Raw genomic sequence first — 72,089 nt, 5'->3', positions numbered from 1 at the left:
TTCTCCCCTTCTTAATATCTTACTCAGTATTTTAACGAGAAACATATAGTTGATTGAAAATGAAGTATTTAAGGTAATTATCAAATCAATTATGTGTTTGCATCATTTTTATCGTATATATAATGAATTAATACCCATAAACTGAAAATTCACATCAACGTGGAAAAACGGCAAAATATTGCCTAATTCGATGATATTTTGTTTAAATCACATAGAGGAAAACGGGATGATAAACGTCAAAATATTGCTATATTCGATGATTTTTCGTACAAAACAAAATGCAAGAAAACTTGCTTAAAATGCAATATTATGCGAAATTCTGAGATTTGAAGGTCAACTCACATATCGTGATACTACATGAAATAGTGTCGAAATATTGGTAAAAATGAATATATTTATGTAATATCAAACTACATGAAAAACGTGAAAAAGTCTCTATTTAACCATATATGAGGATTTTAACTTCAAATCATAGAGCGAGGTTTCGCATTATATAGATCCAAGAAAAGACATATGACAATGTTGTTTCCAATACAAATGATAAAAACCAATGTGTTTTCATTAGAATTAACTAAAATGTTCCTGATTTTCCGTTTATATTACCGATGGAAGATGTACACGTAAAACCGCTCTAATCCGGCTGAAACGTCGATATATGCAATAAAAACCGAACTTCTCTCCTTTTCAATATCCTACTCAGTATTTTAACGAGAAACAAATGGTTGATTGAAAATAAAGTATTTAAGGTTAATTTCTAATCAATTATGTGTTTGCATCATTTTTGTCGTATATATAATGAATTAATAACAATAAACTGAAAATTCATAAAAACGTGGAAAAACGGCAAAATATTGCCTAATTCGATGATATTTTATTTAAATAACATAAAGGAAAAGGGGATGATATACGTCAAAATATTGCTAAATTCGATGATTTTTGGTACGAAACAAAATGCAAGAAAACTTGCTTAAAATGCATTATTATGCGAAATTCTGAGATTTGAAGGCCAAATCACATATCTTGATACTACATGAAATCGTATCGAAATATTGGTAAAAATGAATATATTTACGTAATATTAAACTACATGAAAAACGTGAAAAAAGTCACTATTTTACCATATTTGAGGATTTTAGCTTCAAATCATAGAGCGAGGTTTCGTATTATTTAGATCCAAGGAAAGACATATGACAATGTTGTTTCCAATACAAATGATAAAAAACAAAGAGTTTTCATTAGAATTAACTAAAATGTTCCTGATTTTCCGTTTATATTACCGATGAAAGATGTACACGAAAACCGCTCTATTCCGGCTGAAACGTCGATATATGCAATAAAAACAGAACTTCTCCCCTTTTTAATATCTTACTCAGTATTTTATCGAGAAACATATAGTTGATTGAAAATAAAGTATTTAAGGTTATTATCTAATCAATTTATGTGTTTGCATAATTTTTATCGTATATATAATGAATATAAATATATAATGAATATATACCCATAAACTGAAAATTCACAGAATCGTGGAAAAACGACAAAATATTGCCTAATTCGATGGTAATTTGTTTAAATCACATGAAGGAAAAGGGGATGATAAACGTCAAAATATTGCTAAATTCGATGATTTTTCGTACGAAACAAAATGCAAGAAAACTTGCTTAAAATGCAATATTTTGCGAAATTCTGAGATTTGAAGGCCAAATCACATATCGTGATACTACATGAAATAGTTTCGAAATATTGGTAAAAATGAATATATATACGTAATATCAAACTACATGAAAAACGTGAAAAAATCACTATTTAAGGTGGCTTATTACGGGTTGAGTAAAAATTTTTCAATTTGTTTATAAATATATTTTTGAAATGGTTATAGAAAGGGCTGCAACTGGTCAAAGTTTCAGCATCACACCCTAAACAGAAAAGGAGAAAAAAAATACACAACGTATTATGCAACGAATTTTCAACATTTTCAAATAGTTTCAGGGAACACATGTGTCAACTAAAATCATTTCTATAACACTCAGATATTAAACGTAGCACATAATAAAGGATTGTAGTGATCAGTTTTATCAAAAATGTGTTTAGTGCAATAATATAATTATTCAAAGTTACCCTTATAAAAATATGCAATATATGATGTTTATAAATTTTTATAAAATCAACAAATACACTTTGGATTAAAATGTCTCAATAGGTTTGTAGAAGCACAATCTCTACATATAAGGTGTAATTTGCATGTAAATTGATTAATAAATGAAAGCTCTGAAGTACTTTGAAGGTGTAAATTACTTTCCAGAGTAAAATAAAGATCCAAGTTCGGCCACCTGTAGCTGAGCTTGACTTCGACAGATTTCTAACATAATTAGCACCCTCGCAGATAGTCATCCATTGAGCAAGGTGTGCAGGTTTCATGCAAATCCCTTGATAACAAACGAGAAAAAAAATTGGCAAAAAAAAAGAAAAAAAAATTACATATAAATATATTGCACTATACATATTACAATTATTACAAGAGTTTGTGCTTCTACAGCACATAGTAGACATTTTAGTTGACACATGTGTTCCCTGAGATTATTTGAGAATGTTGAACATTCGTTGCATAATACGTTGTGTATTTGTTTTCTCCTTTTCTGTTTAGGGTGTGATGGTGAAACTTGGACCAGTTGCAGCCCTTTCTATAACCATTTCATAAAAAAATTTATAAGCAAATTGAACAACTTTTAATTTATACTGATATGCCCCCTAACCATATTTGAGGATTTTAATTTCAAATCATAGAGCGAGGTTTCGTATTACTTAGATCCAAGAAAAGACATATGACAATGTGTCCGATACAAATGATAAAAATCAATGTGTTTTCATTAGAATTAACTAAAATGTTCCTTATTTTCCGTTTATATTACCGATGAAAGATATACACGAAAACCGCTCTATTCCGGCTGAAACGTCGATATATGCAATAAAAACAGAACTTCTCCCCTTCTTAATATCTTACTCAGTATTTTAACGAGAAACATATAGTTGATTGAAAATGAAGTATTTAAGGTAATTATCAAATCAATTATGTGTTTGCATCATTTTTATCGTATATATAATGAATTAATACCCATAAACTGAAAATTCACATCAACGTGGAAAAACGGCAAAATATTGCCTAATTCGATGATATTTTGTTTAAATCACATAGAGGAAAACGGGATGATAAACGTCAAAATATTGCTATATTCGATGATTTTTCGTACAAAACAAAATGCAAGAAAACTTGCTTAAAATGCAATATTATGCGAAATTCTGAGATTTGAAGGTCAACTCACATATCGTGATACTACATGAAATAGTGTCGAAATATTGGTAAAAATGAATATATTTATGTAATATCAAACTACATGAAAAACGTGAAAAAGTCTCTATTTAACCATATATGAGGATTTTAACTTCAAATCATAGAGCGAGGTTTCGCATTATATAGATCCAAGAAAAGACATATGACAATGTTGTTTTCAATACAAATGATAAAAACCAATGTGTTTTCATTAGAATTAACTAAAATGTTCCTGATTTTCCGTTTATATTACCGATGGAAGATGTACACGTAAAACCGCTCTAATCCGGCTGAAACGTCGATATATGCAATAAAAACCGAACTTCTCTCCTTTTCAATATCCTACTCAGTATTTTAACGAGAAACAAATGGTTGATTGAAAATAAAGTATTTAAGGTTAATTTCTAATCAATTATGTGTTTGCATCATTTTTGTCGTATATATAATGAATTAATAACAATAAACTGAAAATTCATAAAAACGTGGAAAAACGGCAAAATATTGCCTAATTCGATGATATTTTATTTAAATAACATAAAGGAAAAGGGGATGATATACGTCAAAATATTGCTAAATTCGATGATTTTTGGTACGAAACAAAATGCAAGAAAACTTGCTTAAAATGCATTATTATGCGAAATTCTGAGATTTGAAGGCCAAATCACATATCTTGATACTACATGAAATCGTATCGAAATATTGGTAAAAATGAATATATTTACGTAATATTAAACTACATGAAAAACGTGAAAAAAGTCACTATTTTACCATATTTGAGGATTTTAGCTTCAAATCATAGAGCGAGGTTTCGTATTATTTAGATCCAAGGAAAGACATATGACAATGTTGTTTCCAATACAAATGATAAAAAACAAAGAGTTTTCATTAGAATTAACTAAAATGTTCCTGATTTTCCGTTTATATTACCGATGAAAGATGTACACGAAAACCGCTCTATTCCGGCTGAAACGTCGATATATGCAATAAAAACAGAACTTCTCCCCTTTTTAATATCTTACTCAGTATTTTATCGAGAAACATATAGTTGATTGAAAATAAAGTATTTAAGGTTATTATCTAATCAATTTATGTGTTTGCATAATTTTTATCGTATATATAATGAATATAAATATATAATGAATATATACCCATAAACTGAAAATTCACAGAATCGTGGAAAAACGACAAAATATTGCCTAATTCGATGGTAATTTGTTTAAATCACATGAAGGAAAAGGGGATGATAAACGTCAAAATATTGCTAAATTCGATGATTTTTCGTACGAAACAAAATGCAAGAAAACTTGCTTAAAATGCAATATTTTGCGAAATTCTGAGATTTGAAGGCCAAATCACATATCGTGATACTACATGAAATAGTTTCGAAATATTGGTAAAAATGAATATATATACGTAATATCAAACTACATGAAAAACGTGAAAAAATCACTATTTAAGGTGGCTTATTACGGGTTGAGTAAAAATTTTTCAATTTGTTTATAAATATATTTTTGAAATGGTTATAGAAAGGGCTGCAACTGGTCAAAGTTTCAGCATCACACCCTAAACAGAAAAGGAGAAAAAAAATACACAACGTATTATGCAACGAATTTTCAACATTTTCAAATAGTTTCAGGGAACACATGTGTCAACTAAAATCATTTCTATAACACTCAGATATTAAACGTAGCACATAATAAAGGATTGTAGTGATCAGTTTTATCAAAAATGTGTTTAGTGCAATAATATAATTATTCAAAGTTACCCTTATAAAAATATGCAATATATGATGTTTATAAATTTGTATAAAATCAACAAATAGACTTTGGATTAAAATGTCTCAATAGGTTTGTAGAAGCACAATCTCTACATATAAGGTGTAATTTGCATGTAAATTGATTAATAAATGAAAGCTCTGAAGTACTTTGAAGGTGTAAATTACTTTCCAGAGTAAAATAAAGATCCAAGTTCGGCCACCTGTAGCTGAGCTTGACTTCGACAGATTTCTAACATAATTAGCACCCTCGCAGATAGTCATCCATTGAGCAAGGTGTGCAGGTTTCATGCAAATCCCTTGATAACAAACGAGAAAAAAAATTGGCAAAAAAAAAAGAAAAAAAAATTACATATAAATATATTGCATATACATATTACAATTATTACAAGAGTTTGTGTTTCTACAGCACATAGTAGACATTTTAGTTGACACATGTGTTCCCTGAGATTATTTGAGAATGTTGAACATTCGTTGCATAATACGTTGTGTATTTTTTTTCTCCTTTTCTGTTTAGGGTGTGATGGTGAAACTTGGACCAGTTGCAGCCCTTTCTATAACCATTTCATAAAAAAATTTATAAGCAAATTGAACAACTTTTAATTTATACTGATATGCCCCCTAACCATATTTGAGGATTTTAATTTCAAATCATAGAGCGAGGTTTCGTATTACTTAGATCCAAGAAAAGACATATAACAATGTGTCCGATACAAATGATAAAAATCAATGTGTTTTCATTAGAATTATCTAAAATGTTCCTTATTTTCCGTTTATATTACCGATGAAAGATATACACGAAAACCGCTCTATTCCGGCTGAAACGTCGATATATGCAATAAAAACAGAACTTCTCCCCTTCTTAATATCTTACTCAGTATTTTAACGAGAAACATATAGTTGATTGAAAATGAAGTATTTAAGGTAATTATCAAATCAATTATGTGTTTGCATCATTTTTATCGTATATATAATGAATTAATACCCATAAACTGAAAATTCACATCAACGTGGAAAAACGGCAAAATATTGCCTAATTCGATGATATTTTGTTTAAATCACATAGAGGAAAACGGGATGATAAACGTCAAAATATTGCTATATTCGATGATTTTTCGTACAAAACAAAATGCAAGAAAACTTGCTTAAAATGCAATATTATGCGAAATTCTGAGATTTGAAGGCCAAATCACATATCTTGATACTACATGAAATCGTATCGAAATATTGGTAAAAATGAATATATTTACGTAATATTAAACTACATGAAAAACGTGAAAAAAGTCACTATTTTACCATATTTGAGGATTTTAGCTTCAAATCATAGAGCGAGGTTTCGTATTATTTAGATCCAAGGAAAGACATATGACAATGTTGTTTCCAATACAAATGATAAAAAACAAAGAGTTTTCATTAGAATTAACTAAAATGTTCCTGATTTTCCGTTTATATTACCGATGAAAGATGTACACGAAAACCGCTCTATTCCGGCTGAAACGTCGATATATGCAATAAAAACAGAACTTCTCCCCTTTTTAATATCTTACTCAGTATTTTATCGAGAAACATATAGTTGATTGAAAATAAAGTATTTAAGGTTATTATCTAATCAATTTATGTGTTTGCATAATTTTTATCGTATATATAATGAATATAAATATATAATGAATATATACCCATAAACTGAAAATTCACAGAATCGTGGAAAAACGACAAAATATTGCCTAATTCGATGGTAATTTGTTTAAATCACATGAAGGAAAAGGGGATGATAAACGTCAAAATATTGCTAAATTCGATGATTTTTCGTACGAAACAAAATGCAAGAAAACTTGCTTAAAATGCAATATTTTGCGAAATTCTGAGATTTGAAGGCCAAATCACATATCGTGATACTACATGAAATAGTTTCGAAATATTGGTAAAAATGAATATATATACGTAATATCAAACTACATGAAAAACGTGAAAAAATCACTATTTAAGGTGGCTTATTACGGGTTGAGTAAAAATTGTTCAATTTGTTTATAAATATATTTTTGAAATGGTTATAGAAAGGGCTGCAACTGGTCAAAGTTTCAGCATCACACCCTAAACAGAAAAGGAGAAAAAAAATACACAACGTATTATGCAACGAATTTTCAACATTTTCAAATAGTTTCAGGGAACACATGTGTCAACTAAAATCATTTCTATAACACTCAGATAATAAACGTAGCACATAATAAAGGATTGTAGTGATCAGTTTTATCAAAAATGTGTTTAGTGCAATAATATAATTATTCAAAGTTACCCTTATAAAAATATGCAATATATGATGTTTATAAATTTTTATAAAATCAACAAATAGACTTTGGATTAAAATGTCTCAATAGGTTTGTAGAAGCACAATCTCTACATATAAGGTGTAATTTGCATGTAAATTGATTAATAAATGAAAGCTCTGAAGTACTTTGAAGGTGTAAATTACTTTCCAGAGTAAAATAAAGATCCAAGTTCGGCCACCTGTAGCTGAGCTTGACTTCGACAGATTTCTAACATAATTAGCACCCTCGCAGATAGTCATCCATTGAGCAAGGTGTGCAGGTTTCATGCAAATCCCTTGATAACAAACGAGAAAAAAAATTGGCAAAAAAAAAAGAAAAAAAAATTACATATAAATATATTGCACATACATATTACAATTATTACAAGAGTTTGTGCTTCTACAGCACATAGTAGACATTTTAGTTGACACATGTGTTCCCTGAGATTATTTGAGAATGTTGAACATTCGTTGCATAATACGTTGTGTATTTTTTTTCTCCTTTTCTGTTTAGGGTGTGATGGTGAAACTTGGACCAGTTGCAGCCCTTTCTATAACCATTTCATAAAAAAATTTATAAGCAAATTGAACAACTTTTAATTTATACTGATATGCCCCCTAACCATATTTGAGGATTTTAATTTCAAATCATAGAGCGAGGTTTCGTATTACTTAGATCCAAGAAAAGACATATGACAATGTGTCCGATACAAATGATAAAAATCAATGTGTTTTCATTAGAATTAACTAAAATGTTCCTTATTTTCCGTTTATATTACCGATGAAAGATATACACGAAAACCGCTCTATTCCGGCTGAAACGTCGATATATGCAATAAAAACAGAACTTCTCCCCTTCTTAATATCTTACTCAGTATTTTAACGAGAAACATATAGTTGATTGAAAATGAAGTATTTAAGGTAATTATCAAATCAATTATGTGTTTGCATCATTTTTATCGTATATATAATGAATTAATACCCATAAACTGAAAATTCACATCAACGTGGAAAAACGGCAAAATATTGCCTAATTCGATGATATTTTGTTTAAATCACATAGAGGAAAACGGGATGATAAACGTCAAAATATTGCTATATTCGATGATTTTTCGTACAAAACAAAATGCAAGAAAACTTGCTTAAAATGCAATATTATGCGAAATTCTGAGATTTGAAGGTCAACTCACATATCGTGATACTACATGAAATAGTGTCGAAATATTGGTAAAAATGAATATATTTATGTAATATCAAACTACATGAAAAACGTGAAAAAGTCTCTATTTAACCATATATGAGGATTTTAACTTCAAATCATAGAGCGAGGTTTCGCATTATATAGATCCAAGAAAAGACATATGACAATGTTGTTTCCAATACAAATGATAAAAACCAATGTGTTTTCATTAGAATTAACTAAAATGTTCCTGATTTTCCGTTTATATTACCGATGGAAGATGTACACGTAAAACCGCTCTAATCCGGCTGAAACGTCGATATATGCAATAAAAACCGAACTTCTCTCCTTTTCAATATCCTACTCAGTATTTTAACGAGAAACAAATGGTTGATTGAAAATAAAGTATTTAAGGTTAATTTCTAATCAATTATGTGTTTGCATCATTTTTGTCGTATATATAATGAATTAATAACAATAAACTGAAAATTCATAAAAACGTGGAAAAACGGCAAAATATTGCCTAATTCGATGATATTTTATTTAAATAACATAAAGGAAAAGGGGATGATATACGTCAAAATATTGCTAAATTCGATGATTTTTGGTACGAAACAAAATGCAAGAAAACTTGCTTAAAATGCATTATTATGCGAAATTCTGAGATTTGAAGGCCAAATCACATATCTTGATACTACATGAAATCGTATCGAAATATTGGTAAAAATGAATATATTTACGTAATATTAAACTACATGAAAAACGTGAAAAAAGTCACTATTTTACCATATTTGAGGATTTTAGCTTCAAATCATAGAGCGAGGTTTCGTATTATTTAGATCCAAGGAAAGACATATGACAATGTTGTTTCCAATACAAATGATAAAAAACAAAGAGTTTTCATTAGAATTAACTAAAATGTTCCTGATTTTCCGTTTATATTACCGATGAAAGATGTACACGAAAACCGCTCTATTCCGGCTGAAACGTCGATATATGCAATAAAAACAGAACTTCTCCCCTTTTTAATATCTTACTCAGTATTTTATCGAGAAACATATAGTTGATTGAAAATAAAGTATTTAAGGTTATTATCTAATCAATTTATGTGTTTGCATAATTTTTATCGTATATATAATGAATATAAATATATAATGAATATATACCCATAAACTGAAAATTCACAGAATCGTGGAAAAACGACAAAATATTGCCTAATTCGATGGTAATTTGTTTAAATCACATGAAGGAAAAGGGGATGATAAACGTCAAAATATTGCTAAATTCGATGATTTTTCGTACGAAACAAAATGCAAGAAAACTTGCTTAAAATGCAATATTTTGCGAAATTCTGAGATTTGAAGGCCAAATCACATATCGTGATACTACATGAAATAGTTTCGAAATATTGGTAAAAATGAATATATATACGTAATATCAAACTACATGAAAAACGTGAAAAAATCACTATTTAAGGTGGCTTATTACGGGTTGAGTAAAAATTTTTCAATTTGTTTATAAATATATTTTTGAAATGGTTATAGAAAGGGCTGCAACTGGTCAAAGTTTCAGCATCACACCCTAAACAGAAAAGGAGAAAAAAAATACACAACGTATTATGCAACGAATTTTCAACATTTTCAAATAGTTTCAGGGAACACATGTGTCAACTAAAATCATTTCTATAACACTCAGATATTAAACGTAGCACATAATAAAGGATTGTAGTGATCAGTTTTATCAAAAATGTGTTTAGTGCAATAATATAATTATTCAAAGTTACCCTTATAAAAATATGCAATATATGATGTTTATAAATTTGTATAAAATCAACAAATAGACTTTGGATTAAAATGTCTCAATAGGTTTGTAGAAGCACAATCTCTACATATAAGGTGTAATTTGCATGTAAATTGATTAATAAATGAAAGCTCTGAAGTACTTTGAAGGTGTAAATTACTTTCCAGAGTAAAATAAAGATCCAAGTTCGGCCACCTGTAGCTGAGCTTGACTTCGACAGATTTCTAACATAATTAGCACCCTCGCAGATAGTCATCCATTGAGCAAGGTGTGCAGGTTTCATGCAAATCCCTTGATAACAAACGAGAAAAAAAATTGGCAAAAAAAAAAGAAAAAAAAATTACATATAAATATATTGCATATACATATTACAATTATTACAAGAGTTTGTGTTTCTACAGCACATAGTAGACATTTTAGTTGACACATGTGTTCCCTGAGATTATTTGAGAATGTTGAACATTCGTTGCATAATACGTTGTGTATTTTTTTTCTCCTTTTCTGTTTAGGGTGTGATGGTGAAACTTGGACCAGTTGCAGCCCTTTCTATAACCATTTCATAAAAAAATTTATAAGCAAATTGAACAACTTTTAATTTATACTGATATGCCCCCTAACCATATTTGAGGATTTTAATTTCAAATCATAGAGCGAGGTTTCGTATTACTTAGATCCAAGAAAAGACATATGACAATGTGTCCGATACAAATGATAAAAATCAATGTGTTTTCATTAGAATTATCTAAAATGTTCCTTATTTTCCGTTTATATTACCGATGAAAGATATACACGAAAACCGCTCTATTCCGGCTGAAACGTCGATATATGCAATAAAAACAGAACTTCTCCCCTTCTTAATATCTTACTCAGTATTTTAACGAGAAACATATAGTTGATTGAAAATGAAGTATTTAAGGTAATTATCAAATCAATTATGTGTTTGCATCATTTTTATCGTATATATAATGAATTAATACCCATAAACTGAAAATTCACATCAACGTGGAAAAACGGCAAAATATTGCCTAATTCGATGATATTTTGTTTAAATCACATAGAGGAAAACGGGATGATAAACGTCAAAATATTGCTATATTCGATGATTTTTCGTACAAAACAAAATGCAAGAAAACTTGCTTAAAATGCAATATTATGCGAAATTCTGAGATTTGAAGGCCAAATCACATATCTTGATACTACATGAAATCGTATCGAAATATTGGTAAAAATGAATATATTTACGTAATATTAAACTACATGAAAAACGTGAAAAAAGTCACTATTTTACCATATTTGAGGATTTTAGCTTCAAATCATAGAGCGAGGTTTCGTATTATTTAGATCCAAGGAAAGACATATGACAATGTTGTTTCCAATACAAATGATAAAAAACAAAGAGTTTTCATTAGAATTAACTAAAATGTTCCTGATTTTCCGTTTATATTACCGATGAAAGATGTACACGAAAACCGCTCTATTCCGGCTGAAACGTCGATATATGCAATAAAAACAGAACTTCTCCCCTTTTTAATATCTTACTCAGTATTTTATCGAGAAACATATAGTTGATTGAAAATAAAGTATTTAAGGTTATTATCTAATCAATTTATGTGTTTGCATAATTTTTATCGTATATATAATGAATATAAATATATAATGAATATATACCCATAAACTGAAAATTCACAGAATCGTGGAAAAACGACAAAATATTGCCTAATTCGATGGTAATTTGTTTAAATCACATGAAGGAAAAGGGGATGATAAACGTCAAAATATTGCTAAATTCGATGATTTTTCGTACGAAACAAAATGCAAGAAAACTTGCTTAAAATGCAATATTTTGCGAAATTCTGAGATTTGAAGGCCAAATCACATATCGTGATACTACATGAAATAGTTTCGAAATATTGGTAAAAATGAATATATATACGTAATATCAAACTACATGAAAAACGTGAAAAAATCACTATTTAAGGTGGCTTATTACGGGTTGAGTAAAAATTGTTCAATTTGTTTATAAATATATTTTTGAAATGGTTATAGAAAGGGCTGCAACTGGTCAAAGTTTCAGCATCACACCCTAAACAGAAAAGGAGAAAAAAAATACACAACGTATTATGCAACGAATTTTCAACATTTTCAAATAGTTTCAGGGAACACATGTGTCAACTAAAATCATTTCTATAACACTCAGATAATAAACGTAGCACATAATAAAGGATTGTAGTGATCAGTTTTATCAAAAATGTGTTTAGTGCAATAATATAATTATTCAAAGTTACCCTTATAAAAATATGCAATATATGATGTTTATAAATTTTTATAAAATCAACAAATAGACTTTGGATTAAAATGTCTCAATAGGTTTGTAGAAGCACAATCTCTACATATAAGGTGTAATTTGCATGTAAATTGATTAATAAATGAAAGCTCTGAAGTACTTTGAAGGTGTAAATTACTTTCCAGAGTAAAATAAAGATCCAAGTTCGGCCACCTGTAGCTGAGCTTGACTTCGACAGATTTCTAACATAATTAGCACCCTCGCAGATAGTCATCCATTGAGCAAGGTGTGCAGGTTTCATGCAAATCCCTTGATAACAAACGAGAAAAAAAATTGGCAAAAAAAAAAGAAAAAAAAATTACATATAAATATATTGCACATACATATTACAATTATTACAAGAGTTTGTGCTTCTACAGCACATAGTAGACATTTTAGTTGACACATGTGTTCCCTGAGATTATTTGAGAATGTTGAACATTCGTTGCATAATACGTTGTGTATTTTTTTTCTCCTTTTCTGTTTAGGGTGTGATGGTGAAACTTGGACCAGTTGCAGCCCTTTCTATAACCATTTCATAAAAAAATTTATAAGCAAATTGAACAACTTTTAATTTATACTGATATGCCCCCTAACCATATTTGAGGATTTTAATTTCAAATCATAGAGCGAGGTTTCGTATTACTTAGATCCAAGAAAAGACATATGACAATGTGTCCGATACAAATGATAAAAATCAATGTGTTTTCATTAGAATTAACTAAAATGTTCCTTATTTTCCGTTTATATTACCGATGAAAGATATACACGAAAACCGCTCTATTCCGGCTGAAACGTCGATATATGCAATAAAAACAGAACTTCTCCCCTTCTTAATATCTTACTCAGTATTTTAACGAGAAACATATAGTTGATTGAAAATGAAGTATTTAAGGTAATTATCAAATCAATTATGTGTTTGCATCATTTTTATCGTATATATAATGAATTAATACCCATAAACTGAAAATTCACATCAACGTGGAAAAACGGCAAAATATTGCCTAATTCGATGATATTTTGTTTAAATCACATAGAGGAAAACGGGATGATAAACGTCAAAATATTGCTATATTCGATGATTTTTCGTACAAAACAAAATGCAAGAAAACTTGCTTAAAATGCAATATTATGCGAAATTCTGAGATTTGAAGGTCAACTCACATATCGTGATACTACATGAAATAGTGTCGAAATATTGGTAAAAATGAATATATTTATGTAATATCAAACTACATGAAAAACGTGAAAAAGTCTCTATTTAACCATATATGAGGATTTTAACTTCAAATCATAGAGCGAGGTTTCGCATTATATAGATCCAAGAAAAGACATATGACAATGTTGTTTCCAATACAAATGATAAAAACCAATGTGTTTTCATTAGAATTAACTAAAATGTTCCTGATTTTCCGTTTATATTACCGATGGAAGATGTACACGTAAAACCGCTCTAATCCGGCTGAAACGTCGATATATGCAATAAAAACCGAACTTCTCTCCTTTTCAATATCCTACTCAGTATTTTAACGAGAAACAAATGGTTGATTGAAAATAAAGTATTTAAGGTTAATTTCTAATCAATTATGTGTTTGCATCATTTTTGTCGTATATATAATGAATTAATAACAATAAACTGAAAATTCATAAAAACGTGGAAAAACGGCAAAATATTGCCTAATTCGATGATATTTTATTTAAATAACATAAAGGAAAAGGGGATGATATACGTCAAAATATTGCTAAATTCGATGATTTTTGGTACGAAACAAAATGCAAGAAAACTTGCTTAAAATGCATTATTATGCGAAATTCTGAGATTTGAAGGCCAAATCACATATCTTGATACTACATGAAATCGTATCGAAATATTGGTAAAAATGAATATATTTACGTAATATTAAACTACATGAAAAACGTGAAAAAAGTCACTATTTTACCATATTTGAGGATTTTAGCTTCAAATCATAGAGCGAGGTTTCGTATTATTTAGATCCAAGGAAAGACATATGACAATGTTGTTTCCAATACAAATGATAAAAAACAAAGAGTTTTCATTAGAATTAACTAAAATGTTCCTGATTTTCCGTTTATATTACCGATGAAAGATGTACACGAAAACCGCTCTATTCCGGCTGAAACGTCGATATATGCAATAAAAACAGAACTTCTCCCCTTTTTAATATCTTACTCAGTATTTTATCGAGAAACATATAGTTGATTGAAAATAAAGTATTTAAGGTTATTATCTAATCAATTTATGTGTTTGCATAATTTTTATCGTATATATAATGAATATAAATATATAATGAATATATACCCATAAACTGAAAATTCACAGAATCGTGGAAAAACGACAAAATATTGCCTAATTCGATGGTAATTTGTTTAAATCACATGAAGGAAAAGGGGATGATAAACGTCAAAATATTGCTAAATTCGATGATTTTTCGTACGAAACAAAATGCAAGAAAACTTGCTTAAAATGCAATATTTTGCGAAATTCTGAGATTTGAAGGCCAAATCACATATCGTGATACTACATGAAATAGTTTCGAAATATTGGTAAAAATGAATATATATACGTAATATCAAACTACATGAAAAACGTGAAAAAATCACTATTTAAGGTGGCTTATTACGGGTTGAGTAAAAATTTTTCAATTTGTTTATAAATATATTTTTGAAATGGTTATAGAAAGGGCTGCAACTGGTCAAAGTTTCAGCATCACACCCTAAACAGAAAAGGAGAAAAAAAATACACAACGTATTATGCAACGAATTTTCAACATTTTCAAATAGTTTCAGGGAACACATGTGTCAACTAAAATCATTTCTATAACACTCAGATATTAAACGTAGCACATAATAAAGGATTGTAGTGATCAGTTTTATCAAAAATGTGTTTAGTGCAATAATATAATTATTCAAAGTTACCCTTATAAAAATATGCAATATATGATGTTTATAAATTTTTATAAAATCAACAAATAGACTTTGGATTAAAATGTCTCAATAGGTTTGTAGAAGCACAATCTCTACATATAAGGTGTAATTTGCATGTAAATTGATTAATAAATGAAAGCTCTGAAGTACTTTGAAGGTGTAAATTACTTTCCAGAGTAAAATAAAGATCCAAGTTCGGCCACCTGTAGCTGAGCTTGACTTCGACAGATTTCTAACATAATTAGCACCCTCGCAGATAGTCATCCATTGAGCAAGGTGTGCAGGTTTCATGCAAATCCCTTGATAACAAACGAGAAAAAAAATTGGCAAAAAAAAAGAAAAAAAAAATTACATATAAATATATTGCACAGTACATATTACAATTATTACAAGAGTTTGTGCTTCTACAGCACATAGTAGACATTTTAGTTGACACATGTGTTCCCTGAGATTATTTGAGAATGTTGAACATTCGTTGCATAATACGTTGTGTATTTTTTTTCTCCTTTTCTGTTTAGGGTGTGATGGTGAAACTTGGACCAGTTGCAGCCCTTTCTATAACCATTTCATAAAAAAATTTATAAGCAAATTGAACAACTTTTAATTTATACTGATATGCCCCCTAACCATATTTGAGGATTTTAATTTCAAATCATAGAGCGAGGTTTCGTATTACTTAGATCCAAGAAAAGACATATGACAATGTGTCCGATACAAATGATAAAAATCAATGTGTTTTCATTAGAATTAACTAAAATGTTCCTTATTTTCCGTTTATATTACCGATGAAAGATATACACGAAAACCGCTCTATTCCGGCTGAAACGTCGATATATGCAATAAAAACAGAACTTCTCCCCTTCTTAATATCTTACTCAGTATTTTAACGAGAAACATATAGTTGATTGAAAATGAAGTATTTAAGGTAATTATCAAATCAATTATGTGTTTGCATCATTTTTATCGTATATATAATGAATTAATACCCATAAACTGAAAATTCACATCAACGTGGAAAAACGGCAAAATATTGCCTAATTCGATGATATTTTGTTTAAATCACATAGAGGAAAACGGGATGATAAACGTCAAAATATTGCTATATTCGATGATTTTTCGTACAAAACAAAATGCAAGAAAACTTGCTTAAAATGCAATATTATGCGAAATTCTGAGATTTGAAGGTCAACTCACATATCGTGATACTACATGAAATAGTGTCGAAATATTGGTAAAAATGAATATATTTATGTAATATCAAACTACATGAAAAACGTGAAAAAGTCTCTATTTAACCATATATGAGGATTTTAACTTCAAATCATAGAGCGAGGTTTCGCATTATATAGATCCAAGAAAAGACATATGACAATGTTGTTTCCAATACAAATGATAAAAACCAATGTGTTTTCATTAGAATTAACTAAAATGTTCCTGATTTTCCGTTTATATTACCGATGGAAGATGTACACGTAAAACCGCTCTAATCCGGCTGAAACGTCGATATATGCAATAAAAACCGAACTTCTCTCCTTTTCAATATCCTACTCAGTATTTTAACGAGAAACAAATGGTTGATTGAAAATAAAGTATTTAAGGTTAATTTCTAATCAATTATGTGTTTGCATCATTTTTGTCGTATATATAATGAATTAATAACAATAAACTGAAAATTCATAAAAACGTGGAAAAACGGCAAAATATTGCCTAATTCGATGATATTTTATTTAAATAACATAAAGGAAAAGGGGATGATATACGTCAAAATATTGCTAAATTCGATGATTTTTGGTACGAAACAAAATGCAAGAAAACTTGCTTAAAATGCATTATTATGCGAAATTCTGAGATTTGAAGGCCAAATCACATATCTTGATACTACATGAAATCGTATCGAAATATTGGTAAAAATGAATATATTTACGTAATATTAAACTACATGAAAAACGTGAAAAAAGTCACTATTTTACCATATTTGAGGATTTTAGCTTCAAATCATAGAGCGAGGTTTCGTATTATTTAGATCCAAGGAAAGACATATGACAATGTTGTTTCCAATACAAATGATAAAAAACAAAGAGTTTTCATTAGAATTAACTAAAATGTTCCTGATTTTCCGTTTATATTACCGATGAAAGATGTACACGAAAACCGCTCTATTCCGGCTGAAACGTCGATATATGCAATAAAAACAGAACTTCTCCCCTTTTTAATATCTTACTCAGTATTTTATCGAGAAACATATAGTTGATTGAAAATAAAGTATTTAAGGTTATTATCTAATCAATTTATGTGTTTGCATAATTTTTATCGTATATATAATGAATATAAATATATAATGAATATATACCCATAAACTGAAAATTCACAGAATCGTGGAAAAACGACAAAATATTGCCTAATTCGATGGTAATTTGTTTAAATCACATGAAGGAAAAGGGGATGATAAACGTCAAAATATTGCTAAATTCGATGATTTTTCGTACGAAACAAAATGCAAGAAAACTTGCTTAAAATGCAATATTTTGCGAAATTCTGAGATTTGAAGGCCAAATCACATATCGTGATACTACATGAAATAGTTTCGAAATATTGGTAAAAATGAATATATATACGTAATATCAAACTACATGAAAAACGTGAAAAAATCACTATTTAAGGTGGCTTATTACGGGTTGAGTAAAAATTGTTCAATTTGTTTATAAATATATTTTTGAAATGGTTATAGAAAGGGCTGCAACTGGTCAAAGTTTCAGCATCACACCCTAAACAGAAAAGGAGAAAAAAAATACACAACGTATTATGCAACGAATTTTCAACATTTTCAAATAGTTTCAGGGAACACATGTGTCAACTAAAATGATTTCTATAACACTCAGATATTAAACGTAGCACATAATAAAGGATTGTAGTGATCAGTTTTATCAAAAATGTGTTTAGTGCAATAATATAATTATTCAAAGTTACCCTTATAAAAATATGCAATATATGATGTTTATAAATTTTTATAAAATCAACAAATACACTTTGGATTAAAATGTCTCAATAGGTTTGTAGAAGCACAATCTCTACATATAAGGTGTAATTTGCATGTAAATTGATTAATAAATGAAAGCTCTGAAGTACTTTGAAGGTGTAAATTACTTTCCAGAGTAAAATAAAGATCCAAGTTCGGCCACCTGTAGCTGAGCTTGACTTCGACAGATTTCTAACATAATTAGCACCCTCGCAGATAGTCATCCATTGAGCAAGGTGTGCAGGTTTCATGCAAATCCCTTGATAACAAACGAGAAAAAAAATTGGCAAAAAAAAAGAAAAAAAAAATTACATATAAATATACTGCACGTACATATTACAATTATTACAAGAGTTTGTGCTTCTACAGCACATAGTAGACATTTTAGTTGACACATGTGTTCCCTGAGATTATTTGAGAATGTTGAACATTCGTTGCATAATACGTTGTGTATTTTTTTTCTCCTTTTCTGTTTAGGGTGTGATGGTGAAACTTGGACCAGTTGCAGCCCTTTCTATAACCATTTCATAAAAAAATTTATAAGCAAATTGAACAACTTTTAATTTATACTGATATGCCCCCTAACCATATTTGAGGATTTTAATTTCAAATCATAGAGCGAGGTTTCGTATTACTTAGATCCAAGAAAAGACATATGACAATGTGTCCGATACAAATGATAAAAATCAATGTGTTTTCATTAGAATTAACTAAAATGTTCCTTATTTTCCGTTTATATTACCGATGAAAGATATACACGAAAACCGCTCTATTCCGGCTGAAACGTCGATATATGCAATAAAAACAGAACTTCTCCCCTTCTTAATATCTTACTCAGTATTTTAACGAGAAACATATAGTTGATTGAAAATGAAGTATTTAAGGTAATTATCAAATCAATTATGTGTTTGCATCATTTTTATCGTATATATAATGAATTAATACCCATAAACTGAAAATTCACATCAACGTGGAAAAACGGCAAAATATTGCCTAATTCGATGATATTTTGTTTAAATCACATAGAGGAAAACGGGATGATAAACGTCAAAATATTGCTATATTCGATGATTTTTCGTACAAAACAAAATGCAAGAAAACTTGCTTAAAATGCAATATTATGCGAAATTCTGAGATTTGAAGGTCAACTCACATATCGTGATACTACATGAAATAGTGTCGAAATATTGGTAAAAATGAATATATTTATGTAATATCAAACTACATGAAAAACGTGAAAAAGTCTCTATTTAACCATATATGAGGATTTTAACTTCAAATCATAGAGCGAGGTTTCGCATTATATAGATCCAAGAAAAGACATATGACAATGTTGTTTCCAATACAAATGATAAAAACCAATGTGTTTTCATTAGAATTAACTAAAATGTTCCTGATTTTCCGTTTATATTACCGATGGAAGATGTACACGTAAAACCGCTCTAATCCGGCTGAAACGTCGATATATGCAATAAAAACCGAACTTCTCTCCTTTTCAATATCCTACTCAGTATTTTAACGAGAAACAAATGGTTGATTGAAAATAAAGTATTTAAGGTTAATTTCTAATCAATTATGTGTTTGCATCATTTTTGTCGTATATATAATGAATTAATAACAATAAACTGAAAATTCATAAAAACGTGGAAAAACGGCAAAATATTGCCTAATTCGATGATATTTTATTTAAATAACATAAAGGAAAAGGGGATGATATACGTCAAAATATTGCTAAATTCGATGATTTTTGGTACGAAACAAAATGCAAGAAAACTTGCTTAAATGCATTATTATGCGAAATTCTGAGATTTGAAGGCCAAATCACATATCTTGATACTACATGAAATCGTATCGAAATATTGGTAAAAATGAATATATTTACGTAATATTAAACTACATGAAAAACGTGAAAAAAGTCACTATTTTACCATATTTGAGGATTTTAGCTTCAAATCATAGAGCGAGGTTTCGTATTATTTAGATCCAAGGAAAGACATATGACAATGTTGTTTCCAATACAAATGATAAAAAACAAAGAGTTTTCATTAGAATTAACTAAAATGTTCCTGATTTTCCGTTTATATTACCGATGAAAGATGTACACGAAAACCGCTCTATTCCGGCTGAAACGTCGATATATGCAATAAAACAGAACTTCTCCCCTTTTTAATATCTTACTCAGTATTTTATCGAGAAACATATAGTTGATTGAAAATAAAGTATTTAAGGTTATTATCTAATCAATTTATGTGTTTGCATAATTTTTATCGTATATATAATGAATATAAATATATAATGAATATATACCCATAAACTGAAAATTCACAGAATCGTGGAAAAACGACAAAATATTGCCTAATTCGATGGTAATTTGTTTAAATCACATGAAGGAAAAGGGGATGATAAACGTCAAAATATTGCTAAATTCGATGATTTTTCGTACGAAACAAAATGCAAGAAAACTTGCTTAAAATGCAATATTTTGCGAAATTCTGAGATTTGAAGGCCAAATCACATATCGTGATACTACATGAAATAGTTTCGAAATATTGGTAAAAATGAATATATATACGTAATATCAAACTACATGAAAAACGTGAAAAAATCACTATTTAAGGTGGCTTATTACGGGTTGAGTAAAAATTGTTCAATTTGTTTATAAATATATTTTTGAAATGGATTATAGAAAGGGCTGCAACTGGTCAAAGTTTCAGCATCACACCCTAAACAGAAAAGGAGAAAAAAAATACACAACGTATTATGCAACGAATTTTCAACATTTTCAAATAGTTTCAGGGAACACATGTGTCAACTAAAATGATTTCTATAACACTCAGATATTAAACGTAGCACATAATAAAGGATTGTAGTGATCAGTTTTATCAAAAATGTGTTTAGTGCAATAATATAATTATTCAAAGTTACCCTTATAAAAATATGCAATATATGATGTTTATAAATTTTTATAAAATCAACAAATAGACTTTGGATTAAAATGTCTCAATAGGTTTGTAGAAGCACAATCTCTACATATAAGGTGTAATTTGCATGTAAATTGATTAATAAATGAAAGCTCTGAAGTACTTTGAAGGTGTAAATTACTTTCCAGAGTAAAATAAAGATCCAAGTTCGGCCACCTGTAGCTGAGCTTGACTTCGACAGATTTCTAACATAATTAGCACCCTCGCAGATAGTCATCCATTGAGCAAGGTGTGCAGGTTTCATGCAAATCCCTTGATAACAAACGAGAAAAAAAATTGGCAAAAAAAAAAGAAAAAAAAATTACATATAAATATATTGCACTATACATATTACAATTATTACAAGAGTTTGTGCTTCTACAGCACATAGTAGACATTTTAGTTGACACATGTGTTCCCTGAGATTATTTGAGAATGTTGAACATTCGTTGCATAATACGTTGTGTATTTTTTTTCTCCTTTTCTGTTTAGGGTGTGATGGTGAAACTTGGACCAGTTGCAGCCCTTTCTATAACCATTTCATAAAAAAATTTATAAGCAAATTGAACAACTTTTAATTTATACTGATATGCCCCCTAACCATATTTGAGGATTTTAATTTCAAATCATAGAGCGAGGTTTCGTATTACTTAGATCCAAGAAAAGACATATGACAATGTGTCCGATACAAATGATAAAAATCAATGTGTTTTCATTAGAATTAATCTAAAATGTTCCTTATTTTCCGTTTATATTACCGATGAAAGATATACACGAAAACCGCTCTATTCCGGCTGAAACGTCGATATATGCAATAAAAACAGAACTTCTCCCCTTCTTAATATCTTACTCAGTATTTTAACGAGAAACATATAGTTGATTGAAAATGAAGTATTTAAGGTAATTATCAAATCAATTATGTGTTTGCATCATTTTTATCGTATATATAATGAATTAATACCCATAAACTGAAAATTCACATCAACGTGGAAAAACGGCAAAATATTGCCTAATTCGATGATATTTGTTTAAATCACATAGAGGAAACGGGATGATAACGTCAAAATATTGCTATATTCGATGATTTTTCGTACAAAACAAAATGCAAGAAAACTTGCTTAAAATGCAATATTATGCGAAATTCTGAGATTTGAAGGTCAACTCACATATCGTGATACTACATGAAATAGTGTCGAAATATTGGTAAAAATGAATATATTTATGTAATATCAAACTACATGAAAAACGTGAAAAAGTCTCTATTTAACCATATATGAGGATTTTAACTTCAAATCATAGAGCGAGGTTTCGCATTATATAGATCCAAGAAAAGACATATGACAATGTTGTTTCCAATACAAATGATAAAAACCAATGTGTTTTCATTAGAATTAACTAAAATGTTCCTGATTTTCCGTTTATATTACCGATGGAAGATGTACACGTAAAACCGCTCTAATCCGGCTGAAACGTCGATATATGCAATAAAAACCGAACTTCTCTCCTTTTCAATATCCTACTCAGTATTTTAACGAGAAACAAATGGTTGATTGAAAATAAAGTATTTAAGGTTAATTTCTAATCAATTATGTGTTTGCATCATTTTTGTCGTATATATAATGAATTAATAACAATAAACTGAAAATTCATAAAAACGTGGAAAAACGGCAAAATATTGCCTAATTCGATGATATTTTATTTAAATAACATAAAGGAAAAGGGGATGATATACGTCAAAATATTGCTAAATTCGATGATTTTTGGTACGAAACAAAATGCAAGAAAACTTGCTTAAAATGCATTATTATGCGAAATTCTGAGATTTGAAGGCCAAATCACATATCTTGATACTACATGAAATCGTATCGAAATATTGGTAAAAATGAATATATTTACGTAATATTAAACTACATGAAAAACGTGAAAAAAGTCACTATTTTACCATATTTGAGGATTTTAGCTTCAAATCATAGAGCGAGGTTTCGTATTATTTAGATCCAAGGAAAGACATATGACAATGTTGTTTCCAATACAAATGATAAAAAACAAAGAGTTTTCATTAGAATTAACTAAAATGTTCCTGATTTTCCGTTTATATTACCGATGAAAGATGTACACGAAAACCGCTCTATTCCGGCTGAAACGTCGATATATGCAATAAAAACAGAACTTCTCCCCTTTTTAATATCTTACTCAGTATTTTATCGAGAAACATATAGTTGATTGAAAATAAAGTATTTAAGGTTATTATCTAATCAATTTATGTGTTTGCATAATTTTTATCGTATATATAATGAATATAAATATATAATGAATATATACCCATAAACTGAAAATTCACAGAATCGTGGAAAAACGACAAAATATTGCCTAATTCGATGGTAATTTGTTTAAATCACATGAAGGAAAAGGGGATGATAAACGTCAAAATATTGCTAAATTCGATGATTTTTCGTACGAAACAAAATGCAAGAAAACTTGCTTAAAATGCAATATTTTGCGAAATTCTGAGATTTGAAGGCCAAATCACATATCGTGATACTACATGAAATAGTTTCGAAATATTGGTAAAAATGAATATATATACGTAATATCAAACTACATGAAAAACGTGAAAAAATCACTATTTAAGGTGGCTTATTACGGGTTGAGTAAAAATTTTTCAATTTGTTTATAAATATATTTTTGAAATGGTTATAGAAAGGGCTGCAACTGGTCAAAGTTTCAGCATCACACCCTAAACAGAAAAGGAGAAAAAAAATACACAACGTATTATGCAACGAATTTTCAACATTTTCAAATAGTTTCAGGGAACACATGTGTCAACTAAAATCATTTCTATAACACTCAGATATTAAACGTAGCACATAATAAAGGATTGTAGTGATCAGTTTTATCAAAAATGTGTTTAGTGCAATAATATAATTATTCAAAGTTACCCTTATAAAAATATGCAATATATGATGTTTATAAATTTGTATAAAATCAACAAATAGACTTTGGATTAAAATGTCTCAATAGGTTTGTAGAAGCACAATCTCTACATATAAGGTGTAATTTGCATGTAAATTGATTAATAAATGAAAGCTCTGAAGTACTTTGAAGGTGTAAATTACTTTCCAGAGTAAAATAAAGATCCAAGTTCGGCCACCTGTAGCTGAGCTTGACTTCGACAGATTTCTAACATAATTAGCACCCTCGCAGATAGTCATCCATTGAGCAAGGTGTGCAGGTTTCATGCAAATCCCTTGATAACAAACGAGAAAAAAAATTGGCAAAAAAAAAAGAAAAAAAAATTACATATAAATATATTGCATATACATATTACAATTATTACAAGAGTTTGTGTTTCTACAGCACATAGTAGACATTTTAGTTGACACATGTGTTCCCTGAGATTATTTGAGAATGTTGAACATTCGTTGCATAATACGTTGTGTATTTTTTTTCTCCTTTTCTGTTTAGGGTGTGATGGTGAAACTTGGACCAGTTGCAGCCCTTTCTATAACCATTTCATAAAAAAATTTATAAGCAAATTGAACAACTTTTAATTTATACTGATATGCCCCCTAACCATATTTGAGGATTTTAATTTCAAATCATAGAGCGAGGTTTCGTATTACTTAGATCCAAGAAAAGACATATGACAATGTGTCCGATACAAATGATAAAAATCAATGTGTTTTCATTAGAATTATCTAAAATGTTCCTTATTTTCCGTTTATATTACCGATGAAAGATATACACGAAAACCGCTCTATTCCGGCTGAAACGTCGATATATGCAATAAAAACAGAACTTCTCCCCTTCTTAATATCTTACTCAGTATTTTAACGAGAAACATATAGTTGATTGAAAATGAAGTATTTAAGGTAATTATCAAATCAATTATGTGTTTGCATCATTTTTATCGTATATATAATGAATTAATACCCATAAACTGAAAATTCACATCAACGTGGAAAAACGGCAAAATATTGCCTAATTCGATGATATTTTGTTTAAATCACATAGAGGAAAACGGGATGATAAACGTCAAAATATTGCTATATTCGATGATTTTTCGTACAAAACAAAATGCAAGAAAACTTGCTTAAAATGCAATATTATGCGAAATTCTGAGATTTGAAGGCCAAATCACATATCTTGATACTACATGAAATCGTATCGAAATATTGGTAAAAATGAATATATTTACGTAATATTAAACTACATGAAAAACGTGAAAAAAGTCACTATTTTACCATATTTGAGGATTTTAGCTTCAAATCATAGAGCGAGGTTTCGTATTATTTAGATCCAAGGAAAGACATATGACAATGTTGTTTCCAATACAAATGATAAAAAACAAAGAGTTTTCATTAGAATTAACTAAAATGTTCCTGATTTTCCGTTTATATTACCGATGAAAGATGTACACGAAAACCGCTCTATTCCGGCTGAAACGTCGATATATGCAATAAAAACAGAACTTCTCCCCTTTTTAATATCTTACTCAGTATTTTATCGAGAAACATATAGTTGATTGAAAATAAAGTATTTAAGGTTATTATCTAATCAATTTATGTGTTTGCATAATTTTTATCGTATATATAATGAATATAAATATATAATGAATATATACCCATAAACTGAAAATTCACAGAATCGTGGAAAAACGACAAAATATTGCCTAATTCGATGGTAATTTGTTTAAATCACATGAAGGAAAAGGGGATGATAAACGTCAAAATATTGCTAAATTCGATGATTTTTCGTACGAAACAAAATGCAAGAAAACTTGCTTAAAATGCAATATTTTGCGAAATTCTGAGATTTGAAGGCCAAATCACATATCGTGATACTACATGAAATAGTTTCGAAATATTGGTAAAAATGAATATATATACGTAATATCAAACTACATGAAAAACGTGAAAAAATCACTATTTAAGGTGGCTTATTACGGGTTGAGTAAAAATTGTTCAATTTGTTTATAAATATATTTTTGAAATGGTTATAGAAAGGGCTGCAACTGGTCAAAGTTTCAGCATCACACCCTAAACAGAAAAGGAGAAAAAAAATACACAACGTATTATGCAACGAATTTTCAACATTTTCAAATAGTTTCAGGGAACACATGTGTCAACTAAAATCATTTCTATAACACTCAGATAATAAACGTAGCACATAATAAAGGATTGTAGTGATCAGTTTTATCAAAAATGTGTTTAGTGCAATAATATAATTATTCAAAGTTACCCTTATAAAAATATGCAATATATGATGTTTATAAATTTTTATAAAATCAACAAATAGACTTTGGATTAAAATGTCTCAATAGGTTTGTAGAAGCACAATCTCTATATATAAGGTGTAATTTGCATGTAAATTGATTAATAAATGAAAGCTCTGAAGTACTTTGAAGGTGTAAATTACTTTCCAGAGTAAAATAAAGATCCAAGTTCGGCCACCTGTAGCTGAGCTTGACTTCGACAGATTTCTAACATAATTAGCACCCTCGCAGATAGTCATCCATTGAGCAAGGTGTGCAGGTTTCATGCAAATCCCTTGATAACAAACGAGAAAAAAAATTGGCAAAAAAAAAAGAAAAAAAAATTACATATAAATATATTGCACATACATATTACAATTATTACAAGAGTTTGTGCTTCTACAGCACATAGTAGACATTTTAGTTGACACATGTGTTCCCTGAGATTATTTGAGAATGTTGAACATTCGTTGCATAATACGTTGTGTATTTTTTTTCTCCTTTTCTGTTTAGGGTGTGATGGTGAAACTTGGACCAGTTGCAGCCCTTTCTATAACCATTTCATAAAAAAATTTATAAGCAAATTGAACAACTTTTAATTTATACCGATATGCCCCCTAACCATATTTGAGGATTTTAATTTCAAATCATAGAGCGAGGTTTCGTATTACTTAGATCCAAGAAAAGACATATGACAATGTGTCCGATACAAATGATAAAAATCAATGTGTTTTCATTAGAATTAACTAAAATGTTCCTTATTTTCCGTTTATATTACCGATGAAAGATATACACGAAAACCGCTCTATTCCGGCTGAAACGTCGATATATGCAATAAAAACAGAACTTCTCCCCTTCTTAATATCTTACTCAGTATTTTAACGAGAAACATATAGTTGATTGAAAATGAAGTATTTAAGGTAATTATCAAATCAATTATGTGTTTGCATCATTTTTATCGTATATATAATGAATTAATACCCATAAACTGAAAATTCACATCAACGTGGAAAAACGGCAAAATATTGCCTAATTCGATGATATTTTGTTTAAATCACATAGAGGAAAACGGGATGATAAACGTCAAAATATTGCTATATTCGATGATTTTTCGTACAAAACAAAATGCAAGAAAACTTGCTTAAAATGCAATATTATGCGAAATTCTGAGATTTGAAGGTCAACTCACATATCGTGATACTACATGAAATAGTGTCGAAATATTGGTAAAAATGAATATATTTATGTAATATCAAACTACATGAAAAACGTGAAAAAGTCTCTATTTAACCATATATGAGGATTTTAACTTCAAATCATAGAGCGAGGTTTCGCATTATATAGATCCAAGAAAAGACATATGACAATGTTGTTTCCAATACAAATGATAAAAACCAATGTGTTTTCATTAGAATTAACTAAAATGTTCCTGATTTTCCGTTTATATTACCGATGGAAGATGTACACGTAAAACCGCTCTAATCCGGCTGAAACGTCGATATATGCAATAAAAACCGAACTTCTCTCCTTTTCAATATCCTACTCAGTATTTTAACGAGAAACAAATGGTTGATTGAAAATAAAGTATTTAAGGTTAATTTCTAATCAATTATGTGTTTGCATCATTTTTGTCGTATATATAATGAATTAATAACAATAAACTGAAAATTCATAAAAACGTGGAAAAACGGCAAAATATTGCCTAATTCGATGATATTTTATTTAAATAACATAAAGGAAAAGGGGATGATATACGTCAAAATATTGCTAAATTCGATGATTTTTGGTACGAAACAAAATGCAAGAAAACTTGCTTAAAATGCATTATTATGCGAAATTCTGAGATTTGAAGGCCAAATCACATATCTTGATACTACATGAAATCGTATCGAAATATTGGTAAAAATGAATATATTTACGTAATATTAAACTACATGAAAAACGTGAAAAAAGTCACTATTTTACCATATTTGAGGATTTTAGCTTCAAATCATAGAGCGAGGTTTCGTATTATTTAGATCCAAGGAAAGACATATGACAATGTTGTTTCCAATACAAATGATAAAAAACAAAGAGTTTTCATTAGAATTAACTAAAATGTTCCTGATTTTCCGTTTATATTACCGATGAAAGATGTACACGAAAACCGCTCTATTCCGGCTGAAACGTCGATATATGCAATAAAAACAGAACTTCTCCCCTTTTTAATATCTTACTCAGTATTTTATCGAGAAACATATAGTTGATTGAAAATAAAGTATTTAAGGTTATTATCTAATCAATTTATGTGTTTGCATAATTTTTATCGTATATATAATGAATATAAATATATAATGAATATATACCCATAAACTGAAAATTCACAGAATCGTGGAAAAACGACAAAATATTGCCTAATTCGATGGTAATTTGTTTAAATCACATGAAGGAAAAGGGGATGATAAACGTCAAAATATTGCTAAATTCGATGATTTTTCGTACGAAACAAAATGCAAGAAAACTTGCTTAAAATGCAATATTTTGCGAAATTCTGAGATTTGAAGGCCAAATCACATATCGTGATACTACATGAAATAGTTTCGAAATATTGGTAAAAATGAATATATATACGTAATATCAAACTACATGAAAAACGTGAAAAAATCACTATTTAAGGTGGCTTATTACGGGTTGAGTAAAAATTTTTCAATTTGTTTATAAATATATTTTTGAAATGGTTATAGAAAGGGCTGCAACTGGTCAAAGTTTCAGCATCACACCCTAAACAGAAAAGGAGAAAAAAAATACACAACGTATTATGCAACGAATTTTCAACATTTTCAAATAGTTTCAGGGAACACATGTGTCAACTAAAATCATTTCTATAACACTCAGATATTAAACGTAGCACATAATAAAGGATTGTAGTGATCAGTTTTATCAAAAATGTGTTTAGTGCAATAATATAATTATTCAAAGTTACCCTTATAAAAATATGCAATATATGATGTTTATAAATTTGTATAAAATCAACAAATAGACTTTGGATTAAAATGTCTCAATAGGTTTGTAGAAGCACAATCTCTACATATAAGGTGTAATTTGCATGTAAATTGATTAATAAATGAAAGCTCTGAAGTACTTTGAAGGTGTAAATTACTTTCCAGAGTAAAATAAAGATCCAAGTTCGGCCACCTGTAGCTGAGCTTGACTTCGACAGATTTCTAACATAATTAGCACCCTCGCAGATAGTCATCCATTGAGCAAGGTGTGCAGGTTTCATGCAAATCCCTTGATAACAAACGAGAAAAAAAATTGGCAAAAAAAAAAGAAAAAAAAATTACATATAAATATATTGCATATACATATTACAATTATTACAAGAGTTTGTGTTTCTATAGCACATAGTAGACATTTTAGTTGACACATGTGTTCCCTGAGATTATTTGAGAATGTTGAACATTCGTTGCATAATACGTTGTGTATTTTTTTTCTCCTTTTCTGTTTAGGGTGTGATGGTGAAACTTGGACCAGTTGCAGCCCTTTCTATAACCATTTCATAAAAAAATTATAAGCAAATTGAACAACTTTTAATTTATACTGATATGCCCCCTAACCATATTTGAGGATTTTAATTTCAAATCATAGAGCGAGGTTTCGTATTACTTAGATCCAAGAAAAGACATATGACAATGTGTCCGATACAAATGATAAAAATCAATGTGTTTTCATTAGAATTATCTAAAATGTTCCTTATTTTCCGTTTATATTACCGATGAAAGATATACACGAAAACCGCTCTATTCCGGCTGAAACGTCGATATATGCAATAAAAACAGAACTTCTCCCCTTCTTAATATCTTACTCAGTATTTTAACGAGAAACATATAGTTGATTGAAAATGAAGTATTTAAGGTAATTATCAAATCAATTATGTGTTTGCATCATTTTTATCGTATATATAATGAATTAATACCCATAAACTGAAAATTCACATCAACGTGGAAAAACGGCAAAATATTGCCTAATTCGATGATATTTTGTTTAAATCACATTGAGGAAAACGGGATGATAAACGTCAAAATATTGCTATATTCGATGATTTTTCGTACAAAACAAAATGCAAGAAAACTTGCTTAAAATGCAATATTATGCGAAATTCTGAGATTTGAAGGCCAAATCACATATCTTGATACTACATGAAATCGTATCGAAATATTGGTAAAAATGAATATATTTACGTAATATTAAACTACATGAAAAACGTGAAAAAAGTCACTATTTTACCATATTTGAGGATTTTAGCTTCAAATCATAGAGCGAGGTTTCGTATTATTTAGATCCAAGGAAAGACATATGACAATGTTGTTTCCAATACAAATGATAAAAAACAAAGAGTTTTCATTAGAATTAACTAAAATGTTCCTGATTTTCCGTTTATATTACCGATGAAAGATGTACACGAAAACCGCTCTATTCCGGCTGAAACGTCGATATATGCAATAAAAACAGAACTTCTCCCCTTTTTAATATCTTACTCAGTATTTTATCGAGAAACATATAGTTGATTGAAAATAAAGTATTTAAGGTTATTATCTAATCAATTTATGTGTTTGCATAATTTTTATCGTATATATAATGAATATAAATATATAATGAATATATACCCATAAACTGAAAATTCACAGAATCGTGGAAAAACGACAAAATATTGCCTAATTCGATGGTAATTTGTTTAAATCACATGAAGGAAAAGGGGATGATAAACGTCAAAATATTGCTAAATTCGATGATTTTTCGTACGAAACAAAATGCAAGAAAACTTGCTTAAAATGCAATATTTTGCGAAATTCTGAGATTTGAAGGCCAAATCACATATCGTGATACTACATGAAATAGTTTCGAAATATTGGTAAAAATGAATATATATACGTAATATCAAACTACATGAAAAACGTGAAAAAATCACTATTTAAGGTGGCTTATTACGGGTTGAGTAAAAATTGTTCAATTTGTTTATAAATATATTTTTGAAATGGTTATAGAAAGGGCTGCAACTGGTCAAAGTTTCAGCATCACACCCTAAACAGAAAAGGAGAAAAAAAATACACAACGTATTATGCAACGAATTTTCAACATTCGGATTTTAATTTCAAATCATAGAGCGAGGTTTCGTATTACTTAGATCCAAGAAAAGACATATGACAATGTGTCCGATACAAATGATAAAAATCAATGTGTTTTCATTAGAATTAACTAAAATGTTCCTTATTTTCCGTTTATATTACCGATGAAAGATATACACGAAAACCGCTCTATTCCGGCTGAAACGTCGATATATGCAATAAAAACAGAACTTCTCCCCTTCTTAATATCTTACTCAGTATTTTAACGAGAAACATATAGTTGATTGAAAATGAAGTATTTAAGGTAATTATCAAATCAATTATGTGTTTGCATCATTTTTATCGTATATATAATGAATTAATACCCATAAACTGAAAATTCACATCAACGTGGAAAAACGGCAAAATATTGCCTAATTCGATGATATTTTGTTTAAATCACATAGAGGAAAACGGGATGATAAACGTCAAAATATTGCTATATTCGATGATTTTTCGTACAAAACAAAATGCAAGAAAACTTGCTTAAAATGCAATATTATGCGAAATTCTGAGATTTGAAGGTCAACTCACATATCGTGATACTACATGAAATAGTGTCGAAATATTGGTAAAAATGAATATATTTATGTAATATCAAACTACATGAAAAACGTGAAAAAGTCTCTATTTAACCATATATGAGGATTTTAACTTCAAATCATAGAGCGAGGTTTCGCATTATATAGATCCAAGAAAAGACATATGACAATGTTGTTTTCAATACAAATGATAAAAACCAATGTGTTTTCATTAGAATTAACTAAAATGTTCCTGATTTTCCGTTTATATTACCGATGGAAGATGTACACGTAAAACCGCTCTAATCCGGCTGAAACGTCGATATATGCAATAAAAACCGAACTTCTCTCCTTTTCAATATCCTACTCAGTATTTTAACGAGAAACAAATGGTTGATTGAAAATAAAGTATTTAAGGTTAATTTCTAATCAATTATGTGTTTGCATCATTTTTGTCGTATATATAATGAATTAATAACAATAAACTGAAAATTCATAAAAACGTGGAAAAACGGCAAAATATTGCCTAATTCGATGATATTTTATTTAAATAACATAAAGGAAAAGGGGATGATATACGTCAAAATATTGCTAAATTCGATGATTTTTGGTACGAAACAAAATGCAAGAAAACTTGCTTAAAATGCATTATTATGCGAAATTCTGAGATTTGAAGGCCAAATCACATATCTTGATACTACATGAAATCGTATCGAAATATTGGTAAAAATGAATATATTTACGTAATATTAAACTACATGAAAAACGTGAAAAAAGTCACTATTTTACCATATTTGAGGATTTTAGCTTCAAATCATAGAGCGAGGTTTCGTATTATTTAGATCCAAGGAAAGACATATGACAATGTTGTTTCCAATACAAATGATAAAAAACAAAGAGTTTTCATTAGAATTAACTAAAATGTTCCTGATTTTCCGTTTATATTACCGATGAAAGATGTACACGAAAACCGCTCTATTCCGGCTGAAACGTCGATATATGCAATAAAACAGAACTTCTCCCCTTTTTAATATCTTACTCAGTATTTTATCGAGAAACATATAGTTGATTGAAAATAAAGTATTTAAGGTTATTATCTAATCAATTTATGTGTTTGCATAATTTTTATCGTATATATAATGAATATAAATATATAATGAATATATACCCATAAACTGAAAATTCACAGAATCGTGGAAAAACGACAAAATATTGCCTAATTCGATGGTAATTTGTTTAAATCACATGAAGGAAAAGGGGATGATAAACGTCAAAATATTGCTAAATTCGATGATTTTTCGTACGAAACAAAATGCAAGAAAACTTGCTTAAAATGCAATATTTTGCGAAATTCTGAGATTTGAAGGCCAAATCACATATCGTGATACTACATGAAATAGTTTCGAAATATTGGTAAAAATGAATATATATACGTAATATCAAACTACATGAAAAACGTGAAAAAATCACTATTTAAGGTGGCTTATTACGGGTTGAGTAAAAATTGTTCAATTTGTTTATAAATATATTTTTGAAATGGATATAGAAAGGGCTGCAACTGGTCAAAGTTTCAGCATCACACCCTAAACAGAAAAGGAGAAAAAAAATACACAACGTATTATGCAACGAATTTTCAACATTTTCAAATAGTTTCAGGGAACACATGTGTCAACTAAAATGATTTCTATAACACTCAGATATTAAACGTAGCACATAATAAAGGATTGTAGTGATCAGTTTTATCAAAAATGTGTTTAGTGCAATAATATAATTATTCAAAGTTACCCTTATAAAAATATGCAATATATGATGTTTATAAATTTTTATAAAATCAACAAATAGACTTTGGATTAAAATGTCTCAATAGGTTTGTAGAAGCACAATCTCTACATATAAGGTGTAATTTGCATGTAAATTGATTAATAAATGAAAGCTCTGAAGTACTTTGAAGGTGTAAATTACTTTCCAGAGTAAAATAAAGATCCAAGTTCGGCCACCTGTAGCTGAGCTTGACTTCGACAGATTTCTAACATAATTAGCACCCTCGCAGATAGTCATCCATTGAGCAAGGTGTGCAGGTTTCATGCAAATCCCTTGATAACAAACGAGAAAAAAAATTGGCAAAAAAAAAGAAAAAAAAATTACATATAAATATATTGCACATACATATTACAATTATTACAAGAGTTTGTGCTTCTACAGCACATAGTAGACATTTTAGTTGACACATATGTTCCCTGAGATTATTTGAGAATGTTGAACATTCGTTGCATAATACGTTGTGTATTTTTTTTCTCCTTTTCTGTTTAGGGTGTGATGGTGAAACTTGGACCAGTTGCAGCCCTTTCTATAACCATTTCATAAAAAAATTTATAAGCAAATTGAACAAATTTTAATTTATACTGATATGCCCCCTAACCATATTTGAGGATTTTAATTTCAAATCATAGAGCGAGGTTTCGTATTACTTAGATCGAAGAAAAGACATATGACAATGTGTCCGATACAAATGATAAAAATCAATGTGTTTTCAATAGAATTAACTAAAATGTTCCTTATTTTCCGTTTATATTACCGATGAAAGATATACACGAAAACCGCTCTATTCCGGCTGAAACGTCGATATATGCAATAAAAACAGAACTTCTCCCCTTCTTAATATCTTACTCAGTATTTTAACGAGAAACATATAGTTGATTGAAAATGAAGTATTTAAGGTAATTATCAAATCAATTATGTGTTTGCATCATTTTTATCGTATATATAATGAATTAATACCCATAAACTGAAAATTCACATCAACGTGGAAAAACGGCAAAATATTGCCTAATTCGATGATATTTTGTTTAAATCACATAGAGGAAAACGGGATGATAAACGTCAAAATATTGCTATATTCGATGATTTTTCGTACAAAACAAAATGCAAGAAAACTTGCTTAAAATGCAATATTATGCGAAATTCTGAGATTTGAAGGTCAACTCACATATCGTGATACTACATGAAATAGTGTCGAAATATTGGTAAAAATGAATATATTTATGTAATATCAAACTACATGAAAAACGTGAAAAAGTCTCTATTTAACCATATATGAGGATTTTAACTTCAAATCATAGAGCGAGGTTTCGCATTATATAGATCCAAGAAAAGACATATGACAATGTTGTTTCCAATACAAATGATAAAAACCAATGTGTTTTCATTAGAATTAACTAAAATGTTCCTGATTTTCCGTTTATATTACCGATGGAAGATGTACACGTAAAACCGCTCTAATCCGGCTGAAACGTCGATATATGCAATAAAAACCGAACTTCTCTCCTTTTCAATATCCTACTCAGTATTTTAACGAGAAACAAATGGTTGATTGAAAATAAAGTATTTAAGGTTAATTTCTAATCAATTATGTGTTTGCATCATTTTTGTCGTATATATAATGAATTAATAACAATAAACTGAAAATTCATAAAAACGTGGAAAAACGGCAAAATATTGCCTAATTCAATGATATTTTATTTAAATAACATAAAGGAAAAGGGGATGATATACGTCAAAATATTGCTAAATTCGATGATTTTTGGTACGAAACAAAATGCAAGAAAACTTGCTTAAAATGCATTATTATGCGAAATTCTGAGATTTGAAGGCCAAATCACATATCTTGATACTACATGAAATCGAATCGAAATATTGGTAAAAATGAATATATTTACGTAATATTAAACTACATGAAAAACGTGAAAAAAGTCACTATTTTACCATATTTGAGGATTTTAGCTTCAAATCATAGAGCGAGTTTTCGTATTATTTAGATCCAAGGAAAGACATATGACAATGTTGTTTCCAATACAAATGATAAAAAACAAAGAGTTTTCATTAGAATTAACTAAAATGTTCCTGATTTTCCGTTTATATTACCGATGAAAGATGTACACGAAAACCGCTCTATTCCGGCTGAAACGTCGATATATGCAATAAAAACAGAACTTCTCCCCTTTTTAATATCTTACTCAGTATTTTATCGAGAAACATATAGTTGATTGAAAATAAAGTATTTAAGGTTATTATCTAATCAATTTATGTGTTTGCATAATTTTTATCGTATATATAATGAATATAAATATATAATGAATATATACCCATAAACTGAAAATTCACAGAATCGTGGAAAAACGACAAAATATTGCCTAATTCGATGGTAATTTGTTTAAATCACATGAAGGAAAAGGGGATGATAAACGTCAAAATATTGCTAAATTCGATGATTTTTCGTACGAAACAAAATGCAAGAAAACTTGCTTAAAATGCAATATTTTGCGAAATTCTGAGATTTGAAGGCCAAATCACATATCGTGATACTACATGAAATAGTTTCGAAATATTGGTAAAAATGAATATATATACGTAATATCAAACTACATGAAAAACGTGAAAAAATCACTATTTAAGGTGGCTTATTACGGGTTGAGTAAAAATTGTTCCATTTGTTTATAAATATATTTTTGAAATGGTTATAGAAAGAGCTGCAACTGGTCAAAGTTTCAGCATCACACCCTAAACAGAAAAGGAGAAAAAAAATACACAACGTATTATGCAACGAATTTTCAACATTTTCAAATAGTTTCAGGGAACACATGTGTCAACTAAAATCATTTCTATAACACTCAGATATTAAACGTAGCACATAATAAAGGATTGTAGTGATCAGTTTTATCAAAAATGTGTTTAGTGCAATAATATAATTATTCAAAGTTACCCTTATAAAAATATGCAATATATGATGTTTATAAATTTTTATAAAATCAACAAATAGACTTTGGATTAAAATGTCTCAATAGGTTTGTAGAAGCACAATCTCTACATATAAGGTGTAATTTGCATGTAAATTGATTAATAAATGAAAGCTCTGAAGTACTTTGAAGGTGTAAATTACTTTCCAGAGTAAAATAAAGATCCAAGTTCGGCCACCTGTAGCTGAGCTTGACTTCGACAGATTTCTAACATAATTAGCACCCTCGCAGATAGTCATCCATTGAGCAAGGTGTGCAGGATTCATGCAAATCCCTTGATAACAAACGAGAAAAAAAATTGGCAAAAAAAAAGAAAACAAAAATTACATATAAATATATTGCACGTACATATTACAATTATTACAAGAGTTTGTGCTTCTACAGCACATAGTAGACATTTTAGTTGACACATGTGTTCCCTGAGATTATTTGAGAATGTTGAACATTCGTTGCATAATACGTTGTGTATTTTTTTTCTCCTTTTCTGTTTAGGGTGTGATGGTGAAACTTGGACCAGTTGCAGCCCTTTCTATAACCATTTCATAAAAAAATTTATAAGCAAATTGAACAACTTTTAATTTATACTGATATGCCCCCTAACCATATTTGAGGATTTTAATTTCAAATCATAGAGCGAGGTTTCGTATTACTTAGATCCAAGAAAAGACATATGACAATGTGTTCGATACAAATGATAAAAATCAATGTGTTTTCATTAGAATTAACTAAAATGTTCCTTATTTTCCGTTTATATTACCGATGAAAGATATACTCGAAAACCGCTCTATTCCGGCTGAAACGTCGATATATGCAATAAAAACAGAACTTCTCCCCTTCTTAATATCTTACTCAGTATTTTAACGAGAAACATATAGTTGATTGAAAATGAAGTATTTAAGGTAATTATCAAATCAATTATGTGTTTGCATCATTTTTATCGTATATATAATGAATTAATACCCATAAACTGAAAATTCACATCAACGTGGAAAAACGGCAAAATATTGCCTAATTCGATGATATTTTGTTTAAATCACATAGAGGAAAACGGGATGATAAACGTCAAAATATTGCTATATTCGATGATTTTTCGTACAAAACAAAATGCAAGAAAACTTGCTTAAAATGCAATATTATGCGAAATTCTGAGATTTGAAGGTCAACTCACATATCGTGATACTACATGAAATAGTGTCGAAATATTGGTAAAAATGAATATATTTATGTAATATCAAACTACATGAAAAACGTGAAAAAGTCTCTATTTAACCATATATGAGGATTTTAACTTCAAATCATAGAGCGAGGTTTCGCATTATATAGATCCAAGAAAAGACATATGACAATGTTGTTTCCAATACAAATGATAAAAACCAATGTGTTTTCATTAGAATTAACTAAAATGTTCCTGATTTTCCGTTTATATTACCGATGGAAGATGTACACGTAAAACCGCTCTAATCCGGCTGAAACGTCGATATATGCAATAAAAACCGAACTTCTCTCCTTTTCAATATCCTACTCAGTATTTTAACGAGAAACAAATGGTTGATTGAAAATAAAGTATTTAAGGTTAATTTCTAATCAATTATGTGTTTGCATCATTTTTGTCGTATATATAATGAATTAATAACAATAAACTGAAAATTCATAAAAACGTGGAAAAACGGCAAAATATTGCCTAATTCGATGATATTTTATTTAAATAACATAAAGGAAAAGGGGATGATATACGTCAAAATATTGCTAAATTCGATGATTTTTGGTACGAAACAAAATGCAAGAAAACTTGCTTAAAATGCATTATTATGCGAAATTCTGAGATTTGAAGGCCAAATCACATATCTTGATACTACATGAAATCGTATCGAAATATTGGTAAAAATGAATATATTTACGTAATATTAAACTACATGAAAAACGTGAAAAAAGTCACTATTTTACCATATTTGAGGATTTTAGCTTCAAATCATAGAGCGAGGTTTCGTATTATTTAGATCTAAGGAAAGACATATGACAATGTTGTTTCCAATACAAATGATAAAAAACAAAGAGTTTTCATTAGAATTAACTAAAATGTTCCTGATTTTCCGTTTATATTACCGATGAAAGATGTACACGAAAACCGCTCTATTCCGGCTGAAACGTCGATATATGCAATAAAAACAGAACTTCTCCCCTTTTTAATATCTTACTCAGTATTTTATCGAGAAACATATAGTTGATTGAAAATAAAGTATTTAAGGTTATTATCTAATCAATTTATGTGTTTGCATAATTTTTATCGTATATATAATGAATATAAATATATAATGAATATATACCCATAAACTGAAAATTCACAGAATCGTGGAAAAACGACAAAATATTGCCTAATTCGATGGTAATTTGTTTAAATCACATGAAGGAAAAGGGGATGATAAACGTCAAAATATTGCTAAATTCGATGATTTTTCGTACGAAACAAAATGCAAGAAAACTTGCTTAAAATGCAATATTTTGCGAAATTCTGAGATTTGAAGGCCAAATCACATATCGTGATACTTCATGAAATAGTTTCGAAATATTGGTAAAAATGAATATATATACGTAATATCAAACTACATGAAAAACGTGAAAAAATCACTATTTAAGGTGGCTTATTACGGGTTGAGTAAAAATTGTTCAATTTGTTTATAAATATATTTTTGAAATGGGTATAGAAAGGGCTGCAACTGGTCAAAGTTTCAGCATCACAACCTAAACAGAAAAGGAGAAAAAAAATACACAACGTATTATGCAACGAATTTTCAACATTTTCAAATAGTTTCAGGGAACACATGTGTCAACTAAAATGATTTCTATAACACTCAGATATTAAACGTAGCACATAATAAAGGATTGTAGTGATCAGTTTTATCAAAAATGTGTTTAGTGCAATAATATAATTATTCAAAGTTACCCTTATAAAAATATGCAATATATGATGTTTATAAATTTTTATAAAATCAACAAATAGACTTTGGATTAAAATGTCTCAATAGGTTTGTAGAAGCACAATCTCTACATATAAGGTGTAATTTGCATGTAAATTGATTAATAAATGAAAGCTCTGAAGTACTTTGAAGGTGTAAATTACTTTCCAGAGTAAAATAAAGATCCAAGTTCGGCCACCTGTAGCTGAGCTTGACTTCGACAGATTTCTAACATAATTAGCACCCTCGCAGATAGTCATCCATTGAGCAAGGTGTGCAGGTTTCATGCAAATCCCTTGATATCAAACGAGAAAAAAAATTGGCAAAAAAAAAGAAAAAAAAAATTACATATAAATATATTGCACATACATATTACAATTATTACAAGAGTTTGTGCTTCTACAGCACATAGTAGACATTTTAGTTGACACATGTGTTCCCTGAGATTATTTGAGAATGTTGAACATTCGTTGCATAATACGTTGAGTATTTTTTTTCTCCTTTTCTGTTTAGGGTTGATGGTGAAACTTGGACCAGTTGCAGCCCTTTCTATATCCATTTCATAAAAAAATTTATAAGCAAATTGAACAACTTTTAATTTATACTGATATGCCCCCTAACCATATTTGAGGATTTTAATTTCAAATCATAGAGCGAGGTTTCGTATTACTTAGATCCAAGAAAAGACATATGACAATGTGTTCGATACAAATGATAAAAATCAATGTGTTTTCATTAGAATTAACTAAAATGTTCCTTATTTTCCGTTTATATTACCGATGAAAGATATACTCGAAAACCGCTCTATTCCGGCTGAAACGTCGATATATGCAATAAAAACAGAACTTCTCCCCTTCTTAATATCTTACTCAGTATTTTAACGAGAAACATATAGTTGATTGAAAATGAAGTATTTAAGGTAATTATCAAATCAATTATGTGTTTGCATCATTTTTATCGTATATATAATGAATTAATACCCATAAACTGAAAATTCACATCAACGTGGAAAAACGGCAAAATATTGCCTAATTCGATGATATTTTGTTTAAATCACATAGAGGAAAACGGGATGATAAACGTCAAAATATTGCTATATTCGATGATTTTTCGTACAAAACAAAATGCAAGAAAACTTGCTTAAAATGCAATATTATGCGAAATTCTGAGATTTGAAGGTCAACTCACATATCGTGATACTACATGAAATAGTGTCGAAATATTGGTAAAAATGAATATATTTATGTAATATCAAACTACATGAAAAACGTGAAAAAGTCTCTATTTAACCATATATGAGGATTTTAACTTCAAATCATAGAGCGAGGTTTCGCATTATATAGATCCAAGAAAAGACATATGACAATGTTGTTTCCAATACAAATGATAAAAACCAATGTGTTTTCATTAGAATTAACTAAAATGTTCCTGATTTTCCGTTTATATTACCGATGGAAGATGTACACGTAAAACCGCTCTAATCCGGCTGAAACGTCGATATATGCAATAAAAACCGAACTTCTCTCCTTTTCAATATCCTACTCAGTATTTTAACGAGAAACAAATGGTTGATTGAAAATAAAGTATTTAAGGTTAATTTCTAATCAATTATGTGTTTGCATCATTTTTGTCATATATATAATGAATTAATAACAATAAACTGAAAATTCATAAAAACGTGGAAAAACGGCAAAATATTGCCTAATTCGATGATATTTTATTTAAATAACATAAAGGAAAAGGGGATGATATACGTCAAAATATTGCTAAATTCGATGATTTTTGGTACGAAACAAAATGCAAGAAAACTTGCTTGAAATGCATTATTATGCGAAATTCTGAGATTTGAAGGCCAAATCACATATCTTGATACTACATGAAATCGTATCGAAATATTGGTAAAAATGAATATATTTACGTAATATTAAACTACATGAAAAACGTGAAAAAAGTCACTATTTTACCATATTTGAGGATTTTAGCTTCAAATCATAGAGCGAGGTTTCGTATTATTTAGATCCAAGGAAAGACATATGACAATGTTGTTTCCAATACAAATGATAAAAAACAAAGAGTTTTCATTAGAATTAACTAAAATGTTCCTGATTTTCCGTTTATATTACCGATGAAAGATGTACACGAAAACCGCTCTATTCCGGCTGAAACGTCGATATATGCAATAAAAACAGAACTTCTCCCCTTTTTAATATCTTACTCAGTATTTTATCGAGAAACATATAGTTGATTGAAAATAAAGTATTTAAGGTTATTATCTAATCAATTTATGTGTTTGCATAATTTTTATCGTATATATAATGAATATAAATATATAATGAATATATACCCATAAACTGAAAATTCACAGAATCGTGGAAAAACGACAAAATATTGCCTAATTCGATGGTAATTTGTTTAAATCACATGAAGGAAAAGGGGATGATAAACGTCAAAATATTGCTAAATTCGATGATTTTTCGTACGAAACAAAATGCAAGAAAACTTGCTTAAAATGCAATATTTTGCGAAATTCTGAGATTTGAAGGCCAAATCACATATCGTGATACTACATGAAATAGTTTCGAAATATTGGTAAAAATGAATATATATACGTAATATCAAACTACATGAAAAACGTGAAAAAATCACTATTTAAGGTGGCTTATTACGGGTTGAGTAAAAATTGTTCAATTTGTTTATAAATATATTTTTGAAATGGGTATAGAAAGGGCTGCAACTGGTCAAAGTTTCAGCATCACACCCTAAACAGAAAAGGAGAAAAAAAATACACAACGTATTATGCAACGAATTTTCAACATTTTCAAATAGTTTCAGGGAACACATGTGTCAACTAAAATGATTTCTATAACACTCAGATATTAAACGTAGCACATAATAAAGGATTGTAGTGATCAGTTTTATCAAAAATGTGTTTAGTGCAATAATATAATTATTCAAAGTTACCCTTATAAAAATATGCAATATATGATGTTTATAAATTTTTATAAAATCAACAAATAGACTTTGGATTAAAATGTCTCAATAGGTTTGTAGAAGCACAATCTCTACATATAAGGTGTAATTTGCATGTAAATTGATTAATAAATGAAAGCTCTGAAGTACTTTGAAGGTGTAAATTACTTTCCAGAGTAAAATAAAGATCCAAGTTCGGCCACCTGTAGCTGAGCTTGACTTCGACAGATTTCTAACATAATTAGCACCCTCGCAGATAGTCATCCATTGAGCAAGGTGTGCAGGTTTCATGCAAATCCCTTGATAACAAACGAGAAAAAAAATTGGCAAAAAAAAAAGAAAAAAAAAATTACATATAAATATATTGCACATACATATTACAATTATTACAAGAGTTTGTGCTTCTACAGCACATAGTAGACATTTTAGTTGACACATGTGTTCCCTGAGATTATTTGAGAATGTTGAACATTCGTTGCATAATACGTTGTGTATTTTTTTTCTCCTTTTCTGTTTAGGGTTGATGGTGAAACTTGGACCAGTTGCAGCCCTTTCTATAACCATTTCATAAAAAAATTTATAAGCAAATTGAACAACTTTTAATTTATACTGATATGCCCCCTAACCATATTTGAGGATTTTAATTTCAAATCATAGAGCGAGGTTTCGTATTACTTAGATCCAAGAAAAGACATATGACAATGTGTCCGATACAAATGATAAAAATCAATGTGTTTTCATTAGAATTAACTAAAATGTTCCTTATTTTCCGTTTATATTACCGATGAAAGATATACACGACAACCGCTCTATTCCGGCTGAAACGTCGATATATGCAATAAAAACAGAACTTCTCCCCTTCTTAATATCTTACTCAGTATTTTAACGAGAAACATATAGTTGATTGAAAATGAAGTATTTAAGGTAATTATCAAATCAATTATGTGTTTGCATCATTTTTATCGTATATATAATGAATTAATACCCATAAACTGAAAATTCACATCAACGTGGAAAAACGGCAAAATATTGCCTAATTCGATGATATTTTGTTTAAATCACATAGAGGAAAACGGGATGATAAACGTCAAAATATTGCTATATTCGATGATTTTTCGTACAAAACAAAATGCAAGAAAACTTGCTTAAAATGCAATATTATGCGAAATTCTGAGATTTGAAGGTCAACTCACATATCGTGATACTACATGAAATAGTGTCGAAATATTGGTAAAAATGAATATATTTATGTAATATCAAACTACATGAAAAACGTGAAAAAGTCTCTATTTAACCATATATGAGGATTTTAACTTCAAATCATAGAGCGAGGTTTCGCATTATATAGATCCAAGAAAAGACATATGACAATGTTGTTTCCAATACAAATGATAAAAACCAATGTGTTTTCATTAGAATTAACTAAAATGTTCCTGATTTTCCGTTTATATTACCGATGGAAGATGTACACGTAAAACCGCTCTAATCCGGCTGAAACGTCGATATATGCAATAAAAACCGAACTTCTCTCCTTTTCAATATCCTACTCAGTATTTTAACGAGAAACAAATGGTTGATTGAAAATAAAGTATTTAAGGTTAATTTCTAATCAATTATGTGTTTGCATCATTTTTGTCGTATATATAATGAATTAATAACAATAAACTGAAAATTCATAAAAACGTGGAAAAACGGCAAAATATTGCCTAATTCGATGATATTTTATTTAAATAACATAAAGGAAAAGGGGATGATATACGTCAAAATATTGCTAAATTCGATGATTTTTGGTACGAAACAAAATGCAAGAAAACTTGCTTAAAATGCATTATTATGCGAAATTCTGAGATTTGAAGGCCAAATCACATATCTTGATACTACATGAAATCGTATCGAAATATTGGTAAAAATGAATATATTTACGTAATATTAAACTACATGAAAAACGTGAAAAAAGTCACTATTTTACCATATTTGAGGATTTTAGCTTCAAATCATAGAGCGAGGTTTCGTATTATTTAGATCCAAGGAAAGACATATGACAATGTTGTTTCCAATACAAATGATAAAAAACAAAGAGTTTTCATTAGAATTAACTAAAATGTTCCTGATTTTCCGTTTATATTACCGATGAAAGATGTACACGAAAACCGCTCTATTCCGGCTGAAACGTCGATATATGCAATAAAAACAGAACTTCTCCCCTTTTTAATATCTTACTCAGTATTTTATCGAGAAACATATAGTTGATTGAAAATAAAGTATTTAAGGTTATTATCTAATCAATTTATGTGTTTGCATAATTTTTATCGTATATATAATGAATATAAATATATAATGAATATATACCCATAAACTGAAAATTCACAGAATCGTGGAAAAACGACAAAATATTGCCTAATTCGATGGTAATTTGTTTAAATCACATGAAGGAAAAGGGGATGATAAACGTCAAAATATTGCTAAATTCGATGATTTTTCGTACGAAACAAAATGCAAGAAAACTTGCTTAAAATGCAATATTTTGCGAAATTCTGAGATTTGAAGGCCAAATCACATATCGTGATACTACATGAAATAGTTTCGAAATATTGGTAAAAATGAATATATATACGTAATATCAAACTACATGAAAAACGTGAAAAAATCACTATTTAAGGTGGCTTATTACGGGTTGAGTAAAAATTGTTCAATTTGTTTATAAATATATTTTTGAAATGGGTATAGAAAGGGCTGCAACTGGTCAAAGTTTCAGCATCACACCCTAAACAGAAAAGGAGAAAAAAAATACACAACGTATTATGCAACGAATTTTCAACATTTTCAAATAGTTTCAGGGAACACATGTGTCAACTAAAATGATTTCTATAACACTCAGATATTAAACGTAGCACATAATAAAGGATTGTAGTGATCAGTTTTATCAAAAATGTGTTTAGTGCAATAATATAATTATTCAAAGTTACCCTTATAAAAATATGCAATATATGATGTTTATAAATTTTTATAAAATCAACAAATAGACTTTGGATTAAAATGTCTCAATAGGTTTGTAGAAGCACAATCTCTACATATAAGGTGTAATTTGCATGTAAATTGATTAATAAATGAAAGCTCTGAAGTACTTTGAAGGTGTAAATTACTTTCCAGAGTAAAATAAAGATCCAAGTTCGGCCACCTGTAGCTGAGCTTGACTTCGACAGATTTCTAACATAATTAGCACCCTCGCAGATAGTCATCCATTGAGCAAGGTGTGCAGGTTTCATGCAAATCCCTTGATAACAAACGAGAAAAAAAATTGGCAAAAAAAAAGAAAAAAAAAATTACATATAAATATATTGCACATACATATTACAATTATTACAAGAGTTTGTGCTTCTACAGCACATAGTAGACATTTTAGTTGACACATGTGTTCCCTGAGATTATTTGAGAATGTTGAACATTCGTTGCATAATACGTTGTGTATTTTTTTTCTCCTTTTCTGTTTAGGGTTGATGGTGAAACTTGGACCAGTTGCAGCCCTTTCTATAACCATTTCATAAAAAAATTTATAAGCAAATTGAACAACTTTTAATTTATACTGATATGCCCCCTAACCATATTTGAGGATTTTAATTTCAAATCATAGAGCGAGGTTTCGTATTACTTAGATCCAAGAAAAGACATATGACAATGTGTCCGATACAAATGATAAAAATCAATGTGTTTTCATTAGAATTAACTAAAATGTTCCTTATTTTCCGTTTATATTACCGATGAAAGATATACACGACAACCGCTCTATTCCGGCTGAAACGTCGATATATGCAATAAAAACAGAACTTCTCCCCTTCTTAATATCTTACTCAGTATTTTAACGAGAAACATATAGTTGATTGAAAATGAAGTATTTAAGGTAATTATCAAATCAATTATGTGTTTGCATCATTTTTATCGTATATATAATGAATTAATACCCATAAACTGAAAATTCACATCAACGTGGAAAAACGGCAAAATATTGCCTAATTCGATGATATTTTGTTTAAATCACATAGAGGAAAACGGGATGATAAACGTCAAAATATTGCTAAATGCGATGATTTTTCGTATGAAACAAAATGCAAGAAAACTTGCTTAAAATGCAATATTATGCGACATTCTGAGATTTGAAGGCCAAATCACATATTGTGATACTACATGAAATAGTATCGAAATATTGGTAAAAATGAATATATTTATGTAATATCAAACTACATGAAAAACGTGAAAAAGTCTCTATTTAACCATATTTGAGGATTTTAACTTCAAATCATAGAGCGAGGTTTCGTATTATATAGATCCAAGAAAAGACATATGACAATGTTGTTTCCAATACAAATGATAAAAACCAATGTGTTTTCATTAGAATTAACTAAAATGTTCCTGATTTTCCGTTTATATTACCGATGGAAGATGTACACGTAAAACCGCTCTAATCCGGCTGAAACGTCGATATATGCAATAAAAAAAGAACTTCTCTCCTTTTCAATATCCTACTCAGTATTTTAACGAGAAACAAATGGTTGATTGAAAATAAAGTATTTAAGGTTAATTTCTAATCAATTATGTGTTTGCATCATTTTTATCGTATATATAATGAATTAATAACAATAAACTGAAAATTCATAAAAACGTGGAAAAACGGCAAAATATTGCCTAATTCGATGATATTTTATTTAAATAACATAAAGGAAAAGGGGATGATAAACGTCAAAATATTGCTAAATTCGATGATTTTTGGTACGAAACAAAATGCAAGAAAACTTGCTTAAAATGATATTATGCGAAATTCTGAGATTTGAAGGCCAAATCACATATCTTGATAATACATGAAATAGTATCGAAATATTGGTAAAAATGAATATATTTACGTAATATTAAACTACATGAAAAACGTGTAAAAAGTCACTATTTTACCATATTTGAGGATTTTAGCTTCAAATCATAGAGCGAGGTTTCGTATTATTTAGATCCAAGGAAAGACATTTGACAATGTTGTTTCCAATACAAATGATAAAAAAACAATGAGTTTTCATTAGAATTAACTAAAATGTTCTTGATTTTCCGTTTATATTACCGATGGAAGATGTACACGTAAAACCGCTCTAATCAGCCTGAAAAGTCGATATATGCAATAAAAACAGAACTTCTCCCCTTTTTAATATCTTACTCAGTATTTTATCGAGAAACATATAGTTGATTGAAAATAAAGTATTTAAGGTTATTGTCTAATCAATTTATGTGTTTGCATAATTTTTATCGTATATATAATGAATATAAATATATAATGAATATATACCCATAAACTGAAAATTCACAGAATCGTGGAAAAACGACAAAATATTGCCTAATTCGATGGTAATTTGTTTAAATCACATGAAGGAAAAGGGGATGATAAACGTCAAAATATTGCTAAATTCGATGATTTTTCGTGCGAAACAAAATGCAAGAAAACTTGCTTAAAATGCAATATTTTGCGAAATTCTGAGATTTGAAGGCCAAATCACATATCGTGATACTACATGAAATAGTATCGAAATATTGGTAAAAATGAATATATATACGTAATATCAAACTACATGAAAAACGTGAAAAAATCACTATTTAAGGTGGCTTATTACGGGTTGAGTAAAAATTGTTCACTTTGTTTATAAATATATTTTTGAAATGTTTATAGAAAGGGCTGCAACTGGTCAAAGTTTCAGCATCACACCCTAAACAGAAAAGGAGAAAAAAAATACACAACGTATTATGCAACGAATTTTCAACATTTTCAAATAGTTTCAGGGAACACATGTGTCAACTAAAATAATTTCTATAACACTCAGATATTAAACATAGCACATAATATAGGATTGTAGTGATCAGTTTTATCAAAAAAGTGTTTAGTGCAATAATATAATTATTCAAAGTTACCCTTATAAAAATATGCAATATATGATGTTTATAAATTTTTATAAAATCAACAAATGGACTTTGGATTAAAATATCTCGATAGGTTTGTAGAAGCACAAACTCTACATATAAGGTGTAATTTGCATGTAAATTGATTAATAAATGAAAGCTCTGAAGTACTTTGAAGGTGTAAATTACTTTCCAGAGTAAAATAAAGATCCAAGTTCGGCCACCTGTAGCTGAGCTTGACTTCGACAGATTTCGATCATAATTTGCACCCTCGCAGATAGTTATCCATTGAGCAAGGTGTGCAGGTTTCATGCAAATCCTTTAATAACAAACGAGAAAAAAAATTGGGAAAAAAAAGAAAAAAAAAATTACATATAAATATATTGCACATACATATTACAATTATTACAAGAGTTTGTGCTTCTACAGCACATAGTAGACATTTTAGTTGACACATGTGTTCCCTGAGATTATTTGAGAATGTTGAACATTCGTTGCATAATACGTTGTGTATTTTTTTTCTCCTTTTCTGTTTAGGGTGTGATGGTGAAACTTGGACCAGTTGCAGCCCTTTCTATAACCATTTCATAAAAAAATTTATAAGCAAATTGAACAACTTTTAATTTATACTGATATGCCCCCTAACCATATTTGAGGATTTTAACTTCAAATCATAGAGCGAGGTTTCGTATTACTTAGATCCAAGAAAAGACATATGACAATGTGTCCGATACAAATGACAAAAATCAATGTGTTTTCATTAGAATTAACTAAAATGTTCCTTATTTTCCGTTTATATTACCGATGAAAGATATACACGAAAACCGCTCAATTCCGGCTGAAACGTCGATATATGCAAAAAAAAAAAAGCACTTCTCCCCTTCTTAATATCTTACTCAGTATTTTAACGAGAAACATATAGTTGATTGAAAATGAAGTATTTAAGGTTATTATCAAATCAATAATGTGTTTGCATCATTTTTATCGTATATATAATGAATTAACACCCATAAACTGAAAATTCACATCAACGTGGAAAAACGGCAAAATATTGCCTAATTCGATGATATTTTGTTTAAATCACATAGAGGAAAACGGGATGATAAACGTCAAAATATTGCTATATTCGATGATTTTTCGTACAAAACAAAATGCAAGAAAACTTGCTTATAAATGCAATATTATGCGAAATTCTGAGATTTGAAGGCCAAATCACACATCGTGATTCTACATGAAATAGAATCGAAATATTGGTAAAAATGAATATATTTACTTAATATCAAACTACGTGATTAACGTGAAAAAGTCACAATTTTACCAAATTTGAGGATTTTAATTCAAATCATAGAGCGAGGTTTCGTATTATTTAGATCCAATAAAAGACATATGACAATGTTGTTTCCAATACAAATGATAAAAAACAATGTGTTTTCATTAGAATGAACTAAAATGTTCTTGATTTTCCGTTTATATTACCGATGGAAGATGTACAAGAAAACATCTCTATTCTGGCTGAAACGTCGATATATGCAATAAAAACCAAACTTCTCCCCTTTTCAATATCTTACTCAGTATTTAAACGAGAAACAAATAGATGATCGAAAATGAAGTATTTAAGGTTATTATCTAATCAATTATGTGTTTGCATCATTTTTATCGTATATATAATGAATTAATACCAATACACTGAAAATTCACAAAAAACATGGAAAAACGGCAAAATATTGCCTAATTCGATGATATTTTGTTTAAATCACATAAAGGAAAAGGGGATGATGAATGTGAAAATATTGCTATATTCGATAATTTTTCGCACGAAACAAAATGCAAGAAAACTTCCTTAAAATGCAATTTTATACGAAATTCTGAGATTTGAAGGAAAAATCACATATCGTGATACTATATGAAATAGTATCGAAATATTGGTAAAAATGAATATATTTACGTAATATTAAACTACATGAAAAACGTGAAAAAAGTCACTATTTAACCATTCTTGAGGATTTTAATTTCAAATCATAGAGCGAGGTTTCGTATTATTTAGATCCAAGAAAATACATATGACAATGTTGTTTCCAATACAAATGATAAAAATCAATGTGTTTTCATTAGAATTAACTAAAATGTTCATGATTTTTCGTTTATATTACCGATGGAAGATGTACACGAAAACCGCTCAATTCCGGCTGAAACCTCGATATATGCAATAAAAACCGAACTTCTCCCCTTTTCAATGTCCTACTCAGTATTTTAACAAGAAACAAATATTTGATTGAAAATGAAGTATTTAAGGTTATTATCTAATCAATTATGTGTTTGCATCATTTTTATCGTATATTTAATGAATAATTAACAATAAACTGAAAATTCACAAAAACGTAGAAAACGGCAAAATATTGCCTAATTCGATGATATTTTGTTTAAATAACATAAAGGAAAAGGGGGATGTTAAACGTCAAAATATTGCTAAATTCGATGATTTTTGGTACGAAACAAAATGCAAGAAAACAGGCTTAAAATGCATTATTATCCGAAATTCTGAGATTTGAAGGCCAAATCACATATCGTGATACAACATGAAATAGTGTCGAAATATTGGTTAAAATGATTATATATACGTAATATCAAACTACATGAAAAACGTGAAAAAAGTCACTATATAACCATATATGAGGATTTTAACTTCAAATCATAGAGCGAGGTTTCGTACTATTTAGATCCAAGAAAAGACATATGACAATGTTGTTTCCAATAAAAATGATTAAAATCAATGTGTTTTCATTAGAATTAACTAAAATGTTCCTGATTTTCCGTTTATATTACCGATGGAAGATGTACACGAAAACATCTCTATTCCGGCTGAAACGTCGATATATGCAATAAAAACAGAACTTCTCCCCTTTTCAATATCCTACTCAGTATTTAAACGAGAAACAAATAGTTGATTGAAAATGAAGTATTTAATGTTATTTTCTAATCAATTATGTGTTTGCATCATTTTTATCGTATATATAATGAATTAATACCCATAAACTGAAAATTCACAAAAACGTGGAAAAACAGCAAAATATTGCCTAATTCGATGATATTTTGTTTAATTCACATAAAGGAAAAGGGGATGATAAACGTCAAAATATTGCTAAATTCGATGATTTTTCGTACGAAACAAAATGCAAGAATATTGCTTAAAATGCAATATTATGCGAAATTCTGAGATTTGAAGGCCAAATCACATATCGTGATACTACATGAAATAGTATCGAAATATTGGTAAAAATGAATGTATTTACGTAATATCAAACTACATCAAAAACGTGAAAAAATCACTATTTACCCATATTTGAGGATTTTAACTTCAAATCATAGAGCGAGGTTTCATATTATTTAGATCCAAGAAAAGACATATCACAATGTTATTTCCAATACAAATGATAAAAACCTATGGAATTAACTAAAATGTTCCTTATTTTCCGTTTATATTACCGATGGAAGATGTACACGTAAAAGCGCTCTAATCTGGCTGAAACGTCGATATATGCAATAAAAACCGAACATCTCCCCTTTTCAATATCTTACTCAGCATTTTAACGAGAAACAAATGGTTGATTGAAAATAAAGTATTTAAGGTTATTATCTAATCAATTTATGTGTTTGCATCATTTTTATCGTATATATAATGAATATAAATATATAATGAATATATACCCATAAACTGAAAATTCACAAGAACGTGAAAAACGGCAAAATATTGCCTAGTTCGATATTTTGTTTAAATCACATAGAGGAAAAGGGGATGATAAATGTCAAAATATTGTTATATTCGATGATTTTTCGTACAAAACAAAATGCAAGAAAACTTGCTTAAAATGCAATATTTTGCGAAATTCTGAGATTTGAAGGCCAAATCACACATCGTGATACTACATGAAATAGTATCGAAATATTGGTAAAAATGAATATATTTACGTTATATCAAACTACATGATTAACGTGAAAAAGTCACAATTTTACCAAATTTGAGGATTTTAACTTCAAATCATAGAGCGAGGTTTCGTATTATTTAGATCCATTAAAAGACGTATGACAATGTTGTTTGAAATACAAATGATAAAAAACAATGTGTTTTCATTAGAATTAACTAAAATGTTCTTGATTTTCCGTTTATATTACCGATGGAAGATGTACACGTAAAACCGCTTTAATCCGGCTAAAACGTCGATATATGCAATAAAAACCGAACTTCTCCCCTTTTCAATATCTTACTGAGTATTTTAACGAGAATCAAATAGATGATTGAAAATGAAGTATTTAAGGTTATCATCTAATCAATTATGCGTTTGCATTATTTTTATCGTATATATAATGAATTAATAACAATAAACTGAAAATTCACAAAAACGTGGAAAAACGGCAAAATATTGCCTAATTCGATGATAATTTGTTTAAATCATATAAAGGAAAAAGGGATGATAAACGTCAAAATATTGCTAAATGCGATGATTTTTCGTACGAAACAAAATGCAAGAAAACTTGCTTAAAATGCAATATTATGCGACATTCTGAGATTTGAAGGCCAAATCACATATTGTGATACTACATGAAATAGTATCGAAATATTGGTAAAAATGAATATATTTATGTAATATCAAACTACATGAAAAACGTGAAAAAGTCTCTATTTACCCATATATGAGGATTTTAACTTTAAATCATAGAGCGAGGTTTCGTATTACTTAGATCCAAGAAAAGACATATGACAATGTGTCCGATACAAATGATAAAAATCAATGTGTTTTCATTAGAATTAACTAAAATGTTCCTGATTTTCTGTTTATATTACCGATGGAAGATGTACACGAAACCCGCTCAATTCCGGCTGAAACGTCGATATATGCAATAAAAACCGAACTTCTCCCCTTTTCAATATCCTACTCAGTATTTTAACAAGAAACACATGGTTGATTGAAAATGAAGTATTTAAGGTTATTATCTAATCAATTATGTGTTTGCATCATTTTTATCGTATATTTAATGAATAATTAACAATAAACTGAAAATTCACAAAACGTGGAAAACGGCAAAATATTGCCTAATTCGATGATATTTTGTTTAAATAACATAAAGGAAAAGGGGGATGATAAACGTCAAAATATTGCTAAATTCGATGATTTTTTGTACGAAACAAATACAAGAAAACTTGCTTAAAATGCATTATTATGCGAAATTCTGAGATTTGAAGGCCAAATCACATATCGTGATACTACATGATATAGTATCGAAATATTGGTAAAAATGAATGTATTTACGTAATATCAAACTACATGAAAAACGTGAAAAAAATCACTATTTTCCCATATTTGAGGATTTTAACTTCAAATCATAGAGTAAGGTTTCATAATATTTAGATCCAAGAAAAGACATATGACAATGTTGCTTCCAATACAAATGATAAAAACCAATGGAATTAACTACAATGTTCCTGATTTTCCGTTTATATTACCGATGGAAGATGTACACGTAAAACCGCTCTAATCGGCTGAAACGTCGATATATGCAAGAAAAACCGAACATCTCCCCTTTTCAATATCCTACTCAGAATTTTAACGAGAAACAGATGGTTGATTCAAAATAAAGTATTTAAGGTTAATTTCTAATCAATTATGTTTTTGCATCATTTTTATCGTATATATAATGAATTAATAACAATAAACTGAAAATTCACAAAAACGTGGAAAAACGGCAAAATATTGCCTAATTCGATGATATTTTGTATAAATAACATACAGGAAAAGGGAGATGTTAAACGTCAAAATATTGCTAAATTCGATGGTTTTTGGTACGAAACAAAATGCAAGAAAACTTGCTTAAAATGCATTATTATGCGAAATTCTGAGATTTGAAGGCCAAATCACATATCTTGATATTACATGAAATAGTATCGAAATATTGGTAAAAATGAATATATATACGCAATATTAAACTACATGAAAAACGTGAAAAAGTCACAATTTTACCAAATTTGAGGATTTTAACTTCAAATCATAGAGCGAGGTTTCGTATTATTTAGATCCAATAAAAGACATATGACAATGTTGTTTGAAATAAAAATGATAAAAAACAATGTGTTTTCATTAGAATTAACTAAAATGTTCTTGATTTTCCGTTTATATTACCGATGGAATACATATTACAATTATTACAAGAGTTTGTGCTTCTACAACACATAGTAGACATTTTAGTTGACACATGTGTTCCCTGAAATTATTTGAGAATGTTGAACATTCGTTGCATAATACATTGTGTATTTTTTTTCTCCTTTTCTGTTTAGGGTGTGATGGTGAAACTTGGACCAGTTGCAGCCCTTTCTATAACCATTTCATTAAAAAAATTTATAAGCAAATTGAACAACTTTTAATTTATACTGATATGCCCCCTTAACCATATTTGAGGATTTTAACTTCAAATCATAGAGCGAGGTTTCGTATTACTTAGATCCAAGAAAGAACATATGACAATGTGTCCGATACAAATGATAAAAATCAATGTGTTTTCATTAGAATTAACTAAAATGTTCCTGATTTTCCGTTAATATTACCGATAGAAGATGTACACGAAAACCGCTCAACTCCGGCTGAAACGTCGATATATGCAATAAAAACCGAACTTCTCCCCTTTTCAATATCCTACTCAGTATTTTAACAAGAAACAAATGGTTGATTGAAAATGATGTATTTAAGGTTATTATCTAATCAATTATGTGTTTGCATCATTTTTATCGTATATTTAATGAATAATTAACAATAAACTGAAAATTCACAAAAACGTGGAAAAACGGCAAAATATTGCCTAATTCGATGATATTTTGTTTAAATAACATAAAGGAAAAGGGGATGATAAACGTCAAAATATTGCTTAATTCGATGATTTTTCGTACGAAACAAAATGCAAGAAAACTTGCTTAAAATGCATTATTATGCGAAATTCTGAGTTTGAAGGCCAAATCACATATCGTGATACTACATGAAATAGTATCGAAATATTGGTAAAAATGAATGTATTTACGTAATATCAAACTACATGAAAAACGTGAAAAAAATCACTATTTTCCCATATATGAGGATTTTAACTTCAAATCATAGAGCGAGGTTTCATATTATTTAGATCCAAGAAAAGACATATGACAATGTTGCTTCCAATACAAATGATAAAAACCAATGGAATTAACTAAAATGTTCCTGATTTTCCGTTTATATTACCGATGGAAGATATACACGTAAAACCGCTCTAATCCGGCTGAAACGTCGATATATGCAATAAAAACCGAACATCTCCCCTTTTCAATATCCTACTCAGTATTTTAACGAGAAACAAATGGTTGATTGAAAATAAAGTATTTAAGGTTAATTTCTAATCAATTATGTGTTTGCATCATTTTTATCGTATATATAATGAATTAATACCCATAGACTGAAAATTAAAAAAAACGTGGAATAACGGCAAAATATTGTCTATTTCGATGCTATTTTGTTTAAATAACATAAAAGATAAGGGGATGATAAACGTCAAAATATTGCTAAATTCGATGATTTTTCGTACGAAACAAAATGCAAGAAAACTTGCTTAAAATGCATTATTATGCGAAATTCTGAGATTTGAAGGCCAAATCACACATCGTGATTCTACATGAAATAGTATCGAAATATTGGTAAAAATGAATATATTTACGTAATATCAAACTACATGATTAACGTGAAAAAGTCACGAAAGAAACGTCGATATATGCAATAAAAACGGAACTTCTCCCCTTTTTAATATCTTACTCAGTATTTTATCGAGAAACATATAGTTGATTGAAAATAAAGTATTTAAGGTTATTATCTAATCAATTTATGTGTTTGCATCATTTTTATCGTATATATAATGAATATAAATATATAATGAATATATACCCATGAACTGAAAATTCACAAGAACGTGGAAAAACGGCAAAATATTGCCTAATTCGATGATATTTTGTTTAAATCACATAGAGGAAAAGGGGATGATAAATGTCAAAATATTGTTATATTCGATGATTTTTCGTACAAAACAAAATGCAAGAAAACTTGCTTAAAATGCAATATTATGCGAAATTCTGAGATTTGAAGGCCAAATCACACATCGTGATACTACATGAAATAGTATCGAAATATTGGTAAAAATGAATATATTTACGTTATATCAAACTACATGATTAACGTGAAAAAGTCACAATTTTACCAAATTTGAGGATTTTAACTTCAAATCATAGAGCGAGGTTTCGTATTATTTAGATCCAATAAAAGACGTATGACAATGTTGTTTGAAATAAAAATGATAAAAAACAATGTGTTTTCATTAGAATTAACTAAAATGCTCTTGATTTTCCGTTTATATTACCGATGGAAGATGTACACGTAAAACCGCTTTAATCCGGCTAAAACGTCGATATATGCAATAAAAACCGAACTTCTCCCCTTTTTAATATCTTACTGAGTATTTTAACGAGAAACAAATAGATGATTGAAAATGAAGTATTTACGGTTATTATCTAATCAATTATGTGTTTGCATTATTTTTATCGTATATATATATGAATTAATAACTAAAAACTGAAAATTCACAGAAACGTGGAAAAACGGCAAAATATTGCCTAATTCGATGATAATTTGTTTAAATCACATGAAGGAAAAGGGGATGATAAACGTCAAAATATTGCTAAATTCGATGATTTTTCGTACGAAACAAAATGCAAGACAACTTGCTTAAAATGCAATATTTGGCGAAATTCTGAGATTTGAAGGCCAAATCACATATCGTGATACTGCATGAAATAGTATCGAAATATTGGTAAAAATGAATATATATACGTAATATCAAACTACATGAAAAACGTGAAAAAATCACTATTTAAGGTGGCTTATAACGGGTTGAGTAAAAATTGTTCAATTTGTTTATAAATTTATTTATTAAATGGGTATAGAAAGGGCTGCAACTGGTCAAAGTTTCAGCATCACACCCTAAACACAAAAGGAGAAAAAAATACACAACCTATTATGCAACGAATTTTCAACATTTTCAAATAGTTTCAGGGAACACATGTGTCAACTAAAATCATTTCTATAACACTCAGATATTAAATGTAGCACATAATAAAGGATTGTAGTGATCAGCTTTATCAAAAAAGTGTTTAGTGCAATAATATAATTATTCAAAGTTACCCTTCCAAAAATATGCAATATATGATGTTTATAAATTTTTATAAAATCAACAAAAATGACTTCGGACTAAAATGTCTCAACAGGTTTGTAGAAGCACAAACTCTACATATAAGTTGTAATTTGCATGGAAATTGATTAATAAATGAAAGCTCTGAAGTACTTTAAAAGTGTAAATTACTTTCCAGAGTAAAATAAAGATCCAAGTTCGGCCACCTATAGCTGAGCTTGACTTCAACAGATTTCGATCATAATTGGTACCCTTGCAGATTGGCATCCATTGAGCAAGGTGTGCAAGTTTCATAGCAAATCCAATGATAACAAACGAGAAAAACAAATTGGCAAAAAAAAAGAAAAAAAAAAATTACATATAAATATATTGCACATACATATTACAATTATTACAAGAGTTTGTGCTTCTACAGCACATAGTAGACATTTTAGTTGAAACGTGTGTTCCCTGAGATTATTTGAGAATGTTGAACATTCGTTGCATAATACGTTGTGTAATTTTTTTCTCCTTTTCTGTTTAGGGTGTGATGGTGAAACTTTGACCAGTTGCAGCCCTTTCTATAACCATTTCATAAAAAAATTTATAAGCAAATTGAACAACTTTTAATTTATACTGATATGCCCCCCTTAACCATATTTGAGGGTTTTAACTTCAAATCATAGAGCGAGGTTTCGTATTATTTAGATCCAAGAAAAGACATATGACAATGTGTCCGATACAAATGATAAAAATCAATGTGTTTTCATTAGAATTAACTAAAATGTTCCTGATTTTCCGTTAATATTACCGATGGAAGATGTACACGAAAACCGCTCAATTCCGGCTGAAACGTCGATATATGCAATAAAAACCGAACTTCTCCCCATTTCAATATCCTACTCAGTATTTTAACAAGAAACAAATGGTTGATTGAAAATGAAGTATTTAAGGTTATTATCTAATCAATTATGTGTTTGCATCATTTTTATCGTATATTTAATGAATAATTAACAATAAACTGAAAATTCACAAAAACGTAGAAAACGGCAAAATATTGCCTAATTCGATGATATTTTGTTTAAATAACATAAAGGAAAAGGGGGTGATAAACGTCAAAATATTGCTAAATTCGATGATTTTTCGTACGAAACAAAATGCAAGAAAACTTGCTTAAAATGCATTATTATGCGAAATTCTGAGATTTGAAGGCCAAATCACATATCGTGATACTACATGAAATAGTATCGAAATATTGGTAAAATGAATGTTTTTACGTAATATCAAACTACATGAAAAACGTGAAAAAATCACTATTTTCCTATATATGAGGATTTTAACTTCAAATCATAGAGCGAGGTTTCATATTATTTAGATCCAAGAAAAGACATATGACAATGTTGCTTCCAATACAAATGATAAAAACCAATGTAATTAAATAAAATGTTCCTGATTTTCCATTTATATTACCGATGGAAGATATACACGTAAAACCGCTCTAATCCGGCTGAAACGTCGATATATGCAATAAAAACCGAACATCTCCCCTTTTCAATATCCTACTCAGTATTTTAACGAGAAACAAATGGTTGATTGAAAATCAAGTATTTAAGGTTAATTTCTAATCAATTATGTGTTTGCATCATTTTTACCGTATATATAATGAATTAATACTCATAGACTGAAAATTCAAAAAAACGTGGAAAAACGGCAAAATATTGTCTATTTCGATGATATTTTGTTTAAATAACATAAAAGAAAAGGGGATGATAAACGTCAAAATATTGCTAAATTCGATGATTTTTCGTACGAAACAAAATGCAAGAAAACTTACTTAAAAGGCATTATTATGCGAAATTCTGAGATTTGAAGGCCAAATCACATATCTTGATACTACATGAAATAGTATCGAAATATTGGTAAAAATGAATATATATACGTAATATCAACTACATGAAAAACGTGAAAAAAGTCACTATTTAACCATATATGAGGATTTTAACTTCAAATCATAGAGCGAGGTTTCGTATTATTTACATCCAAGAAAAGACATATGACAATGTGTCCGATACAAATGATAAAAATCAATGTGTTTTCAATAGAATTAACTAAAATGTTCCTTATTTTCCGTTTATATTACCGATGAAAGATATACACGAAAACCGCTCTAATCCGGCTGAAAAGTCGATATATGCAATAAAAACAGAACTTCTCCCCTTCTTAATATCTTACTCAGTATTTTAACGAGAAACAATATATATTGAAACAACAATCAATATTGTTGATTGAAAATGAAGTATTTAAGGTTATTATCTAATCAAATATGTATTTGCATCATTTTTATCGAATATATATAATGAATTAATACCCATAAACTGAAAATTCACATGAACGTGGAAAAACGGCAAAATATTGCCTAATTCGATGATATTTTGTTTAAATAACATAAAGGAAAAGGGGGTGATAAACGTCAAAATATTGCTAAATTCGATGATTTTTCGTACGAAACAAAATGCAAGAAAACTTGCTTAAAATGCATTATTATGCGAAATTCTGAGATTTGAAGGCCAAATCACATATCGTGATACTACATGAAATAGTATCGAAATATTGGTAAAATGAATGTTTTTACGTAATATCAAACTACATGAAAAACGTGAAAAAATCACTATTTTCCTATATATGAGGATTTTAACTTCAAATCATAGAGCGAGGTTTCATATTATTTAGATCCAAGAAAAGACATATGACAATGTTGCTTCCAATACAAATGATAAAAACCAATGTAATTAAATAAAATGTTCCTGATTTTCCATTTATATTACCGATGGAAGATATACACGTAAAACCGCTCTAATCCGGCTGAAACGTCGATATATGCAATAAAAACCGAACATCTCCCCTTTTCAATATCCTACTCAGTATTTTAACGAGAAACAAATGGTTGATTGAAAATCAAGTATTTAAGGTTAATTTCTAATCAATTATGTGTTTGCATCATTTTTACCGTATATATAATGAATTAATACCCATAGACTGAAAATTCAAAAAAACGTGGAAAAACGGCAAAATATTGTCTATTTCGATGATATTTTGTTTAAATAACATAAAAGTAAAGGGGATGATAAACGTCAAAATATTGCTAAATTCGATGATTTTTCGTACGAAACAAAATGCAAGAAAACTTGCTTAAAAGGCATTATTATGCGAAATTCTGAGATTTGAAGGCCAAATCACATATCTTGATACTACATGAAATAGTATCGAAATATTGGTAAAAATGAATATATATACGTAATATCAACTACATGAAAAACGTGAAAAAAGTCACTATTTAACCATATATGAGGATTTTAACTTCAAATCATAGAGCGAGGTTTCGTATTATTTACATCCAAGAAAAGACATATGACAATGTGTCCGATACAAATGATAAAAATCAATGTGTTTTCAATAGAATTAACTAAAATGTTCCTTATTTTCCGTTTATATTACCGATGAAAGATATACACGAAAACCGCTCTAATCCGGCTGAAAAGTCGATATATGCAATAAAAACAGAACTTCTCCCCTTCTTAATATCTTACTCAGTATTTTAACGAGAAACAATATATATTGAAACAACAATCAATATTGTTGATTGAAAATGAAGTATTTAAGGTTATTATCTAATCAAATATGTATTTGCATCATTTTTATCGAATATATATAATGAATTAATACCCATAAACTGAAAATTCACATGAACGTGGAAAAACGGCAAAATATTGCCTAATTCGATGATATTTTGTTTAAATAACATAAAGGAAAAGGGGGTGATAAACGTCAAAATATTGCTAAATTCGATGATTTTTCGTACGAAACAAAATGCAAGAAAACTTGCTTAAAATGCATTATTATGCGAAATTCTGAGATTTGAAGGCCAAATCACATATCGTGATACTACATGAAATAGTATCGAAATATTGGTAAAATGAATGTTTTTACGTAATATCAAACTACATGAAAAACGTGAAAAAATCACTATTTTCCTATATATGAGGATTTTAACTTCAAATCATAGAGCGAGGTTTCATATTATTTAGATCCAAGAAAAGACATATGACAATGTTGCTTCCAATACAAATGATAAAAACCAATGTAATTAAATAAAATGTTCCTGATTTTCCATTTATATTACCGATGGAAGATATACACGTAAAACCGCTCTAATCCGGCTGAAACGTCGATATATGCAATAAAAACCGAACATCTCCCCTTTTCAATATCCTACTCAGTATTTTAACGAGAAACAAATGGTTGATTGAAAATCAAGTATTTAAGGTTAATTTCTAATCAATTATGTGTTTGCATCATTTTTACCGTATATATAATGAATTAATACCCATAGACTGAAAATTCAAAAAAACGTGGAAAAACGGCAAAATATTGTCTATTTCGATGATATTTTGTTTAAATAACATAAAAGAAAAGGGGATGATAAACGTCAAAATATTGCTAAATTCGATGATTTTTCGTACGAAACAAAATGCAAGAAAACTTGCTTAAAAGGCATTATTATGCGAAATTCTGAGATTTGAAGGCCAAATCACATATCTTGATACTACATGAAATAGTATCGAAATATTGGTAAAAATGAATATATATACGTAATATCAACTACATGAAAAACGTGAAAAAAGTCACTATTTAACCATATATGAGGATTTTAACTTCAAATCATAGAGCGAGGTTTCGTATTATTTACATCCAAGAAAAGACATATGACAATGTGTCCGATACAAATGATAAAAATCAATGTGTTTTCAATAGAATTAACTAAAATGTTCCTTATTTTCCGTTTATATTACCGATGAAAGATATACACGAAAACCGCTCTAATCCGGCTGAAAAGTCGATATATGCAATAAAAACAGAACTTCTCCCCTTCTTAATATCTTACTCAGTATTTTAACGAGAAACAATATATATTGAAACAACAATCAATATTGTTGATTGAAAATGAAGTATTTAAGGTTATTATCTAATCAAATATGTATTTGCATCATTTTTATCGAATATATATAATGAATTAATACCCATAAACTGAAAATTCACATGAACGTGGAAAAACGGCAAAATATTGCCTAATTCGATGATATTTTGTTTAAATCACATAGAGGAAAAGGGGATGATAAACGTCAAAATATTGCTATATACGATGATTTTTCGTACAAAACAAAATGCAAGAAAACTTGCTTAAATTGCAATATTATGCGAAATTCTGAGATTTGAAGGCCAAATCACACATCGTGATTCTACATGAAATAGTATCGAAATATTGGTAAAAATGAATATATTTACGTAATATCAAACTACATGATTAACGTGAAAAAGTCACAATTTTACTAAATTTGAGGATTTTAATTCAAATCATAGAGCGAGGTTTCGTATTATATAGATCCAATAAAAGACATATGACAATGTTGTTTCCAATACAAATGATAAAAAACAATGTGTTTTCATTAGAATTAACTAAAATGTTCTTGATTTTCTGTTTATATTACCAAAGGAAGATGTACTCGTAAAACCGTTTTAATCCGGCTGAAACGTCGATATATGCAATAAAAACCGAACTTCTCCCCTTTTCAATATCTTACTCAGTATTTAAACGAGAAACAAATAGATGATTGAAAATGAAGTATTTGAGGTTATTATCTAATCAATTATGTGTTTGCATAATTTTTATCGTATATATAATGAATTAATACCAATACACTGCAAATTCACAAAAACGTGGAAAAACGGTAAAATATTGCCTAATTCGATGATATTTTGTTTAAATAACATAAAGGAAAAGGGGGATGATAAACGTCAAAATATTGCTAAATTCGATGATTTTTCGTACGAAACAAAATGCAAGAAAACTTGCTTAAAATGCAATATTTGGCGAAATTCTGAGATTTGAAGGGCAAATCACATATCGTGATACTACATGAAATAGTATCGAAATATTGGTAAAAATGAATATATTTACGTAATATCAAACTACATGAAAAACGTGAAAAAAATCACAATTTTCCCATATTTGAGGATTTTAACTTCAAATCATAGAGCGAGGTTTCATATTATTTAGATCCAAGAAAAGACATATGACAATGTTGCTTCCAATACAAATGATAAAAACCAATGGAATTAACTAAAATGTTCCTGATTTTCCGTTTATATTACCGATGGAAGATGTACGCGTAAAACCGCTCTAATCGGCTGAAACGTCGATATATGCAATAAAAACCGAACATCTCCCCTTTTCAATATCCTACTCAGTATTTTAACGAGAAACAAATGGTTGATTGAAAATAAAGTATTTAAGGTTAATTTCTAATCAATTATGTGTTTGCATCATTTTTATCGTATATATAATGAATTAATAACAATAAACTGAAAATTCACAAAAACGTGGAAAAACGGCAAAATATTGCCTAATTCGATGATATTTTGTTTAAATAACATAAAGGAAAAGGGGGATGTTAAACGTCAAAATATTGCTAAATTCGATGATTTTTGGTACGAAACAAAATGCAAGAAAACTTGCTTAAAATGCATTATTATGCGAAATTCTGAGATTTGAATGCCAAATCACATATCTTTATACTACATGAAATAATATCGAAATATTGGTAAAAATGAATATATTTACGTAATATTAAACTACATGAAAAACGTGAAAAAAGTCACTATTTTACCATATTTGAGGATTTTAGCATCAAATCATAGAGCGAGGTTTCGTATTATTTAGATCCAAGAAAAGACATATGACAATGTTGTTTCCAATACAAATGATAAAAAACAATGAGTTTTCATTTGAATTAACTAAAGTGTTCTTGATTTTCCGTTTATATTACCGATGGAATATACACACGTAAAACCGCTCTAATCCGCCTGAAAAGTCGATATATGCAATAAAAACCGAACTTCTCCCCTTTTCAATATCTTACTCAGTATTTTAAAGAGAAACAAATAGATGATTGAAAATGAAGTATTTAAGGTTATTATCTAATCAATTATGTGTTTGCATCATTTTTATCGTATTTTTAATGAATTAATACCCATAGACTGAAAATTCAAAAAAACGTGGAAAAACGGCAAAATATTGTCTATTTCGATGATGTTTTGTTTAAATAACATAAAAGAAAAGGGGATGATATACGTCAAAATATTGCTAAATTCGATGATTTTTCGTACGAAACAAAATGCAAGAAAACTTGCTTAAAATGCATTATTATGCGAAATTCTGAGATTTGAAGGCCAAATCACATATCGTGATACAACATGAAATAGTGTCGAAATATTGGTAAAAATGAGTATATATACGTAATATCAAACTACATGAAAAACGTGAAAAAAGTCACTATATAACCATATTTGAGGATTTTACCTTCAAATCATAGAGCGAGGTTTCGTACTATTTAGATCCAAGAAAAGACATATGACAATGTTGTTTCCAATAAAAATGATTAAAATCAATGTGTTTTCATTAGAAATAACTAAAATGTTCCTGATTTTCCGTTTATATTACCGATGGAAGATGTACACGAAAACATAATTGATTATCTAATCAATTATGTGTTTGCATCATTTTTATCGTATATATAATGAATTAATACCCATAAACTGAAAATTCACAAAAACGTGGAAAAACAGCAAAATATTGCCTAATTCGATGATATTTTGTTTAATTCACATAAAGAAAAAGGGGATGATAAACGTCACAATATTGCTAAATTCGATGATTTTTCGTTCGAAACAAAATGCAAGAATATTGCTTAAAATGCAATATTATGCGAAATTCTGAGATTTGAAGGCCAAATCACATATCGTGATACTACATGAAATAGTATCAAAATATTGGTAAAAATGAATGTATTTACGTAATATCAAACTACATGAAAAACGTGAAAAAATCACTATTTACCCATATTTGAGGATTTTAACTTCAAATCATAGAGCGAGGTTTCATATTAGTTAGATCCAAGAAAAGACATATCACAATGTTATTTCCAATACAAATGATAAAAACCTATGGAATTAACTAAAATGTTCCTGATTTTCCGTTTATATTACCGATGGAAGATGTACACGTAAAAGCGCTCTAATCCGGCTGAAACGTCGATATATGCAATAAAAACCGAACATCTCCCCTTTTCAATATCCTACTCAGTATTTTAACGAGAAACAAATGGTTGATTGAAAATAAAGTATTTAAGGTTAATTTCTAATCAATTATGTGTTTGCATCATTTTTATGGTATATATAATGAATTAATAACAATAAACTGAAAATTCACAAAAACGTAGAAAAACGGCAAAATATTGCCTAATTCGAAGATATTTTGTTTAAATAACATAAAGAAAAAGGGGATGATAAACGTCAAAATATTTCAAAATTCGATGATTTTTGGTACGAAACAAAATGCAAGAAAACTTGCTTAAAATGCATTATTATGCGAAATTCTGAGATTTGAAGGACAAATCTTGACACTACATGAAATAGTATCGAAGTATTGGTAAAAATGAATATATTTACGCAATATTAAACTACATGAAAAACGTGAAAAAAGTCACTATTTAACCATATTTGAGGATTTTAACTTCAAATCATAGAGCGAGGTTTCGTATTATTTAGATCCAAGAAAAGACATATGACAATGTGTCCAATACAAATGATAAAAATCAATGTGTTTTCATTAGAATTAACTAAAATGTTCCTGATTTTCCGTTTATATTACAGATGAAAGATGAACACGAAAACCGCTCTATTCGGGCTGGAACGTCGATATATGGAATAAAAACGGAACTTCTCCCCTTTTTAATATCTTACTCAGTATTTTATCGAGAAACATATAGTTGATTGAAAATAAAGTATTTAAGGTTATTATCTAATCAATTTATGTGTTTGCATCATTTTTATCGTATATATAATGAACATAAATATATAATGAATATATACCCATAAACTGAAAATTCACAAGAACGTGGAAAAATGGCAAAATATTGCCTAATTCGATGATATTTTGTTTAAATCACATAGAGGAAAAGGGGATGATAAATGTCAAAATATTGTTATATTCGATGATTTTTCGTACAAAACAAAATGCAAGAAAACTTGCTTAAAATGCAATATTATGCGAAATTCTGAGATTTGAAGGCCAAATCACATATCGTGATACTACTTGAAATAGTATCGAAATATTGGTAAAAATGAATATATTTACGTTATATCAAACTACATGAAAAACGTGAAAAAAGTCACTTTTTAACCATATTTGAGAATTTTAACTTCAAATCATAGAGCGAGGTTTCGTATTATTTAGATCCAAGAAAAGACATATGACAATGTTGTTTCCAATACAAATGATAAAAATCAATGTGTTTTCATTAGAATTAACTAAAATGTTACTGATTTTCAGTTCATATGACCGATGGAAGATGTACAAGAAAACATCTCTATTCCGGCTGAAACGTCGATATATGCAATAAAAACCGAACTTCTCCCCTTTTCAATATCTTACTTAGTATTTAAACGAGAAACAAATAGATGATTGAAAATAAAGTATTTAAGGTTATTATCTTATCAATTATGTGTTTGCATCATTTTTATCGTATATATAATGAATTAATACCAATACAATGAAAATTCACAAAAACGTAGAAAAACGGCAAAATATTGCCTAATTCGATGATATTTTGTTTAAATCACGTAAAGGAAAAGGGGATGATGAATGTGAAAATATTGCTATATTCGATAATTTTTCGCCCGAAAGAAAATGCAAGAAAACTTGCTTAAAATGCAATATTATACGACATTCTGAGATTTGAAGGCCAAATCACATATTGTGATACTACATGAAATAGTATCGAAATATTGGTAAAAATGAATATATTTACGTAATATCAAACTACATGATTAACGTGAAAAAGTCACTATTTTACCTTATTTGAGGATTTTAGCTACAAATCATAGAGCAAGGTTTCGTATTATTTAGATCCAAGAAAAGACATATGACAATGTTGTTTCCAATACAAATGATAAAAAACAATGAGTTTTCATTAGAATTAACTAAAATGTTCTTGATTTTCCGTTTATATTACCGATGGAAGATGTACACGTAAAACCGCTCTAATCCGGCTGAAACGTCGATATATACAATAAAAACCGAACTTCTCCCCTTTTCAATATCTTACTCAGTATTTAAACGAGAAACAAAAAGATGATTGAAAATGAAGTATTTAAGGTTTCTAATGATTATTCTAATTATTGATTATGATTGTTCTAATCAATTATGTGTTTGCATCATTTTTATTGTATATATAATGAATTAATACCAATACACTGAAAATTCACAAAAAACGTGGAAAAACGGCAAAATATTGCCTAATTCGATGATATTTTGTTTAAATCACATAAAGGGGAAGGGGATGATAAACGTCAAAATATTGCTAAATTCGATGATTTTTCGTACGAAACAAAATGCAAGAAAACTTGCTTAAAATGCAATATTATGCGACATTCTGAGATTTGAAGGCCCAATCACATATTGTGATACTACATGAAATAGTATCGAAATATTGGTAAAAATGAATATATTTACGTAATATCAAACTACATGATTAACGTGAAAAAGTCACTATTTTACCATATTTGAGGATTTTAGCTACAAATCATAGAGCAAGGTTTCGTATTATTTAGATCCAAGAAAAGACATATGACAATGTTGTTTCCAATACAAATGATAAAAAACAATGAGTTTCCATTAGAATTAACTAAAATGTTCTTGATTTTCCGTTTATATTACCGATGGAAGATGTACACGTAAAACCGCTCTAATCCGGCTGAAACGTCGATATATACAATAAAAACCGAACTTCTCCCCTTTTTAATATCTTACTCAGTATTTTAAAGAGAAACAAATAGATGATTGAAAATGAAGTATTTAAGGTTATCATCTAATCAATTATGCGTTTGCATTATTTTTATCGTATATATAATGAATTAATAACAATAAAATGAAAATTCACAAAAATGTGGAAAAACGGCAAAATATTGCCAAATTCGATGATAATTTGTTTAAATCATATAAAGGAAAAGGGGATGATAAACGTCAAAATATTGCTAAATTCGATGATTTTTCGTACGAAACAAAATGCAAGAAAACTTGCTTAAAATGCAATATTTTGCGAAATTCTGAAATTTGAAGGCCAAATGACATATCGTCATACTACATGAAATAGTATAGAAATATTGGTAAAATGAATATATTTACGTAATATCAAACTACATAAAAAACGTAAAAAAAGTCACTATTTAACCATATTTGAGGATTTTAACTTCAAATCATAGAGCGAGGTTTCGTATTATTTAGATCCAAGAAAAGACATATGACAATGTGTCCAATACAAATGATAAAAATCAATGTGTTTTCATTAGAATTAACTAAAATGTTCCTGATTTTCCGTTTATATTACCGATGAAAGATGTACACGAAAACCGCTCTATTCCGGCTGAAACGTCGATATATGCAATAAAAACAGAACTTCTCCCCTTTTTAATATCTTACTCAGTATTTTATCGAGAAACATATAGTTGATTGAAAATAAAGTATTTAAGGTTATTATCTAATCAATTTATGTGTTTGCATAATTTTTATCGTATATATAATGAACATAAATATATAATGAATATATACCCATAAACTGAAAATTCACATAACGTGGAAAAACAGCAAAATATTGCCTAATTCGATGATATTTTGTTTAAATCAGATAGAGGAAAAGGGGATGATAAATGTCAAAATATAATTATATTCGATGATTTTTCGTACAAAACAAAATGCAAGAAAACTTCCTTAAAATGCAATATTATGCGAAATTCTGAGATTTGAAGGCCAAATCACACATCGTGATACTACATGAAATAGTATCGAAATATTGGTAAAAATGAATATATTTACGTTATATCAAACTACATGATTAACGTGAAAAAGTAACAATTTTAGCAAATTTGAGGATTTTAACTTCAAATCATAGAGCGAGGTTTCGTGTTATTTAGATCCAATAAAAGACATATGACAATGTTGTTTGAAATACAAATGATAAAAAACAATGTGTTTTCATTAGAATTAACTAAAATGTTCTTGATTTTCCGTTTATATTACCGATGGAAGATGTACACGTAAAACCGATTTAATCCGGCTAAAACGTCGATATATGCAATAAAAACCGAACTTCTCCCCTTTTCAATATCTTACTGAGTATTTTAACGAGAAACAAATAGATGATTGTAAATGAAGTATTTAAGGTTATTATCTAATCTATTATGTGTTTGCATTATTTTTATCGTATATATAATGAATTAATAACTATAAACTGAAAATTCCCAGAAACGTGGAAAACGGCAAAATATTGCCTAATTCGATGATAATTTGTTTAAATCACATGAAGGAAAAGGGGATGATAAACGTCAAAATATTGCTAAATTCGATGATTTTCGTACGAAACAAAATGCAAGAAAACTTGCTTAAAATGCAATATTTTGCGAAATTCTGAGATTTGAAGGCCAAATCACATATCTTGATACTACATGAAATAGTATCGAAATATTGGTAAAAATGAATATATATACGTAATATCAAACTACATGAAAAACGTGAAAAAATCACTATTTAAGGTGGCTTATTACGGGTTGAGTAAAAAATTTTCAATTTGTTTATAAATTTATTCTTGAAATGGTTATAGAAAGGGCTGCAACTGGTCAAAGTTTTAGCATCACACCCTATAGAGAAAAGGAGAAAAAAATACACAACGTATTATGCAACGAATTTTCAACATTTTCAAATAGTTTCAGGGAACACATATGTCAACTAAAATCATTTCTATAACACTCAGATAATAAACGTAGCACATAATAAAGGATTGTAGTGATCAGTTTTATCAAAAAAGTGTTTAGTGCAATAATATATTTATTCAAAGTTACCCTTCCAAAAATATGCAATATATGATGTTTATAAATTTTTATAAAATCAACAAATGGACTTTGGACTAAAATGTCTCAAAAGGTTTGTAGAAGCACAAACTCTACATATAAGGTGTAATTTGCATGTAAATTGATTAATAAATGAAAGCTCCGATGTACTTTGAAGGTGTAAATTACTTTCCAGAGTAAAATAAAGATCCAAGTTCGACCACCTGTAGCTGAGCTTGACTTCAACAGATTTTAATCATAATTGGCACCCTTGCAGATAAGCATCCATTGTGCAAGGTGTGCAAGTTTCATGCAAATCCCTTGATAACAAACGAGAAAAAAAAATTGGCAAAAAAAAAAGAAAAAAAAAATTTACATATAAATATATTGCACATACATATTACAATTATTACAAGAGTTTGTGCTTCTACAGCACATAGTAGACATTTTAGTTGACACATGTGTTCCCTGAGATTATTTGAGAATGTTGAACATTCGTTGCATAATACGTTGTGTATTTTTTTTCTCCTTTTCTGTTTAGGGTGTGATGGTGAAACTTGGACCAGTTGCAGCCCTTTCTATAACCATTTCATAAAAAAATTTATAAGCAAATTGAACAACTTTTAATTTATACTGATATTCCCCCTTAACCATATTTGAGGATTTTAACTT

The sequence above is a fragment of the Procambarus clarkii genome, chromosome 70, assembly GCF_040958095.1.
Source record: "Procambarus clarkii isolate CNS0578487 chromosome 70, FALCON_Pclarkii_2.0, whole genome shotgun sequence".
Lineage (NCBI taxonomy): Eukaryota > Metazoa > Arthropoda > Malacostraca > Decapoda > Cambaridae > Procambarus > Procambarus clarkii.
This window is presented reverse-complemented; position numbering follows the sequence as displayed.